The sequence below is a fragment of the Ciconia boyciana genome, chromosome 1 (genome assembly GCF_034638445.1).
Source record: "Ciconia boyciana chromosome 1, ASM3463844v1, whole genome shotgun sequence".
In the NCBI taxonomy this organism is placed as follows: domain Eukaryota; kingdom Metazoa; phylum Chordata; class Aves; order Ciconiiformes; family Ciconiidae; genus Ciconia; species Ciconia boyciana.
The window spans coordinates 210,252,821-210,313,768 of record NC_132934.1 but is presented as its reverse complement, the minus strand read 5'-3'; the positions used below and the strand labels follow the sequence as shown (position 1 = coordinate 210,313,768).

The 60,948-nt window shown below is 39.6% G+C and overlaps 1 protein-coding gene across 1 annotated transcript; it reads right to left on the bottom strand.

Moving 5' to 3' along the window:
• Window positions 1-3,830: 3,830 nt before the first annotated feature.
• CHORDC1 (cysteine and histidine rich domain containing 1) lies at window positions 3,831-19,601 on the bottom strand. Its single transcript, XM_072850743.1, has 11 exons — window positions 19,261-19,601; window positions 13,592-13,641; window positions 11,493-11,549; window positions 10,868-11,028; window positions 10,182-10,282; window positions 9,138-9,196; window positions 8,002-8,072; window positions 7,672-7,777; window positions 5,827-5,946; window positions 5,112-5,174; window positions 3,831-4,567 (listed from the first exon to the last, which is right to left on the bottom strand). Exons 1-11 carry the CDS (start codon window positions 19,322-19,324, stop codon window positions 4,424-4,426), a joined length of 996 nt encoding a protein of 331 aa, XP_072706844.1. The 5' UTR covers window positions 19,325-19,601; the 3' UTR covers window positions 3,831-4,423.
• Window positions 19,602-60,948: the final 41,347 nt, after the last annotated feature.

The window sequence follows — 60,948 nt, the reverse complement described above, 5'->3', positions numbered from 1 at the left end:
TCAGCACTCTTGGAAACAGCCCAAATTTGGAATTATTCCAGTTCCAGTAAGTTTGTGACAGCTCAAAATTCTTGGACAGAACAATTCCCGTGAATGAGACCGGCCCCCATCTGAGCAGCCACGCTTACTCAAAGTGCTGCAAAACTTATGTGTCTTGACTGGGCTGTTGCGTTAGAAAGCAACAGGCAAAGAAAGAATCCAAGGGGTGGGGAAAAAACCCTTTGCCACACAGTTTCCCTCATATATAGACTGGTCTGTGGGAAATGGCCACTTACATTTTATTTCCACAACCATGTTGCAAATCAAAGGGAAGTTCTATCCCATAATAAAAGAAGTCCAAAAAAACCCAAATGCAACCAGCATGTAATAAGAATTTTATTGAATACATTTAGAAAAAAAACTAGAGCATGACGACATGAGATTAATTTCTGTATATAAGTTTTATGAATGTGCAGAATCAAACAACCATGCAAAATGACATTTCCCCGCTTCAACTATAATTCAAGACTCTTATAATGGCAAAATTATTACCACCTTAAAACAGTGTTCCAGACACGTAACTCATTACTTTAAAAAGGATCTCGTTCCTGAACAGAGATAAAAAAATTTTAGTAGCAATAGGGAAAGACCAATGATTAACAGGTACAGTACTTAACCAATACTCATGCCATGTTTAAAGAATGCAAGCAAAAAATGCCTCGTTCCATAGAATAAGTATTTTTTTTCCCCAGGCAAAATTCCTGGTAAAACTAGTCCCTAAACTACTGAAATGGTGACTTGATAATGTACATGTTCCAGAAGATCATCCAATGGAAGATTTGTCAAGTTGTATCAGTGCCACGTAAAATGTAAGAGTCAGAGTAGCTGAACAGCCCAGTGCTTAACAGTATATTAACATTAAAAATAAATTCCAACTCCTCCAAGAAATGGTGTTACAGATGTAATATGTAATGCGAGGTAGGAAAATGGGCTTATACATGAGGGAAGAGATTAAGATTTCTTTTTTGTATACCTATGCAATTTTTCATATTAAAAAGGGATTGTGAAGGAGAAGTTTTCTATGCACCCGGACAGCCAGTTCTGAGACATGTAATCTGCTGTCTACATGTGTAACGTGTAAACCCACACTGAAACACACGACAGCTTTTAAAGACTCCTTAATTATAAAAATAAAGCTAGACTGTATCAAGTTAACCAACTTGTTAAATACAGCACAACTTCTGATGAAAACGTGAAAAAAAGGGTAAATTTAACAGCAAGTATTCCAGCACATACTTGTCTGCAGTTTAGTTTCACCATTATTAGACAGGTGAAAGCCTATGTGATCAAAAATCACTTCGCTTAGTTTCCAAATCTTGCTTTTGAGAAAGTATCGTGATTGTTTGGTACACTACAGTTGGTTCCACCTTCTCTCCACATTTACTAATAAAAGTTACAGCCAAACCAATATTCCACTGAAGCATCAGCTACCACTATCCACGTCAAGACGGCATTTCATGAAATACCTGGATCACACATTGGTGTGTTGAAGCCTGTTCTGAGCAACCGCTCAAAACACTCAAATTCAGTAAGTGACACAGCTTTTGCAGCTTGATGATGGATGCCGACATACAGTTATAAAAAGCTGCTAAGAATTAATGCAGTTGAACAAGAGGCTTATGGCAGTCTATACCATCTGAAAGTTTATCCTTTTATTTTGAAAAAAATCACAGGCCATAGAAAACGAAGCTATTATTTGTAAAACCTATACTTTCCTGCCTGATCGAAGCTGGTGTTTTCTTCTTGTTTGCTTACTTTTTTAAACAGGTGAATTTTAAAAGTGGTTTTCTTGCCACTGATGGGGAAAGTCATTATAGAACTCCTGAAATATCTTTAATTTTGTGCTGAAAGTATGAACAATGGGAGAAGAGTAGGAGGAATGAATAAAAAGCAAAAGCAAAACTGAGGACCATGTTTACAGGAGCTTTCTTCTACTTCTGGCCAAGTTGACTCAGCTACCAGCACAACATACTTTGAAAGAGTATAACAAATAGTTAGGGGGTCCCAAAGCCTGCAGCATTAACAACAGAAGGTCCATTCATCCACATTTCTCTCCATTTAGCATTTAGTATGCTAAGGGAGAATATGACTTGCTTAAAACCAGAAATTCTGTTTTCCCTAGAAATTCCATTTCCCCATTCCCAGTTCTTTAAAATGGATTTTACATGATGTAAACCTACTGCATGTGAGGATGCAAATAAATTGAAAATATGTTAAAAAATGTGGAAAACACAAGATATTTAAGGTATTTATATATCCGTATGGATAGACACACATTTGAACTTGCTTGTTAAATAAGAACTTTATCCTGGCATTTAAACACTGCTCATTTTGCTGTCCAAGTTCAGAGTTCTGCATACAAAAACACAGATGGCACGCTAGTAGCTACAGCTATCTAGAATTTTTCATCCAATGAAGTAGTTGTTCTCAGTATTATACTAGTAAGAGCTACACTTGTTGGTTCAGAACACGTCAGGGAACATCTGTTCAATTTTTAAAGGACTATTTGCAGGCATACATTTTTGTAAGCTTGTACCCTATCACTTCACAGCACCTGACATTTTCAAATTTATTAAAAAAAAATAAAGGCAGTATTATTAGAGGTTAATAGAATCTTTCAGGCAGAACTTAACAGCTGGAACTTTTAATAGGGACCCAAGGGAGTAAGCAACCCCACTCCCTCCAAGTCAACGAGGAAACAGGATCTTGAAATGAAGGTAAAGCACCATCAAAACAAATATCAAATATATATCACTGGTATTACTTTCTTGGTGTTTGGGGATGGTTTCTCTGGTAATGTATTTCCTACTACTTTAAGCATGAAGTAGGATTTCAAATACTGCCAGAGACAGAACTCTGAGCTCAAGTCAAATTATACCTGTTGGAAAATGGTAAGATTCTTAGAAATCCATATTTAACTTCAGAATGCCTTTACTACATTCTGTGTTTCTCTTGGCGTTATTCCAGGTCTGCCAAGGTAGGCCGATGAGCATCCACACATTTCAACAGTCCACAGGACTGCTTGTTTACATATATAAGTTTTGGCACAATAAGTAATGGTGTACATTTTGCATGACTTCTATACGAAAACATTGTTCTTCTTTCAGGTGCAACAAAATTAAGAAACTATTTCAAGCAGAAAGAGAAAGCAACATCATTGCATGTGTTGCTGCTTGGATAGAAGTATCATCTTTAAAACTATCCTGTTTTCAGCCACAAATATTTACTGATGGACAACTGAAAACAAAAAGGTGGTCTTGATTTCTAATTGCAGTGATTTGCTTATGCTGTTCAAAAGAAAGAATATTTTTAAAATATTTTAATTCAAAGGTACAATTATGATTTGAGACAGACATTTGAAAGCTTGTTGTTTGTTTCTCCTAAGATTTGTCCTGTAGATAAATTTAGTTCTTAGATTACCATCCTCAGAAACAAGATCTATGCACATCTACATGGAAATAATTTTCCTGAGACACCTACAGTGTGTACTGGCTTCTCCTACCACACATATCCACCTACTTCAAAAAAAGATTAATCATTTTGAATGTTGTAGAATAGGACCAAATATATACAGCACCTTGGTAATTTTACAGTAGTTTGCTTGTTTGTATATTCTCCAAAGCTGAGATGTTAAGTTATTCAGCCATTTCACTGTCCATTCACTTTTATATTTAACAATTCAAATACCAAAGGTACAGGAGTAAAAGAAAAATCCCCTCTTGCCAACTTGTTTTTTATTTTAATCTGATCTCCTGCTTTTATACAAGACAGACAGCAAAAGAGTCAGCAAGTACTGAAATCCTTAGCAAAATACCTTTTATTCCATCCCTCCACAGCCAACAGGTACTGAAACAAACCTTAGTTTCAGAAGACAAAAATGCAAGTCTACAAGTGTTCTTTCGTATTTATGTTTATGTGCCTTTTTATTCTAGATGTAGAATTGCATGTTAATCACTTCATAAACTCAGATTTTTGTATCTGTATTACTGTATGCTTCATAATGAACAGTGCTGAATTTAATATGTGCTACCCAGTAGATCCAGTCTAAACCGAACATTTGAAAAATTAACACACACAGTGGGCTGAGAACACATCTATTTGGATAGTCAGTGCATGGTAGGTAAGGTTGTAAGCAAAGGGCAAATAGCTCTTTTACTCTAAATCCCCATGGAGACACTCCAGCTAGAATAAATACTCATGGGAACAAGAGCAGAAATAGCTATTACCGTTCAAGTTTACACCCCCATTTACTGTGCATCAGATTTCTTTGTAGAAGGGAACATATGATCCAGCATAAAAAAATGATTCTATATAAAAGTTATATATTTGATTACAGTAGCAAGTCACCACTTCATAATGGGAAATAACTTGTCTCTTGGAATCATTATTGATCTGAATTCTCTTTTTTTTGTTGTGTGTTGGATACTGGTAATTCAAGACTTGCCCATAATAGAGGCTCTGCTTTTCTCATAGTAAGCTCAATCTTTGTAGCCGTCATGTTCACGTAACTCCTCTTTACATCAATTACCTAGAACAGAAAACATATTTCATGCTTCAATTTAAGAAATAGACTGCTAGATATTTGGGAATTAAGTTAGGAAGAGTACCTTATCACTAAATTTCAGTAGATGTTTAGGTAGATGGAGTTCCCTCTGTTGTTGGGAAAAGTCAACCCTCTCTGAAGCCATGAACATATGCCTGTGCATATGTAACATATACATTGGTCTAACACGTTTGTAAGCATGCAATTACATATTGTCAAGGGTTTCTGCAACACCACTATCATGGTGTTGGGATCTTAGGACAAGTCAGGACAGAAAGGACCTCAGGAGGTCACCTTCTGCTCAAACTAGCATCAACTATGATGTAGTGTCTGATCACTTGGGGCATTAGATTCAGATTTAAATGTAGATTACTGAATGACATACAACCGAATCTCTTTCAATAAGCAGAGTAAGGAGGAAAAACACACTGTTTTGAAAGAGAGGAAGCTGAGGGTTTGTGTTTTGTGGTTTTTTTTTTGTTTTTGTTTGGTTTTTTTTTTTTAATAGAAAAATTATTCTTATACTTACTCCCCATAATTTCACACTGCGATGAAATTCCTTTTCTCCTTCAAATACAATATGGATATTTAACTGAACAGGAAAAACAACAGAACATTTTGTCAGGCTAATAAAACATACACAAGTATGTTTAAGCAAAATATATCCCATTGAGACTCAGATTCTACAATAAGCAAAGTGATCAACTTGCCCCTCAGACACAGAAATGAAAATCTATTCTGATACAGTATCATAGCCAGTAGCGGCCATACATGCATCCTGGAAGCTCTTATTTTCTCCAAATGTGTGATTAAGACATCAGAGAAGCATTTTAACACTTGTTTAATATTAGCAGCTGTGAAACTGCATACCATGAAGAACTATATTAAATTACATTAAGCCAAATACAATGAAATTATGAATCTATAATTATCTACACATACGGTGATGTAAATCCATCACATTCAGGTTTTAATTGAGGAAGTTAAATTAAAGATTTTTTTGGACATATTATATTGCAACTTTAAAAAAAACCCCACATTTAAGCACAGATGTCCAAACAGAAGAGAAAAAAAAATGCTATACATACTTGAACAAACATAAATGCCAAGAAAAATCCGTTACTCAAAAAAGATTCTTATGCTATTCTACCTCTGCCTTGTAAATAAAGCAGAACCCAGATTTACCTAACTTCAAGCTTCTGTAAGAATTAAAAAAAGAATTACATCTTAAGGTAGATACTCACCATTGTGCTATTTGCTTCTACATAGCTCAGATCAGGAAGAGAGTTTTTAGCATATACAGAAATAGTCACTTCTCCTCCAGTCTGGTGCCAATCATGCCTGCATGGAACTACTTTCTTTCCCTATGTAAGGAAAAAGTTATGAAAAAAAAGACTTAAAATTGCATTCAGGAGTATTTTTAACAAGATTAGTCAGGATAAAAGCCCAGGACTATTTTAATAGCCAATAAGCATAGCTAATAAAGGACTATATTGCATGTTCACAGGAGATTGCAAGACTCCACTTACATCTTTTTTTACTAAATATTTCAACTACTGGTCCCTGACAAACATTAGAAGTAAGAAAACAAATACTTATGACAGAGACTACAGTAGGAAACCAGGACATTGTGATAGAAAAAAAACCAACCACAACACAAAAAAAACAACAAAAAAGTCACTTGTTGGATTAACTTCCCTTCCAAGACTACAGTTATCCAGCACGTAGCAGAAAGGAACCGATCAGAGAAAAGGCAAGCCATAACTCCAAGAAACTTTCATATTACTGCAAAAAATTATTGAATATTACCCTCTGTTCTCTGATGCAGGAAAAATAAACAGTTAAGAAAAAACAAAACAACAACAAAAAGGTAAAGTCAAAAAAACCCTGTTAGCTAGAAGCCCATTACCTCAATATAGACACATTTAATACCCCCATTGTTTCTTAACATCTGGGTAAATTCTTTACAAGAACACTCTCCTGCTTTAGGGTCACAACTTCAGCTTTTTATTTTTTTTTTATCCCTCCATTCTGTATTTGAAAATACTTCTTAAACACAAACATAAATCTTCAAAACAAGCAGCAATTCCTTGACTTAAACGAAGTAAAGGACTTGTGAAGTAACTGTTATAGAATGAGGTAACAGAACTACACTTTCTATAATATACCTTTATTTCCTTCTGGTTAAATGTTACTGATGTTTGCAGTACCAAACTCATTCTGCCTCAGCAACAGACAATAACAAGAATTTTGTGTTCACCTGCATCCAACATGTGACCAGCTAATGTTTTTGAAGTAAGTGTTCAGTTTCATTATTACGTTCTATAATATTCTCTAAGAATCTTTTTAAACCTTGAGTGGAAATATTTTTCAGCTTGTAATTCTGCAGTTTGTTCCCATAATTGCCATGAAATACCTACAAACTAAACAGATGCGCTCTCTGTTATTTGTTATACTGGTAGCCAAACCAAAACACTGAATTAGATTCAGACCAGAAAAATATTCAGATGTGTAAACAATCCAAATTGGACAGAAAGAGATCCTTCTATCCCCCCCCATGGAACCTCATCGACCTTATCTGCCCTGCCATCCCTACCTAAGCAACAACTCAGCTACTCTGAATGAAACTGGAAGTACAGTTATTTTACTACAGAACATGTATGGCTGTTCTCTTCATGGTCTTTGGGGGTGGAAAGACTTCTTATAATCTTATTTTAAACGAATATATGTGGAATATATTCTATAAAGAATACCATAGACTTTCTTGACTAACAAAGCAGAAAAGACTGCCTTTTTTTTTTTCCTATATTTGTCAAAACCACTTTTACTATAAAATAATGATACTATACGTATCACTAAAAAGAAAGGTTAAGAAGGGTTGTACTCTATTACAAGTATGCTTCTACCAGAGACGACTTCAAACTCCATTTCTCTGTTGTCATGCTGTGCATAATATCCTCCATATTATTTCAGAGGTAGTGATCTGTAACAGCTCGACTACCGCAATAACTCAATCAAGCTACTAACTACATTTGAGTATTCAAAATTCAGAATGGCCAGCTACAGAATGCAACGTTAATGCTACTTACCGCATCCTTTTTAGTCCATACATGTGTTCCTGTTGTGCAGCCTTCTTGAGCTAAAAATGTATTGAAGTCAGATGTTTTCCTTTTACAACAGCTCCAATACTTCATCCTTGAAAGTTCGCAAAGTAATTAAAAAACAATATTTAGGACACTATTTACTGTGAGTACTTAAGATCTTTCCTTTATGCAATATTATTGTTAACTTAGTATACCCTCTTCAAGCAATTTTTGGCTTGAAGAAGAAATACAGAATGAAAACAAGGCAACGTCTACAAAGAAAGCACAAACACTTAATAGACTAATTAAAAAACCTGAAGGTAACTGAATACTAACCCTTCATGGAATATAGGTACACCAGAATGGTATATACATACTTCTTCTGTGCTGTGTGGTCCTTCGTATGTCTAGTAAAACAAAGCATTTAAAGTGTATTACTGTTATGGGATGTGGACCAAAGAAAAAAACAGAACAGAACAAAACGCAACCCACGAGAGAAACATTGAATAAAGTACTACAAAGCTTTTGAGTAAATAATCTAAATCTAATGGCTTGCCCTGGCTTTTCAAAATAACCATTCAACCTGCATTCACAAAATTCCCTGGCACTCCTCTGAAGAAGCTATACTTTGTATTAGTTCAATGGAGTACATCAAGGGTGACACCATCTATGCTCATAAAGGTCACTTTAGATCCTCAGAGATGTCTATCTTTAAAAATACTCTGAATATTCAGAGAAAACAAGTACTCAACTGGAAAATGAATTAATCATTCATAAAACACATGGATTCTCAAACAGAAATAAATTAAACAATATACAACTCTGCCACAGAGTACCATATCAGTTCTTCCTAACACATACAAGAGACTGCTATAAATTCTCCTCCCACCAGTTTCAGCAGAACATGCAAAATCTGTCAGATGTCCAGTGAAATACCTATTTAAATTCTACTGTCTCGTTCTGTACAACACAAGGGTGTCAATGTAAAAAACTTTCCGTTTAAATGACCATGTAACATAAAGACTAATTTTGGTGCTAGAAGTGTTAAAACATTTTCTTTGTTGATTATTCTGACAGGAAGCATTAATTGATAAGATCTGCAGATGCTTCTGACCTATACCCAGATTATCAACAGCAATTCAAGTGTTATCAGTAAGCCACCTCTCACCAATAGTATATTTAACACTTTACGTTAAAACACATCAGGATCATGGGTTTGGCAAGCTTACTAATTAGAAGTTCAGGACAGGCATAAAAAAAGTAATCTTAGACTTACTGCATCCACAGTACAAAACAGCCCACATTTGTCCATACTAGAGTGTGTTATCAAATGTGCATTCATTAAGCCTGATGGACTTTGTGCCATTTCCAAATCAATTTGTAGCACACAAAAAAACAACCAAGAAAGGAAAAGAAAATGGCACACTTAATATTTTAGCAGCTGGGTTTAAGAGTGGAACTGAACCACTTACTTTTGAACAGCCTGCATTTTTACATGCCGTCCCAATCTTGATTTCATCATTGTCTTCCTCTGTAAACAGAATCACATTATAGAAAATAGCAACTGAATTGTACAATGTACTAAATATTTTGCTTTTATTGAGAATTAAAACAAGCTAAGGAGTAGATTAGGGAAAAAAACTCCCAAGCTGTCTATTTTCTGCCTGGCACTGAAGTCTGCCAGAAAGGTACACAGAAACAGAAATTATGCAAACATTCCAAAAGAATTATTACCTATGCATCAGATTCTAGGTTCTGTGCCTTTACACCGGTTTAAGTGGGGCAAAAAAAGATTGACGAAACAGATTATTACAATCATAGGGGAAGAGAACAATCACTCATCTTGTTTGGTTTTGTAAAACTAAGAATGTAAAAGGCTCCAACTGCTGTCTATAAATACACACAAGGAAAGAATTTGGATACCAAGTAGAACGAAGAGCTAAATGACAGTTTTGGCACAAGAACAAGAGAGTATAACATAGCCGCAAACGTAGGTTGAAATTAGAAAGTGTTTCTTAAGGAGCAGTGTAGTTCTGGAACCAAATTCCAAATAAACTGTGGGAAGAAAAAAAGAGGAAAAACAGACAAGGGAGAACCAACTAGACTTCAGAAGAATTTCATCAGTTTATGAAAGGCTTTATATGACATCGTGTTTGCAATAACACAGGAGCGGAGTTCATTGCTTGGGAAACTCTTTCCATCATATATTCAGAAATGGATGTTCCCATCATGTCCATTCTAACCAGGAAATCTCACAAAATAGGCAGTTCAAATAATTTTTATGGGAACAGACTGCTCCTAACATCCAAGTCTTCATACTGTTCACAGTTAAACTTTGATTATCATTCCCTAGACTGGAAGATATTTCCCAGATTCAATAATCTTGGAAATATTCCCAGAACAAGAACATAATTACATGAAATAACTACTTCAGAAACAACAACAAAAAAATAGCATTTCATTTATTTGTGTGACAATTAGCATCATATACCTACTTAACCTCCCTATATCCTTACCTTTTTTCTCTTCGTTTTCTGATGACAGTTTCAGTTTATCTAGCGCTTGCTTCAAGGAAGCTGACACTTTCAGCTGCAAATTTGTCATTGGCTCGTCTGGGCTAAAAAAAAGTCCATGTATTCATGTCAGCTTCATGAAAAAGAATTTACAAAAGACAACGAAGTAGTAACTTTTAATCTTGCGATAAGGCTCTTCCTTTCCAACCTGCCTTACAACAACAAACAAACAAACTAGATTTGTAATGCCAATTGTTACTGTTTATGGCAAAACAGACTAGAAATTTAGAAGGCAGTCTTGGACTTGAACAGGAAATCCTAAATACTCTACCACACTAAAAATAAATCAGAGAGATTAAGGAATCTAAATACAAGCACCCTAAAATTACTTTTTAAACACTAAACACAACTTTCAGTGGCATTCTAAGCTACGAGGCTTTAGACTGCAATTTTTGTTTCCTGTGAAGCTAAATGCTGAGAGATCCAGTACTACCTTGTCCTAACCACAATTCTTTTATCTCATTTTGAAGCTTAAGATAACATCATCACTGCTACCAAACATGAGCTCTTTTAAAGTTAATTTGGGGATTTTTACACTATATGAGATGTGTAACACTGAATAACCAAACGAGCTTCAACTTGGCCAACTGACCACAAATCTGGCAAAACCTAAGCTTCGTATACTGTACCTTGGCCTTTTAATTGTTTCCAATGGTTTTGGTGCCTGAATTATGTGTTCTTGAAATTTGGGTTTCAGTTCAGCTAGCTCCTTTCGTTCAGAGGTAGTTTTGACTTCCGGTTTAACAGGCTCAGGAGGTTTCTCACTGTTATGGGGACCCTTTGTACAGCCCTATTATGGAAAGCATATGTTTATATATATGCAGTGTAGTTTGTGTGCACAATTAAAAATTATCAAAAACTGCAACTTATTTCTTCAGCCCCATCTTCTCCTTTAAACCCACTCTAAACGTTGGCTGCAAAGGAAATCCCGCAACTGGAGTGGAAAATATCTTCATTTGGATGTACGTTAAAGAAAAATGCATGCCTTCCATAATCGAGGAAAGTAACAAAAAATATTGACCTTCCTTCATTGTTAACAAGCATCTAAATAGGTTTTGACAGAACTAATTATAACCATTAGAGCTTGAAAATGAGACTTGACTTCAACATTATATCAAGAAAAATAGTGCATGCAAGATTAAATTAGTTTTAGCAAAAGTACACAAATTTTAAACATGTAAGCACATATACCATTTAATATTTATCACTGTCATTTGACAAGTATAAAAATTGTAAATAATTGTGAGTACATACCACAATGCTTAAGAAGTCAGAAAAGTCTGTTGTTCTTCTCTTACAACATGACCAACCCTATAAACATTTTGGAATAAAAATAAAACAAGCATGACTACCTTACTTGGCAACAGCTTATAAAAAGCAAAAGACTAATTATATTCCTTTACAAGATGCGGCACATCATGATTAGAGATTGTTTTCTTCCCTTCTTTGGACAATATTATCATCATGTGCATTTTTAAAAGCCAGAGAAACCTGTTACAGCTGCCATTTCTAGTTCACTCATGCTGCCTTAATCGGTAAACCTGAGGCAATATCCCCATGACAAGTTAGGTACCAACTCTGTACGACAGAAGCAGAAATGTTACTTTATCTCAAAGTAACACGTAAGCAAAACAAACAAATACTATACCTGAGACTAGGCTCACCTGTGGCATAATGTACAGGCTCCCTTCCTAAAACGATGAGGATTTTTTCTTTCCTTGAGCACTAGTCAAGTCTTTCAACTGCTTATTTCCTACCACAAAGCTGGAGATCTGCCTTGCATAGCCATCTATCCAACTACATCAATCAAGAGCACTTTTTATTATATAAACCAGAAATCCAATTTTGGAGAAAATTATCTTGCCACTGTGAATAACGTTGTATCTTACAACTCGAAGAACCTTATTAAAGGCAACAGTTTGACTAATAAATGCACCACCGCTTTGGGAGCTTAAGCAGTGTGACACAATAGGTTTTAGGTAGGTGGTTCTAAAATATCCTCAAAGTATTAACTATTTCCATAGTCAAGGAGACAAAAGGTTCACCCTGCCCACTTAAGGTTATCTAGAATTCATAGCACGAAGAAAACTGCCCACACAAATTACGATAATTTTTTAATTAGGCCAAGAGATAGGATAAGGAGAGGAGGGAAAGTAGTACTTGTTTTAAAAACGGTGCGTATATAAGAGGGAGTAAACACAATCTTTTGAGGTAACTGTATAATTTCTGTCTATATAATTAGGTAGAAGTCTTCGGTACTGTGTTATGAGTACAACTATAATTTTGTACAAAACAAATTGCCATAGTCTAAGTAACTGTATCGTATTTGATCCAACAGCGTCCATCCTAATTTGCAAGTGGCACACTGTGGCCAATTCCAGAGTCATGCACTGCAATATCAGCAATAGCTCACAGAAAACATGCTACCCAGCACACGTGCACAAGGTTCCATGAGCTCAAAAGACACCACATTATGGGACAGGGATGAGATACACTGCCAGTAGAAGCAGTTCCTAAATACCAAAAAAAATGCTTGCCCCAAAGCTCGGTTAAATAGCAGTTCGGTGTCCTAAGAAAGGTCACTTAGGCTACATCTGTATTAATACAGTAAACAGTGCCAGGCTCCATTTCTGGACACCAGATTTCTGGCCATACACTATTAAATTGTTAGAATGATTTCCAGTACTGTTTTGGCAGTTGTGTCTCAGATAATTCCCTGTAGGCACTTTGGATGCATCCAGTAGATCCTGAAGTAGGAAAACAGTTTAATATAATGAATATGGGCTATGCAGTTGGCCTAAGCACTGGAGACCAGTCACAGGTATATTTAATTCACTGCTGAAGATGTAGCCAAGAATCCTGGGCAGCTGCATCAGAGGCATGGGCAACCAGTCCCAACTTAATCAACATACTCATTTGTCAGATTAACAGAACACAATTATTTTTTATAGTAGGCAAATGTCACATACACATTAGTTCACTAGCCACATAAGACCACAAGCAGCTCTTTTGAATTCCAAGCAGGTTAATTAACTGAAAGAATATGACACCTCTCAATGCCTCCAAAGACCTATTCAGAGGACCTAATTAAACTGTTGAGACACATGAAGTCAATCAATAGGAAACATGTGTCATAGACTTGCATGGCATTTAGACCATAAGAGTACAGTTTTTAATTTCTTCTTTGGGTTTGAGTAAGTGTGCTTTTCTAATTTCATGGGGTTGCTCAAACGTGACAGGCTGGACACCAGTTTCTACAACTGAAAGATTTGGAATTAAAAAGGAAAACAAGCATACTGTTTTACATATATGGAAAAAAAAGGTAAGAGTTAAAAAGCTAGTTGCATACTTACTTTGAGAGCATCATGGAAGACTGGCACACCTGGATGATATGTGCATGAATCTAGAAGAAAATTACTATTATTAATATTCAGGCATACCAAGAATCCTTATTCATCTGATCACAAACCCAGCAAAAATTTCACACTTGCAATTAATGTATGCCATAAACCATCCCACTTCCCCAAGTGCACATGATTATGAAGGAAAACACAGACTCCACACAACACACTTTCTGAGGGCATATATTAAACCTAAATAATCCAGATTTTTTCTTCTAAATTATACAACACAAACCAGAAAGCAGGCATCTAAGACAAACTTTTACTCCATGTGGAGCAAGGAAATTTTCTATGGACCATTCCTTGCCTTCATCAATAATTAGTCCTTAATGGTAATTCAGCATAAGTAAAAAAAGTGGCTCTATGGCCACCCGACAGACATGAAATACTGGTTCACAGCATCAAATACATCTATTTGCACCTGATCAAGGCCTTCTACCTAGAAGCACTCTGTTAAGAGATTCTCTTAACACAAATATTGAGTTCATTATTTTATCCATGAAAATTAGCTTGTTCTTTTTTCACTGTTTGTGGCATCCTAGATCACTTAAGGACTTGAACCCAAAGGCCAGTCTTCCACATACACAATTTAGACATGTCAATACTATTAATTATTAATAGGTTCTGTGAAACATGACTTCCATTATCTGAACTGTTTATATTCACAGATGTTTATCAACACTACAGCTTTTTATGTAGCAACTGCTCCTTTTTTACTTAGCAGATGTATTTTTCAAGTATAATATAATTGCTCTGATTATAGAACTTCTCTTTGACGTATACAGCATGGATATTATTTTAATGACCTGACTCTAAAAGTGATGGGAAACACTAGCTATCTTTTAACATTTAAAGCAAAAATTTTGTTGTTTTTAGAAACATCTAAAATTAAAAGTGACACAAACAGTAACAATTTTTATAATAAGCCTCTGTAAAAAAGAAGAGTGAAAAATATCACAATTCACATAATAAGAGGCATAAGAGAAAAGTGATAAATAACTTTATTAGTAATCTGCCTACAGATATTAAATGGGCTTAAAGACAAATAACTTTGTTGTTTTCATTTTTTATAAATATGTAGACTTTTAAGAAATCTTGCTTAGTATCATTTTCTTTAGTTTTATATTCAGTGCCTAAGACTAAGGCACTATGTATATGTCTGACAGACATGTTGCTTTAAGATGACAGTTCCCACCTTAACTCAAAAGGCACATATTTTGGGATGTTAGTCCTTCAGCTGGACTTACATACATATCCATGAACTTCTACCAATTCCTTCAGCTTCAGGACGAAAAGCTAATGCTTTTGTAAATGTAAACCTCATAGGAAAATAAAAAAAATGTGGTTATTTTGTACAAAGAGCCGAGGACTTCACTGCTAAATCAAATAAAAGTAAAAATAGAGGTTATTCTTTTCCAAAAGTATTAAAGTATGTCATCATAAGCATCATGGTAGTAAAACTAAGCTCTGTTTGCAGCAAAGATTATTTCTGAATCAGAAGACGTAAATTAATATTTCTAATCCTTCACAAGCATGTGGGATTAAATGAGAGAGGTGCTATTAGTCAGTGCAACATTTTTAGAGACAAAACCATCTTACGATCAATTAACTCAGGGACAGCTATCCTCCAGCTCACAAGGCAGACACAAACAAGTGTCTGTTTGTCCATCTGGCCAAGTCCAATCCTCTTTCCTTGCTTCCTGAAGCCTTCTCTGCAGGAGATACATCATGGAGCAAATGACAGCCCACTCTCTGCTGCTATCTCATGAGGGCCATGCATGTTCCACAACAGAAAATGCTGAGACAAGGAGTTCTGCAGTATCTCAGAAAGAGGCAGTAGGACTTATCCACTAAGCAGTCTGACATTCTGTGTACCAGAGGACAGTAAAATGTCCCTCATTTTCACTCATACTGAGCCCAACAACTCTTTTCTGATTAAAGTTTTAAAGATGATTATAGTCCCCTGAGCAGTTCGAAGCACGTCTATTTCTTATTTGTCAGAGTTCGACTTCCAGCCTTTGGTTGCTATTCTACATTTTTCACTGAAAAAAAAATCAAGTCACCTCTCCACTGCTTTTAATACCTTTCCTTAGCCAGAATTAACTTAAGAAAAAAAAAACATAAGGTTTTTCAAAACAACACGTTTTCTCTCACCCTCAGATGATTTTTGGAGATGCAAGTACCACAAATTTTCAGGTTGTTTAGTGGGTTCTTTTTTTTATGCTGATTTCATACCCAAACCAATCCCACTCTCACAATGTACACACTGCTGTTTGCTGTTACCTTACTGCTACATCCTTGCTTATTCATTGAAGCACTTTATTAGTCCTTTTGTTAAATGTCAAAATAGAAGATGGTACAGATCATCCAAACTTAGAGGTATTTACAATGGAATCGTGTTGAATTCTTGAGGACGAAATGAGACATCTGTCTATATACAACTTGCAAACCGACCTGCTATCCTGTGGGAACACTCCAATACTTTGCAAGCTATGCTTCACAGCCCCAAAGCAATGGAAGGTCATTAAACGTGATTAACTTCCTTCAGCACCTTGGGGAAGTTGATGCCTTCAAGTCGTTGCTGAAGCTAGGAAGCTACGTCAACTGAACTTCTCACAGCGTTGGAAAAAAAACCATAGAAAACAGGACAAACATGGTATGGCAAGAGCTTATAAATAGTTCACAGAGAAAAGAAAGGCTCAGCCTGAGAAACAGAAAGCTGTGGGGAAGACAAAGGATCAGAGGATGCACTTTACAGGAACAGAATTTGAACTGTGGGGACCAGACAAGATTAAAGAAAGCTGACTTTGGGCACACAGACTCAAAAAATCTAGGCTACCATTTCTTGCAACTCCATCTCTCACTCACTCTACCTCAAAAATACATAAAATAAGTTTTCATCAGGTCTGTGATCATATTTATCCTGGAGGTGCAACATCACTAAGTCTGATCTAAGGAAAAAGGGTATAAAGAAGCATGACAAAGCACGTGCTTCTGTTCTGGCAATGGACCAAATTAAACCACATTAAGAAAGATACAAACTATAGCCTAAACCAAAAAATGTTGCAGTACAGTGAAGAAATTGAGACAAACACATATAACATATACACTTTCCATCTGTTTGTGCACACCACCTTTACAACTGTCATTAAGCAGCACTGCTTTCAAACCTAAACCAAAGTGTGCATGTACTACCTCATACCACTGTTTTAGCAAAAAAATTTGACTTGGCCTTGAAATGGATTAAAAATGGTCATATGGTCATTCACAGGTACAAAAAAAAAAGTTAAAAACCTACTACCGCTTTTGAAGTTAAGTTCTACGTTCTATGTCAGATCCTGTACAAGTCTTCAACAGCGTGGATTAACTAGTAGTTAACATATCTAAAATGCATGTCAAATTTGTACCTTGCCAGGCATGCCATGGATGAATTCATAACTGTGCACTCAGTCACAACTGTGTAGACATACCTTTAATGCTTTCCCTCAGGCTGTTTTTTCTGCCCCTCTTTAAGAAGCATACAGTCTTTCATGTCAGCCAGTTGCCACTTGCTCATAGTTTGGAAACAATTAGAGTTTCTACAGAAAATACATGCATATATTATTTCAGCCATCTGGTTCTAAAGAGAAGATTAATGGCCTCTTACATCAATCATCACTGTGGGAATATCTATACTGCAGGCTGAATGTAGACAAAAATACCTGAATGATCCAATACTGCTCTGAGGCCAGCAGGCCTTATTTTCTACCTATTTTCATTTAAGAAAGTTTCCTATATTGATCCTAAGCTTAACTATTAGATTATGTCAATGCAAAACTTATTAAAGGGATAAGTATTTTGGTGTTTGTTTAACACATGTACTAGCCTTAATCCCCACAGTATTTTAGAATTAAATCCAAACACAGTTATGAAACACAAACATTTGAACTTGACAGCCATACACAGCTAAATATGGATTTAGATGCCTAAGTAGTAATCATCCCATTGACTATGGTGAAGTTTAGGATGCCAAAAGTTATAATCACTCTACTTACGCTGAAAATGCCAAACTTGGTTTTCTGAAGTGGCCCGTGAATAACTACGTTTACCTTTAGAACTGCTTAGTCTAGGACACAGTAATTCCATTAAGTGTTCCAGCCATTTACAGAAACAAACTTCATCTCAAGAAGTTGCTTTCCCCAATCCAAGCACCACACAATTAGCATAGGGCCATGCCAACCAGATCTGGTCTACTCCAACCTTGATCATGAACTTAGGAACACATGGTAAAGAACTGTTATTTTAATAACAAATACAGGTTATGAAGCCGCAATGAGAATTTTTAATATGAACACCCTTATCTGCTTTGTCTTTTGGGGCAAAGGGATGCAGGGGGTGGTGGTGGAAGAGATCACTAAATGGGAGCATTCCACAACTATGCCTGCTTTTTCTGTTACTAACATTACTGAGTCTTACTCGAAATGCTGCCCCTCTTTGGAAACAGTTCGCTCAGAAAAATAAACACATTTTATGCCATAGTTCTTAACCACAGAATATGCACATGCTAGAACATGTTAGCCTACTTCTAATCTTGTGGGTCACTAAAAATTTAGCTAATGCAAAGAGGCCATTCCAGAAATTCAGCCAACAGTTACATTACAAACCAGCTGAGGGCAAGCCTACTGAAAACTCAGATCACTCTTTTGCAGCCTGTGTGGAATTATGAAACCTAAAATGATAGCGCTTTGAAGATGTTTCACCAGGTATTGGATTGCCAGTATGCATAGGGGAAGCACTGCCAAGAGCTCACAGCAATTAGCAAAGCAGACATACACGTATCATAAGATATATTTAATTAACTGCTGCAAGTCCACATACTAGAATTAAAAGAAAAAAGTAGTTGGTAACTGCTATGTATGCAACACCCACAGAGGCCCTCAAAAGAAAAACGTCTGTTACTCAAGCCCTCCAGTTTCTACTTTTAGAATGTATCACACTAACGTAGAGAACTACTTCTTATTGCCTCTTTTCCCTCATACTGCTGTGAACAATTTTATTATTATAAAAGAACCTTAGAGCCAGGCTCACCGCCAGCCCTGCACTTCCGCACTGAAGGGACAGCCTCCAGCCCGGGCAGGTTTCGCTGTCCAGCTGCCGCGAAGCCCACAACGGAGCAACCTGCAGCATCGTTTTACCACACCGTTTTACCACCCCTCCACCCCCAAAGCGACAGAAAGCACCACATGAAAACAGGGGTTTCCCCGGGGAGAAGCGAGCCGGGACCAGCACCGTGCAGTAACAGGCGAAGGCGGGAGGGACACACAGACACACACATCCCCCCCCCCCGCCCCCCCCGCAGGCCAGGGCTTTCCCTACCCCTCAGTGCTGACCGTCCCCAGCGGCCTCGGTGACAGCTCCGCACCGCGATGTGGCTCCAGCAACCGGGGAGGACATAGAACGTGGCGGGCACCCCGGGCGCCTCAGATCGCCCCTCAGACCCTCCCTGCAGACCCCTCGTAACCCCCTCCGAGAGGCCCTCCTTCACAGCCCCCAAACCGAAAGCTGGGGGGCGGGGGGGGGGCAACGAGGGAGGCATCCCGCGCCCCCCTTCCCGCTCCGCCGCCTTTCCCTGCCGCTCTCACCCTCCGTGTTGGTTTCGGGGTCGAAGCGCTGGCCGCAGCCCCGGTTGTAGCAGAGCAGCGACATGGCGGCGGAGCGGCCGGCGGCGCTTCCTGCCCCACCGCTCAGGAGAACGGAGCCCCGGCGGAGCGGGAGGCAGCAGCCGGAAGCCGGGCAGCGCTGGGGGGCGGGGCGGCTCCCTCGGCGGAAAGAGGCGGCCGGAGCCTTCCGGAATCTTCACGAAGCTTCGGGGGAAGGGGAGAGCGGGCAGCCGCGACTGCGCAGGTGCCGCCGCCCGCTGCAGGAGCCGTCGCCAGAGCGAGAGGAGGAAGAGGAGGAAGGAGAGGAAGGTGCCGGGTGGCAGGACGCCGCAAGGCGCATGCGCACGGCTAGGGGAGTGGGAAGCGAGCGGGTCGCGGCGCGCATGCGCAGTGAGGCGGGGCTGGACGGGACGGAGGGCGGATGGCGGCGGAGACTGCGAGCGTTGCCGCCTGGGTGACTGCGGCTTCGCCGCCCGCGGCAAGGCTGGCGCCGGGGTAAAATATGCCTGGAAAGCCCTTGAGCTGCAGTAGAAGGAGGCGGATTGCCGCCGGCCCGCAGCGGTGCTCCTCATCCTCAGGGCGCCGGACCGGCCTCGTCACGGCCCCGTCCGGTGGCTGGGCCCGGGAGGTGCTGAGGGAGGCTGGTCACAGCTTGCCTGCCGCCGACTGTGGAGGTGTCGTTGAACGGCTGTGCTCTCCTGCGGTCTGGAGTCATCGGGAGCCGGCGAGCACCTCAGCCTGTGACCGCTGCTGTTGCCGGGCTGGTGGGGGGGATGCTCGGCCTCTGGCGAGTTTTAAACTTTTTTTTTTGAGAATGTAGGTTGTCTGAGTCGGTTCAGAAAACATTTGGCTACATAAAAGACTAATTAGGACACTATGAATGCTTACTTCCTAAATGTCTATGATACATGTGAGTGTAATTCTAAAAAAGTACTTTTGTGTATGCATTAAAGGATTGTCTCATTTGCACAGAAACAAAGATAGTAACATCAGAAATGACTATGAAAAAAGATTATTTATGTTCTCTCAGTTCCCTGAAAGTTACCCTGAATGCTCCTGTCAGCTGACCAATTTATGTGTTCTCTATGGTGTGCCAACTTCTTTGATGTATTATAATAGGTTGTATATAATAATTCTAGTGCTCTATATTTTTGCAGGCAAATACAAATTGATTTCTTCTAATTAAGCATCTACTGCACAGTTTTTAAAATAGAAATGCCTAGGTGTTTGTACAGCATATGATAAATCCTGAAGCACGTGCACAGAGTGAGCAGATTAAGTGATCCCTACAAGTGCTTCTTTAAAGGCAGTTTAAGGATGCAAAAAGGATAATCAAGAGACTGCTTCTAATGTAGCCCTAAACTTCTGAAAACTTCTAAGTTTATGTGAGGTGTGCTCCACTTGCTTCATTATCTGTATATCTTACATGAAGATACACATATTCTTGGTCAAGAAACACATTTGCTTGAGCCATCAAATACCAAGTGCTTGCTTCTGATCTGAAGCTCCCACTGAGGCCTGTCATAAGACTGGGAGGATAAGCTGCTTAGTTTCAAGCTGAAAAAACATTATTTTGTTATTTGCCAGGAGGCATTTTAATGTATAAATACATATGGTGATAACAGTTGGGAAAGAAAGGGGAGAAGTAAGAATGTAATTAAGTTTTATGCTTTCCTTTTTATATAGAAAGCATTTAAGTTGTTTCTGTTTGTTGGGTACCAACAAGATTGATGGAATCGTTGCATAATTAAAGTAGATGTATTTACATTGTTATTGTAGGGCCAAGAATTGTTCTTAAAACATGAAATTCACCTTGTTCACTGTCAGTGAAAGTACTGCATAAGAATAAAAGTCTGATTTATATCCATAAAATAAGTTTTGTGCTATTCCTGTGACTGTGGTTGCATTTCATCCGTAGTGAGAAAGCATACTTCCGTTTTAGAAGGAGACAACATTTTTTGGCTTTGTGCAGTGCAAAAAAGTTATGTTTCTGCAGAGGCAGCATCGATTTCTGTTCTGAGAATATTTGTGTAAATGTTTGTACCAGCATGATATTTACTGTATTAAACAGTAGCATTCCTGTGACCTTCGTAATGGAGTTTGGTTCAAACGCTCATAGAGAAAATTTGCAGGGAGAAAAATAAAATTTTAAATCTATATCGTTCCCAAAAAGTATCATGTGGTGCTATTCCACACCTAATTACTATCTCACTGATAGGGAGACATGCCTTTAGATCTTCAGAAACAAATCCATCAAGAATGTATTTGTTTCGTAGTTCAATATTCTGTAGTGTATCTCATTAAAGAAAATGAAAAACTAATCTGAAAACTCAGTTTGCTCTTAATTCTAACACACACATAATTGGTTCTCTGAAGGTTATTGAGCTGTATCTGTCTTCTTTGTACATGATGCTAAATGGAATGAGTTTTTTGTTTCATGGAACAGAGTACAAGCAAATAGGGGTTTGTAATTAAGTGGGTCTTTTGAAATCACATATATTGTGCCCGCACAAAACACGACAGATTCACAGTACACAATAATCATCTCACAAAAGTCTGCATAGCTTCAAAAAGGCAGTTTCCATGCTTGATAGGAAGGCGTAAGAGATTTTTCAACCAGTTTTGAAAATTTAGGGAGTAACTTGTTCAAATAAGATTTAGATAATCATCTTGTGTGCATAATAGTAGACTTTGAAGCCTCATTTATTCCTGTATATTTTGTGTAGAAACGACTGTTTTTAACCGAGATTCAGAATGATACAGAATAACTGTCTAATGGCTGGTCACTGGATTTTGGGTCCCTAGAACTTAAAACATTATAAGTACATACATAATTTTTGATTAGTTTTGACCTTTATTTTCAGTTGCAAAGTCTTCAGAGTGTTAGACAAACTTTTATGGTATCTTTAACAACTAGATGTGGTATTTGGTGTTCTGAGATACTGTATCTGAGAAATAGTGAGAGATTTGTGTTCATGTAACTTTTTTTTTAAATTTTATTTACACATGCCCTATTTTTCTCACATCAGAAATTCTACACTTAAAAAAAAAACGGAACCAGTGTTCTACAATGAACAGATGTACACAGGAGAATGTACTTCTGCTCTGGACTGGTATGTATGTACACATTTGGATAGACTTAAAAAGTTTGTGGGAAGTACTCTGTCAGTGCCAGTCATACTGATTGTAGGAACACAGTTTTTTTGCTGATCATAGGTGATTACAAAATGCCAGCAATGTTCTGATTGAGGGGAATTTTGAAGTAATTCTAGAGAAGGTTAAGACTTGATCATAGTTTGCATAATTCCATGAAAAAGTGCCATTTTTGATACAGGGTCACCGAGGATAACAGAAAGGGATAGGAAAAATGAGTGGCTGGAAAGGGAAGCTACACATGTGTGATCCAGAAATCAGATGTACAGTCTTAAGAGTAGTGATGATTGATGGGATGATTATTGTTCTTCCATCATGGGGAGCTTTAAAAGGATGATTGGTTTTGTATGGTGTCTATTGGTTTTATGTATATAGATACACACATATATATATATGTGTATATATAAAACAGTGTCTTTCAAGCACAGATTATATATCTGAAGCAGGAATTGCTCTAGGAAATTCCTATGTCTTGTTACTCAGGTGGTCAAATTAGATGATCAGATAGTGAAAATGAGTTTCTCTTGTGGTGAAGGAGTTCAATCTCTTTTTCTCAGAGAAAATCCTTTTTAATTTGGGATTCATTATCCACAATCTGGACCAGAAGATTGAAGTGTCAGCAACACGTTCATGGTGACAATATTTTCTTCTCTTTCTAAATTGTCTCTGCTTCCCCCAAAGTGGTAGTTGGACAGATTACACTAGTACAACCAGGAATGTGTGTTGCCTTTTAGAATGCAGAACTACTGCCCATCCTGTGGTCTTGAGAACCCATAAAAAATGTTTTCTTATTACACACTGGAGATGAGCACTGTCATGTGAAGCTTTCTCATCCTTTACACCCGCCTACCATGAAATATTATGCATTGTAATATTCTAACATTTATGTTCCTAAAAACAATGGTTCAATACTTTAAGGACTTGTTATGGAAGTTTTTAGTTCACGGCACTCTGTACCAAGTAGGAAGCCTCCATCAAGAACTGTATTTGCTGCTTTGGACCAAACAGGTAGGTGAAATGAGCAGAACGTGATATTGAATTCTGTCAAAAGATAGATTGCAAGGCAATTCTTTGTCAAAGACAGCTTTAGGCAGGCAGAAATGATGTCTTTTCATTGTGCTCTAAGCTTGAAAATATATTATCAGATCTGGTGTGTTTCAGTAATGTTATCCTCTGTCGGCTCTCACTGCTAGATAGCATGTCAGTGCACCCTTGGACACTGAATGCATGTGTCCTGACATGCTGGGTGTGTTTTCTGGCTGATAGCAGAGGGGTTTATATCCCCTTTTTTGCACAGAGCTAGATGGTGTGCAAAGATTTCCTCTGCCAAAAGCCATCCTGAGTTTCTACCAGTCAGAAGTCATCCCATCTCGTCTATGCTTAATGGAACTTACATACATGAGATGGTCACAAATTTCCAAGCATTTGAAACAGCAGGGTTTCACTGTAAAACCCGAATCTGTAAAGAAACAGCATGTTTCAGTTCACTTCCCAAAATGCAGAATCTGCTCATTTGCTTGCCAGTTTGTTTGGTGAGGAGCCGTTCATCCCACTGTCTGCAAACCAGGGCATTGTTCATCCAGAACTGCTAATCCTAGGATTGCAAAAAAACCCCAAACTAAACCAGTTTTGAATAACACTGACAGAGGATAGGGAGAAGACTGTCAAGACTCTAGCTGCAGACTAGGGCTGTTATGTGGGTGGCACCTGAATGTTCTGGCTTCTCATCAGTGGCAAAGGGCATTTTGGGCTCCCGCAACTTCCTAGGAACAGACAGGGAGTCCTTGAAACTTAAAGGGATTCTGGGGGCTCATTGAGAGTCAAGGCAGGTGGCTCTGTCTCAGATCTGGAAATATCAAAATGTGAAATAATTAAACAAATCCTTTCTTTAGGAAGCTTAGCAGAGGTTTAAATACAAATGTAAATCCCTGAAAAGCTAAGAGAGTCAAAAGCCTGCAGAGTTTGCAAGAAACTGTCCAGTTCAACTGAAAATGCTCAGATTTGATGGGCAGAACATCTTAAAACGTCACATATCATGGAGAAGCAGAATGGCTCGCTTTCTAGGAGAGAATACTTTCCTCCCCCTTCTGTGATTGCTGTTGCTAACATTTTTTAAATGCCAATTTTTCCCAGGAGGTAAGAGAGATTAAACAGCACCCGCTTCTAATAATCCACCTGAGTGCTTGCTGCTAAAACATGGCCTGAATTTGAGTAGATGCTTCATTAAAGCTCACCACCTGCCTTTGATATCTGGCTTTAGCATAGGCTTGCAGTGTGATCATAAGAATTCATTTAAGGCAGAATTTTCAAAGGTGTCATCTATGTAACCTAGGTGCCTGCATTTCATTTTGAGAGAGGCTTAGTGACTTATGGCTGGATTCTCAAGGGGCCTTTGAAACCTAGAAAACATTATAATTTTTAATCAGTTTTCAGAAGTCTGCTTTCAGGTCCTGATAAGGAGACTGGAAATTGTGTTATTGAGTTCAATAGGATATGGGTTAAGTCCAAATAATACATTGATGCATTGATGCCTCCCCATTTAAATTTTTCTCTGCCTTTGACCTAGCTGCAGAGAGTAAAACCTCTCTGATGCAATCTGTACAACCAGTCTGTAGAGTGGTACTTTGTAATGACTTGCAGTGATGCATGTATCTTTTTCATCCTTCCTGCAGCTGAAACAAGGATGAAATACAGCCAAATCTGTGAATAATTAAACATAAATGTTATGATGAAATTTAAAAAAATTCAGCTTCCTAGATGAGAGAAAATACTCAGATAGTAGGTACACATAGTGCACTAATGCTGTGACCCAAAGGAATTTGAAAATAAAGTTGATAGATTACATGAATACGGGTGGGAGAAGAACAAAAACTGAATTTAGATCAAATATTTGAAAGTTACAGTGCAGTAATGTGTTCACTTGTATTTTGTGGATGTTTTCACAACCACCAAACTGAGTGTTTGAGCTTCCATTTGCCCCATCTCCAGCTTTTTCCTTCTTTTATCCGGGAGGGAACTAACACAAGTAATCCTCTGTTGTGTGTGTGAAGGGGGAATTCAGACCACCTGTTTCAGGAACAGCAACGACTTATATTAGAAGAAATGACCTGATATTAGTTATGGAAAATAATGATGACCTTCACTTTATTCCTGTATTCTTTATTCATGTGATTACTCCCACTTGGTCAGCATTGCCAAATTCATTCAAGGTGCTCTCTTGGACAGTTCCCCAAATCAGATGTTGTTTTAAAAATAAGGTTATTTAAAATATTTAAATACAAAGTTCTTTTTATTGATCATCATGTTTCTGAACCTTTAATCTTACAGCTTCAAGCTTTTCTTCAGCTGAAGGCTGGGTAGTTACTTAAAAGCAAAAGAAAGAGGTGCTGATTTTGTTACATAACTCCAGAAGTTTTAAGAATAAATTGTGGCAATGGTAGAAAAGGTCATAACACAGCTAACAAGACTGTGGTCTGGATTATGCTCTTTTTTTCATTCAATTTACTGCAAGCAATTGTATTTGAGTAAAAGCAGCCATCTAGCATACCGATCGTCTTTGTTTCTGGTACTGTGAAGTTAGTGGGAATAAATCACATGTGCAATGGGAGAAGTGTGCAAAAGACTTACAAGACTGCACCTTTTGTGAATTATTGTTATAGCAATGTAAACAATGGATTTCTCTGTTCATTGATAGCTTAATGAAATAAATTGGGTTGAACCATGACACTTTTTTGGGAGGGATAAGAAGTGGAAAAAAACCACTTAGTTTTGTGTCAAGAAGTTTAATTTCAATTATGATAAATTTAAATCTTCTTAACTGCAAACCAATGATTTTGAAATCCTTAAAAAGAATTCAAATTAAATATTTAGGCTTTGCAATTTGTTTTTTCTTTTTATCAGAAAGGTTTGCAAAATGAAGGTGTAACTTTTTTGTGTGTATTTCCTATTTCTGTATTAAAGAAAATGGGGCAGTAATGTGTGAAGAGTGCAGAGTGAAAAAACAGCAAACACGTTACGAACTCAGTGTATGCTGGTTAAATAAGTGCTAAGCATTTCTGTCAGCCAGAAGGTGGTAGCAGAATTCTCCTGTAACAGCTCTGAAATTGTGTTCCAGCAGGCATTCTCAATACAAAGTGATTTTGAAGTGCAGTTCAGAAAACATTTTTTTTTTTAGTAGCAGGGACAAATAGCATTGACTTTTTTTTTCATTTGGCAGTATCTTTGAGTAGAAAAGTGTCTGCACTTATGCCTGAGATGTCATCCGTCAGGAATGCATGCGGGATCTGTTACTTCGGTTTTGTCTCTGTTTTTTTGCAATTGTAATTATGGTTTTTACAGACTTTTTAATGCCAAAGGGAGCCATTTATGGGCTGAAATGACAAGAGATTTGTTTTGCTCGTAGTATCGCAAGACTGGAAGATGTCAGTACCATGAGAAGACCAGATAACACAGTATTTCCATCCAGAGGAATTCTGTCATTCTTCCACAGATACGAACACAAATGCGGAGAGAATTCTCCATCGTCTGGGACTGATGCAGCAGCGCAGTCATACTCTTAACAAGTGTAACAACTTGAAGATGCAAAGGGATAAATTTTATTACTCTATTTTATTATTTTGTGATGGACTTGTGATACTCATGTGACCCCCTGGTAAATCAGTTCACAGTGCAAATAGCCATTCCTATTTCAGCAGAGACACTTTTCATCACTGAGAGAAACTTGTGAGAAATTCAGGCTCTGGAGCACAGCCTGCCCCTCATTTCCCTCTGAACCATTGTATCACGGCTCTGATGATACTCAGTACTCCTGTGCAGACTTCTTTAAGAAATTGTTCTGTATCTTAGAGATAGTTTCTATGGTAACTGTAGTCGTGGGGTTTTTTTAACTTAATGGGCAGTTTGGAAATGGAGGGAGCAGAGTTTTATGTGATATTAGGAAGAGTCACCACAATAAAATAAGCCAGAAAAATAAAGCATTCTGTGCCTTATCTGTTTATCAGTAAACTGAAACAGCAGTTCAAGAGAGCATCAGTCTCACTGCCTGGCTCATAGGGCAAGCAGGCTGGAGCTGCTGGAACTACACAGGAAAGCAAAGAAAAAGGAAGAGTTCCAGAGCAAGCCCTGCCGCTCTTACAATTTTGCAACTGGCGGTCTTTTTAAAATTAGCAGCTTTTTAGAGTGACTGCAGCTTTCATAGTCTCCTCTTGATGAAGTTCTGACAGAGAAAAACATTCACCCAAGATTACAACAACAGAGCATTATTTCATGTATGCTCCTCTCTCCGTTTCTTGTTCTTCACAGCTGAAATATAAAACTGTTCGGGGCAGTATGTATGAAATTGGTAGTGGAGCCACAACAAGTACAGTGATGAAGATACTGAATGAGCTGATTTAGAACACAGCAAAAGGTGGCAGGAAAAACAAATAATGGGTACATATAGATATCGATACAGCTATAGAATATTGATATTAGAATACAGATATAGAAAGCATGGTTAAAAACACCCAATATGTATGTAGTATGTGGAAAACATGCCAAGATATTGAGATAATCACAAAGTTCAGACACTTGTTTTGCACATATGCAGGGAAAGCATATTCACAGGTAAGGTGTCTTTTAGGCAAAAATGTAGGTGTTGCAAAGATGCCAGAGGTAAAATTGACTGCGGATTACATCGTAACACCTGGGCATTTGAAAAACCCCAGAGCAGGTTTACCAACAGCCCTGTTTTGTGTTGAGGCAGAAGCTAGGAGAGGGTTAACCCAAAATGAAGTTATTCAATGAAAATACAAATGTTTGTGTAATAAATAATAAATTTCCTAGGATTGTATTTAGAGATCACTGCCATAATGCTTACCAGTTCTCTGTATTTAACTGTTTCGTCTCAAAAGAAGGAGACAAGATGTTTATTTTGGGGAACCAAAACAATGATATGAAATCAAAGAGAGTTGATAAAGGAGAAGATGCTATTAATGGAGTGCTCTGGTATTTTGTCAGTAGCTACAAACAATACATTATCCTTCTGTTTTTGCAACGTAGGGGAAAAAAAGACCACATTATTGAAAATGCTTTGCAAATATGGAGTTCAGTTCAGCATAGTATTGAAGTGCACAGTGACTGCTCTTTCAAATGTGCAGGGTACAAAAGCATAGTTTCTAGATAGGCACAAGTGAATATTTTAGAAATAATATATAATTCCTTTATCTCCAAGTCTGTGAGAAGTCCTAGTGAAACCCGACGTTGTTCCTGTTTGCTTTAAATTGGTACTTGGCATCTGCTTTGAGATTATTGAATGTTATTTTATCTTCATATAATGCTAAATGACTATTTGCTGAAAAACTGAGGTTCTTTTAAGATGCCTTATGTTGGCACCAAATTAATTGGAGTATCTGAACTCTATTAGTCATCTGAAACATCTTGGTCTGTATTTCCTGCTCTTACTGACTTATTAATGTGGTTGTGGCAGGAGAGTAAGAGGGCAAAGAAGAAAATGTCAGTGCCGTTATTTGCTGGTAATGCTTCCATCTGGAGAGCAATGAACGCCGGTATTCTTGCAAAGAGGCTAGAGCGTACAAACCTGTGGAGTCGCGTTCCTAGAAACGAAGTCAAAACCCTATTGCAGTAAAAAGTGGAAAAGACCACATTCTGTAAAGTGGCCTGTGCTGAACCCTTTGAAATTTTCCTCCCATTGCTGGCAGTGAGAGACCAAGTGAGGAATAAGGAGACCCAGCTGCTTCTTGTCCTCCCCGCTGCTCTTATTTCCCTTTATCCTGTAGCTCTGACGGAAGTGAAATCTGTAGCCTGTGTCTATTTAACTGTAAATAAATGGATGTGTCAGTCAGTGAGAAATTTTAAAAAGGAGGAAAGCTGTGCAATTGATCATATGTAACCAGTATGAGAAACTAAGCTCTGCAACTGCTGACAGTGATCATGTTGTCAGGCATGAGTAATTAGGACTGGCAAAACAGGGGTACTTGTAATTTAAGCTGCCTTGCTGGACTCGCAGTTCTCCAAAGCAGGATGCAAATAGTCTTGTGACCAGTTGTTTCAGCCTAAATCCATAATAAAAACAATGAGTTATTGCATAAGGTATATGAGCAGGCAATAAATTACTAAAGGTACAAAGTATTTTTGTGTAAGAGAAGCGAGAGATCCTTGTCTTCAGACATTTGTGGTTGGAGAATAGACCCTGGTGGGTGCAAGTGCATTGCACACTGAACTTGTGCTGGCAGTAGAAGACCACAGGGGCTTTGGAACAGCTCTTCTGAGTGGATGCACGGCTGGAGAACAAGTGATACGATGTCCAGGTCTGCCTTGGGATGGTCTCAGCACCGTAGGTCGAGCCCTAAACAAGAACAGTGCCCTACAATACGTAGCGGTGGATATGCTTCTGAGCAATGGGCACATGTGAACTACATGGCATAGTCTGAGCACAACAGCACCTGCCTGAGGATGGATTATTGGTCTAGAAAGGCTGACACACTCAATGTAAAAGGTGAAGACATTACATGAGATTAGATTGACAATAGATTTTCTTAATTTTGAGTTTATTTGTTGAAATTGTCTGGGTTTTTTTTTCCCAGATTGTTGCTCAGATCTCTACAGTTGATGGCAGTTTCCTTTCCATGTCATTTGCCTTTATTACAGTGTGCCATAGTCCCTGCTTAACATCCCCATAGAAAACTATGGCAAGGAGCAAAATATTTATCTGCACACTACAGGCTGTTTCTGAGCTTAAGGTGATGAGATGTGTATTTTCCTTATAATCTTCTAGTAATTTGAGTTGCTATTCCACATTGGAAAAACAATCTCATCAGTAAGAGCTGTGAGATTTCCCTGTTTTCACAGTTATGTGAATGCCACCCTTCCTGAAGTAATAATCACTCGTTAACCTTACATTTGCTGCTCTTTCAGATTTCGCAGCCAGAACTGACACTGCTGACAGCTTGATAAACTGTTTGCCACTTATGATGGCTTTGCCTCTTCCAGAAACACTCTTTTCTGCGTATACTCACTTTGAAGAACCACCCTGATTTTAATCTGAAGCTTCTGTGCAAATGAGGCAGCCTTTGCTGCTGCAAAATTACTGAGGGTAAAAAATGTGAAATTCTGGCTGAAGAAAATGTTGCTTATAATAAAAGAATGGTTCGTGTGGAAGAATATTTCTGCAGCACTAATAATATGGGTGCCCCCTTGATGTGGGTCCTAGTTTCACATATGGCTCTTGGCAGTAAGACGATACAGTTGAAGATATCGTTTGCAGGTTATATCTTAGCATTTCATTTCATGGTCTGCTTTGGTAATTTTCTGTTTGCTTTTTAGATAAATTGGTGACAAATTTACCGACAGGTGGTGCTGCTGCACTGAATCCTGTGCATTCAGTCTGGATTTGGGAAAGGAATCCTGGCACTTGTATTTCAACATCCCCCTGCTTTCTCAGGCTCTAAAGAAAAATATCATGAAATATTACTCTGGTATAATCTTTTCCATGTATTCCTGGGAAGATAATTACAATAATGAATCAGGATCTTTTATTATAACAATGTTACTGTGCTTGTATATGGCATCTCTCAAAACAATTAGACTCATCCCACATGGGAAAGATCTCGGACGGACTGACTCTTCTTGCTTCTTGCAATGTACAATGTACATTTTCTTAATACTCGCTGAAGTAAGTAACTGTTTCCATACATAATGCTTGGGAACAGAAAGACAGAAAAATTACTTGTCTGAGTCATGCGGGAAGTCCTCGTCAAGGCAAGGAATTAAATCCAGGTAACCTGTGTCATACTGAATTTACTTGCTGTTGGTCAGGCGCTCCTTCCTTAGGAAATTGTGTGGGAAAGGATGTCTGTCCTGTCTGGCAGTGACAGAAACATCAGTGTAACATCAGAATGAGCAGGAATGTGCGTATGCTACCTCTGTCCTCTTTTCCAGAAGCAATGAGGCATAGCTATTTTTTCTTACGTTTGTTGTCATTAGTCAGGGCTACTGCTTGTTTGTCTGAGGCTACCAATAAACACAATGTGATTCATGCAAAACTGCTCGAGGGATGGCTTGACTCCAAAAGCACAGTTTAGCCTTTATTTTGCAGTTGTTTGCTTAATGCAGAAAAATGTCTATGAAAGCTATGAAAAATGAACCTGTGCTGTAACACACAGCTTGTAAAATCCACTTGATTTATCCTGCAGAAGATATTACAGTATAAAGCAATATTGAAGACAATGCCTACCTTCATTTTCTTTTATTTTTTGGTTATGCTGTCATCTTCCATATTATTGCAAAGGATTCCGGCCTACGTGGAGTCATCATAACTAATAAAATGTCTTTATAATCAAAGATGGTCTGTGATTCTAAGCTTTGAAAAGAACATTTTTTCATCTAATTGTAACATATGTGGAATTTTCTTTCCCTTTTATGATACTGTGATTTAATCCTGAACTGTATAGGAGAGATGCCGTGACACGGAGTAGTAGAGCATTTGAAGAGGCATAGTTGCTTCTCCAGAAGTAGGGCATCGTCCATAAGTACTGTGTTACTGTCGTAGGCTGATTACTGGCTTTGTCTTTTGTTCTGTGGGTAATCTAAAGCAATGGTTTCCTTCGTGGGACTTCTGAATCTCTGGAGATCTTTGGGCCAGTTTCTTGGGGTCCTTGGCCCTGGAGAAGGTATTGGAGAAAGGCAAGCTTATTGTTCAGATGTGACATATACGGACTGCCATTTCCAATGGAAAAATAAATGTATTAGGGATCTACAAAGTAGGAAGGTTTGAAAATCATTGATCTAAATGATGCTTCCTGCAGAAACTGGAAGTGCAAACGTAACACAAATGTAAAAATACAGAAACAGAACAGCTTCATGCTGGGAAGGAAGCCCAGATTTTTCTGACCTACCTGAAGAGGGCTAAGAAGACAATTGCCTGGAAACTCTGAACAATTGGTTACATCTCCATTAGCATTTTAATTTGGATCGAGAGTGCACTTTTGAAGTGAATCTCCCAACCATCCCCGGTTTCTGTGCTTTGGTTCAGAGTGGTCTCAGAGCACCTAAACTAGAATCATCTCAGGTGAAACCAGGCTAGAAGAGGTACTCCAGGAGCACACCTGGCCCATTTTAGTTGGTAGTGAGCGTGCTGGAGATGGGACTGGACTAGAAGTAGTCTGAAGGAAGCCCCCTGAAATACATGTGCTCTGGGCATCACGTCCTCAGTGACAGGGCTTTTGGTCTGCTGATGCAGGCGCAGCTTTGCAGGTAGCGTGCAATGGGGTTCCACCACTGACCATGGGGAGGCTGTGGGCAGGTCTTCACAATGGAGATGTGTGACAGCCTTCATGCTTTCAAAGTAGCCTTCTCTGAAACAGGTTGTCTCTCACAGATGTTTCTGTTATAGGTGAGACCTGGGTGGGCACTAATTAACCCTGTTATTGCTGGGGAGAGAACAGCACTGTGCTAAACTGAGCTCCAGCCAACCAAGGGGATTCACGTGGGTGGCAGGGGACTGTAATGGGTGGGCCCTGCCATTGAGAAAGGGGACGGCTGAGGGGCCAGGGCTGGACTGGCTGACCAGCAACAGAGCAAAGGTCTTGAGAAACTTGAGGAGTGTGGCGTTCTTCCTGCTGGAGTCCCAGTTATGCATTATTGTTTATATTGTCTTGCCCAAATATTTTCTTTTTTTAAAACTTGCAGGTCCTGGTAAACACAAGTTGGTTTAGCTCTCCTACATAGTGTGAATAATTCTCTTCATTCCTTGATATTACTTCCTTCAGGGTGTTTAAACTGTTTTATCATCTCCCTTCAGGCTCCTTTTATCTGACAGTATATATGAGACTCCTGTTTTCTCTATTTTTATGTCACCGTCTCCAATCTTGCTTTCATTTATTTGCCTATCTCTGTCTTTAAATATGTGGGATAAGCTAGCAGACTGATATGGCATTTTGCTAACGTAATAGAAAATTTCGTATAATTCTAGGTAGATCATTACTGCATCATATAAAGCCCCTCAAGATTCAACTTGGACTGTTTTAAAGACACCTGCTGTTCCAGTTTCTTTTACATACTCAGCTTTGTTAAATTACATATCTAACGGAGGGAGTTTTTGTGGTGTTTTTTTTTTTATTTCAGCAAATGAGATGTACAGAAAATGTTTATTTAAATGACAAGTTGAAGTTGTCTGAAATTTTTTTATTAAATTGTATTTGTTCTCCTTTGCTTACAGAGAAAGTCTGCAAAGTCTGCAGTCCTGCAACAGGACTGGTATGGATGCCTTTGCACTTGGGCATAATCTCATTAGTATCACCAGGACTTTTTACAGGCATTAAGGTGCACCAATATAAATCCAATTTGGGGATTAAGACATAGCTATAACAACACACAAACCAAAAGAAAAGCCTTAGCTAAGGAAGTGATGCATGCTTGGAGGATGAGAGACAGCAGGCGTAAGTGGAAACGAGAGATTCACAGGTTGCCCAGAGAAGGTTGCCCAGAGATTCACAGGTTGCCCCACACAGCCTCTGTGTCTGGAGGTTTCCAAGACCAGACTGGATAATAAAGCCCTGCACAACCTGGTGTGACCTTGGAGCTGACCCTGCTTTGGGCAGAAGGTTGGACTAGAGACTTCCTAAGGTCCCTTCCAACCTGAATTTCCCTATGATCCTATGAAAAAGAATGGCTACAGATCTACACGGTGATGTATGGGAAAATATTAATAGCCCGCAGGAGTAAATCAGTGTTTACTGAGCTTCCTTACATAGTCATTAGTATATTAGGTTTGTACAACCTTATGAAAGAACAGATTTTCATTTCTTTAACAGTTGAGATCAACCAATTGCTCCCATAATACATACTGTGGAATATTTTTCTGGTCCTATCTTCAAGATGGCAGAACCAAATTTACAAACATCTATAGATGTTTATGGTTTAAAATAGAGCCTGATTTTGGAGCCATAGCACATTTTATAGGTAGCTTACTAAGGCAAATACCCTTTTATATGACCATTTGAATCAGTGAGGATTTATCACTGTGAAGGGGCCAGGGCCGTAAAATATAACAAGGCATAGACTCCCTACTAAAGAATCTTCTAGTCTGTTTTAAAATCATATAGCATTTTATAATCCTATAGCAAATTCTATAGCACCTTTCTGTAAAGGTGTGGATTGCCTACTCACAGAGAATAACTTATGTTCTGAACTACCAAAACTACTGGGTTTTTTTGTATAGATGTATTTTTCAGAAGATCTTCCATCTAAGTGTAAATTTAGGCCAAGGCTGCTTGGCACATGAAGTCGGAAGAGATCGTGACACTAGACAGCACAGAACGGACTCATGTGAGATAATTCAAAATGTGCTTTAAATAAAGAAGGAGGGGGTCAGGTGTATTACACCATGGTAGAATGAGATGAAGGATGTTGATGTATTCACGATGAAGCCACTGAAAAAAACCTGTTGAATAAACAGAAATAAGGCACAGATTTCTCAGAGAGAAAAACTTTAGATGTAAACATGCTTGTTATCCACAAGGGTATCCATAGAGGAGAACTGACTGAAGAAACCAGCTCTTGACTTATGCTTTGATGTACAATTCAGTCAGCTCCGTTTCGCAGTGCAATCAGATGTGTTGATTTCTGTAGCCACAGGGCAGCTGCCCTTTTTCCTTCCTTCCTCCCTCCCTCTCCCCCTTCTTCTTCTCAGTTTTCTTTTCCTTCCTTCCTGTCTTTCTGTCTTTTTTTCTCCCTTCCCCTTCCCCTCACATATCTGTGGAATAACAACCTACAGACATGACTTTCCCAAACATCCAGTATGTTACTACTATATTAATACAGAAGGAAAGGAAATGAACCATAAAATCATTGACAGATCAAGAAAAAAAACCTGACATGTATCACATGGGAGCAGAGTACTCAAAATAAGGTGTTTCTTTTATTTCTAAGGAAGAATTATAATGATATGTAAATTAAAGACAGGAGTAACAGAAGAATGGAGGGCCAGATTGCTCCATGAATAATACTTCTGTTGTTCTGAACAATGAATATAAGAGGTTTTCAGATGGCTCATCCAGCCACCTCTATACCGGTCATATAGGAAACCACATCCCTTTCTGTCCAGACATTTAAAGTGTCCATTTGAGGCTTTGTGTTTAGGAAGCGTTCCTGATGACCTAACACACCGGTGAAAGGAACATCAGAAAACTGAACATGAACAACATTGTTGAGTCCACCTGCATGGGTGTAGGAGATGTAGTTGCTCACCTTTCACAGACAAGTCAACTGAGACCATCAGGTCTCATGTTCTTTAAATTATGAAAAGAATTATTGTCTTATGGCTAGAGAGTATGGTATATTCAGCGGCAGGGCTTTTTGTTTTCATGTATGGTGCTGAAAATAATTGAGCAATGAAAAATCCTGTTTAGGACTGTAATAACAATTAATCAAAATTGAGCATGTTATAAAATATGGCTTGGATGTTCATCCGATGCAAATCAGCTCTTGTTTGAAATCAATAGAGCTGTGGCAATTTATGCCAGCAAAGGGCTTGGCTCTTTCTTTTGAATGAATAATATACCCAAGTATTCATTTTTCTTTCTTATAGTAAGTGCCAGATTTCAACCTGTTCATTCACAAAGCTGTGGAACACAACCAGTTGTAAAACCATCCTGTCTCCCATAATTCAGTGCTTTCTAGGATAGGGTTTGTTATTGTCCATTTCTCTCTTCAGTGTCACCCAGGTGAAGTAATGTAATTGTGAGTTTAGTCATGCTGCTAGTCTGAAATTAAAAGTTAAACAGGTCTGGAATCTTTTCTTATCTATGCCTCCAAAAATCTGGTGTAATGCTCATGAAGTCTTGAGTGTTACAGTAGTGTGAAATAATTCCTGCCCTTGGATATTTACTGACATGAAAGAAAACAGCCAATCTAGGCTGATGAGGAGCTGTTTTTTGACAGAGACAGAGAAGTACTTTGTCAGAAATAATGCTGCAGCATTGTAGCAACAGCGTAGCAGATTTCGGCAGGAGACCTTAGAGAAGGGAAGGTGATTATATTTTGAAACAAAGCTGATTTCATTCATTCATCCACACATTCCCACAAACACGTACAACACCAAAACGTATATGTCCAAATAGTCTGTCTACCCTTGGAGCACCAAGATGCTGGTGTGCAGGCAGGCAGACCGAGATATCCTGTGGTGACACGGAGGACAAGAGAAACCGGCCAGTTTCTCTTCACATCTTCTGGGTTCATCTTAGGTTGGTGATTTGGATATGCCTTTTTTGTTCCCCTTATAAACTGACAGGGATTAGTCTCTGTATCCTGTCCCACCTGTGAGTCATCAGGATTTACTGTCTTTTGTTTCCCAGTCTGGGTACCCTGAGAAGAAACACGGAGATGTGCTGGGATCTTGATGACCTCCCGATCTAAGTGACATCCACACATGTCATTCTTCTAGCCCTCCTCCGCTGTGTGATCCTTGTGGTGCTCCCACACCCATACATTTTTATTCATATCAATCTAAACATCTCTACTGCAATTCTTTACAACATGAGACAGATGCTATTCTCCTAATATTTAATGTAGACATTTATGATGAGCTGTGATGCTGAAAAATATGTTAATAGGGGCATTACAGATCTGAAACGAAACCCTTGTCATAAATTGTCATATTAAATATCAGCATATCATAGAGAGTAGTTCAAATATAGAAATCTACATTTAGTTAGTAAATGTCACCCCAGATGTCTGCTTTGTGTAATTATTATTGTGACCAGGTGTGGACAAAATAAAATTTGCCTGCTGCTGCCCTCAGGAGAGTCACATCAGTGATGGAAATATTTCTGGAATATAAAGAATTTGAATCAAAGTGTCTTTTCCATATGTATAGGATGGAAGGACTGACTTCCTTTTGTGTGTAATTAAATGTATTTCCATTTAGTGTGGGGGGACAAAAACCCTTTATACAAGGGGAGGATTTGATCCAGAATCTCAGTTTTTCATCTGGCACATGATAAAAGTCAATCAAATGTTTCCTGCACATGAGAGCATTTTATATTCAATTTGCTTCTGAATAATAACTAAATTGATAACCCGTTTAGCTCCTCTAGCAGGTGGAGATCAGCACCTATCACAGTTATCAATGGCAATTACATTGTAGCCACTCTGTTTTTTGTATTTCAGTTTTCAGTGATGACTACCATAGTTTTGAACTACTGCTGCTCTTGATAGTTTAAAGGCTCAGATTTTAACTTTTCCAAATGACTGATGCCTATCTTTGCCATCACTGCTGGTAAGTTGTAATGGCTGTGCAACTCCTGTTCAGGCATTATGGCCAAGAATTGCAAATGTGGCTACTGGTTTTCTGTGCTCAGTCTGAAATACTTGGGTCCATCCAGAATGACATGGGTCTTCCCGATGACATGGCTGACAGCTCCATACTGATGTTTGAATAGGAAGTGGGTCCAAAATAGTGCTATATACCTAAGTTTAGGCAATCAAATCCTGTTCCAGCTGCTTTTGAAATTCTTGGACAAAAATACCAGACAGGGGTTTTTTTGTTTTCAAGTATGGTAAAGGAGAAAGTAAATACCTTGTCATGAATGGGATTCCCTTTGAATGACTCAAGGCTCATTCCTCTACTGAAAGCCACCTTTCCTGCCGCCTCAAAACCCCAAACCCCCAGCTCTTTTCAGCATGTATAATTACTATTAAATCTGATCCAGATGTTAAGAAATAACAAATGTATTAAAAGCTCAGTGGAAACATTTCAGCAGAATGCAGTGAAGATGGTCACAAATGTATATTGTTCGATGCTGCACTGCAAGTTCAAATTTTGACTGTAGCACACTTGTTAACAAACCAAGCCTGATTCTTTCTTTTTTCTTTCTTCTATTTTTTTAATGTTAATTTCTTTGTACAAAAGACCTTAGCAAGTCATCCATTTGTGATGTTCAAAGAGCTTGCCTACAGGAAAGACGGAGTTCTTTGAAAAAGCGTGTAGGATCAGGAACATCAGTTAATATTTACTGGCTTACAACAGCAGATGCTAAATAATAATTGGTTGCACAGCAACACAAAAGTGAGAATATTGCACAAAACTACAATTAGTCCTTGAGACTCTCCTCTGTTCGTAACAGGTTCTGCTGAAGCAGATAAAGAAGAGAGGGGATCAGAAACAAGTGCTCCTTCAAAATAAGAGTTGACAGCAAAAGGAGCAGTTTTTGAGCAGCATTTGAAATGGAGAAAATTGTGTAAGAAGAGTTACACTTATCCGTAGGACAAAGCTCCTGGAAGCATGCTCAGTCCCAGAGCTCTGCTGCAGAATGAGCTCCTACGAAGTAAGTGAAGATGGGCAACAGCACAGGTGTTCAAGGGCAATGCCCTATGTTGGTGGCAGTGTGAACAGTGTATTTGAGAGGCAAGCCTAGCAAAGACTACTCAGTTTCTGGGGGAAGCTCTTTTTGTAAGAAGAGCTACTAATATCACTGCATGAAATAGGTTTGATGACTGCTTATACAGCCTTTCTGTAAAAGGATGAGAATATGCCATAGCTTTGCCTCTCGTATATCCCATAATCCCAAGTCAGTATCGTGTAAAGATGCTGTATATAGATGAAAAAACATGGTTTAACTTCCTTGTCAGGAAGGTCTACTGGATTTTTTCATTCCTCTCTCTTTAGAGAAGAACTTGCTACATCTGCTGAGTGGGAGCCTTGACAAAAATTATGAAACAAAAATTGGGAAGGAGGAAGTCCTTGAACATTCTCAATGATGCTTCCCATCATGTTGACTCTATCGTTCTAATTTGCACCAACACAAGACATTGACAACACACTTTTTCGATGCCAACTTAGGCCCCTGTTTAGCTTTATTACTAAGTCGAAAACAATGGGTTTAGCTGTACTGGAGAATACTGATTGCAGGTTCTGTTACAGTATGTCAATATTCTTGTGTCATTAGTGTTACATTTTCATATTGCTTATCATAATGATCTCCCTCCTACTGTAGTCCATGCTGAAACTTTGCACACCGATGGTCAGGTCTTGCTTTCCTTGGGTATACAATGCATTCGACCCAATGGCTCAATAGCAACTGGTTGCAAGATCAAGCCCTGAAATTTGAAATAACCTTTGCCAAATCCGTAGTCAGTGAAATCAACTTTATTAATCCTATAGTTTCTCCCATCTATAACCAGAAGTCTGAACAGAACATTTGGAATAGTAGCAATACTTAATGAAATCTGAATTTTATATGTGGCGGATACTGCCCCAGAGTGAATAAGGCAGAACATATTCAGTATTCGCGGGCAGAATCTGTAATTGATGCTAAGGACAAACCTTTCTTGACTTCAAGACATCTCTTTTAGAAGCTGTATCACAACCTCCCTTCCAAACCCCTGTCATTCTTAATTAGATTACAGTGAATATTGATAGAGAACAGAATAAATATCCACATGGTGGTGCTTTATCAGGACCTCTCTGGATTTGTGTCTTCATTGCATTCTTATGTTTTCATGGTCCAATGTGTAGAAAGAAAATGCCTAGATGCTGTTTTGCTGCATATTTCATGTCAGAAATGCTGGGAAAATATGCAGGGGTGGAGGGGGAATTCTTTCTGCAAATGGCCAATATAAGCCGTGTACATCATGTAAACTCTATCCCATGCCACCAGCATGACTTAAATACCTGAAGGTTCTCTGCTGACTGTCTTCACAGAATAACAAATTTTAGCAGCATCATTAAAATGAGAGTTTAAAAGTATGGACAGGAATTTAAAAGATGGCAGTGGAGCTCTTACTCTGAACTGTTTCACACAACCCTGAATCTGTGGAACTAATGGAATGGCAGGGTGGGAAACAGGGAAATTCACCTGCCCTAACTCAAGCAGCTATAAATTTGAAGACCAAATCTGAATGAATCATCACAGGCTCCTTCTATAGTCAGTGTGTGATTTATCTCATGCAAGCACAGAAACTTTTAAACTAGCTCCCAGGACTCCAAAGTTTCAAATGTCACCTGTTTACAGCCTTCTGCATTGCATATTTCCAGGACCCTGTTATTATACCCATTAAGAGTTTTTTAATGATTTCTTTCAAGTGCTCGAAGATAGTTATTTCATAGTATTAATGAGCAGACTTTCACTGCTGACAGATGTGGTACTGATTCAAAGTTATTGCCAAGACTTCTGAATGCTCAAGAAGGTGGAGACTCCAAAGATAAGGCATTTCCATATATGAATTGACACTAAAGTAGAGTGATTTACACAAAGGCAGTAGATGATAGAAGAAGGAGGCAGTGTAAGTCCAATGCATGAACATGATTCTCATTCATTGAATTCAGTGATTTTGCACTTTTTATAACTTGGTGTCAACAGCAAGAGCCAGGCCCCGTGTTTACCACACACCTCCCCTTTCACAGGGGTTTTCACAGTAATGATTACAACAATTTCTTATTGCCAAACATCAGCAAAGTGTCTTGGGGCTGTATTTTGACTGTTCTCAAGTTGCCAAAGCAGTCCGTTGCAAGATAACTCTTGCATTGGGTGCTTTGCCTCAAAGGCACTGGGAGTATTTTTCTGTCTTCACTGTATATGGAGCCAAGACCTGGAAGTTGTGGACAGTAACGTAGGTTAGCCACCTGCTAGGTTGTCACCTGCTTTTTGAGCTTTGGCACCACAGTAGCTATGATGATGAAGTTCAGCACCTCTATTAGGTGGTTCGAATGTGGCCTGGAGTGCCTTTTCACTTGAAAATCAATTGGCAATAACAAAATCTCTAGGTGGACTTTTCTTCCTCTGAGTATTAAACTCTCTTACTTTTGAAATCTGGTTTCATGGTTTAGATAGTAATTATTACTCTTTTTCCTCATAATGTGGTTTAGATCAACATTTCATTTCACAGTACCAAAGTGAGCAAATGCTGTTGTGCAACTAAGCCTTCCCGTACAGTAACAGTACCACCAACTGCCTTTTTGGGATCAAGTAACTGAGAAATGTTTACACAACCAATGAACATCGGAGCTGTATATTATTTCCTAGTAAACAGAGACATAGCAACCTCACAACACTATAAATTGGTTTCTTAGTAGTAAATAAACCAATCTCTCACTTTGTCAGTCAGCAGTGGAATCTGATATTCCCTGCACTCCAACTCCGATAATATTGTTTATTATATACCCCCAGAGGCTGTTTCCATGCTGATCTAACAGGCATTAACATCAACCAATCTACTTCGTAAATAGCTTTGAGATGCTTTATTGCCCAGTTCCCTGGTACTCTACTTACGTACTAACACCAGCCACTTTTAACCTACTGACAGAGGGAATAAGTCACGGAAAGTCTCTTCCCTAAAACAGGGAAGTGCTGTTTTCATTTCGTTTCTTTTGGAGACTAGTTTGGTGCCCAGAAGTGGTGGTGGTGTTGGAAGCTAAGGGCTGGTGCTTGAATAGGTCTAAACTGTGACAGCTCTAATAGATGCAAAAAAGCTGTACTGACTTATACCAGCCAACGTGACAGCCCAGAGCTCAGGGAACAGGTATATGCTGGGCTGTAGCACTCCAGCCTTCTTCTGTGTGATCAGCTCGGTGCTGGTGGCAGCAGCTCTCAGGAAGAGAAGACAGCTTCCTCTGGTCTTCTCATTTCATGCTCTCCTTGCTGAGATCACACACAAAAAAAGAGGTTTGGCAGGCCTTAGTTTGAATAATAGGGTTTGCAGTGTGGATCCTTGTTCCAGAGTGCATTTTCCAAGGCATTAGGGGACTGCAGCCCTCCAGCTCCCACACATGAGCGGTACTGGGTGGAAAAATGCTCTACATCATGGGAAGAAGGGGATATTATGCCAAGGTGTCATGGCTGTTTAAGAGGACAGAAACCTAATCTAAAGGCAGATGGAGGGTTATGGATAGAAGAAGGATAGAAAATTTCAATATAAGGCTTGATGACCACACCAATACAGGCACATCCCTTTTATGAGTGAGGAAAAGAAACAAAGATGTCTTTGAGCTATTATAAAATGAATGTTTGGAGCAAGAAAAAAGGGGAACTGTGGCCTCACTGAAACCTGAACTAAAACTCCAATCTGCGCTAAGAAACATTTCTGTGGGGGCACAGGTTAATAGCCTTTGCCATTAATGCCAGAGCACATGTCCTGCTTAGGACCCAGCTGTGATGGGAGAAGCAATTACCACCACCATCGTTGCCCTTGCTGGTGACTGTTGTTCCTGTAGTTCTGCTTTTGTGAAATAATTGCCTTTAAGCAAAAGTAGCTGGGTTAGAATAAACAGTGTTATATCCATAATCAGTGCTACCATGGAGTAAATGGAAAAATGCCATGTAAACTGCTCAAGTGGTGGGTGGAGAGAGTAACATCCAGCTGGTGTGTGGCAACATGCAGCTGAGGTAGCATCACCTGTGGGGCAGCTTGTCTGCTCTTGGCTTTGAGAGTCAATGAAATTGGAAGATTAGCTGGGAAATACTTACTCCATGGCAGAAAGGCTCGTGGAGGGCCCAGCTGGCTAAAAACATGGAATATCCATGTTGTTTGGTCTCCTCACCTCTTCTCCCATGTTCTCTTTGTGCTTCCTTCCCTGCCCCTCTCTCTGATATAGCCTCTCCTCTTCCTGCTTATTAAGAAATGTCTCTATGCCTTGAAATCCCTAAATTAATTTTCTTTCTCCACTCCTTCCTCTGTCTGAGTTTTTCTGCAAAGAAGGTAATCTCTCATGTCTTCCCAAGATACCTAAATTTCCTCTGCTGAAAGAAGCTATTACAGGCAAGACCTTTGTTTCTTAATTATTTCTAATTTGTTTTGCAAAGCCAGGATGCAGCTTGAAAGGCCTCTATAAATAACAGCAGAGTACAAAGACAATCTCTGATACCTATTAACTGCATTCAGAACTAACCTGACTGGAGAATCCAGGTATCTTGCTTGGGGGAGAGGGAGAAAAAGAGGGAAAACTGGTTTTGTCTAAATACGTCCTTTAATTAAATTAGGTTGTAGTTATATTGTAGACAGCATCTAATGTACTTAAGCAAGTGCTACATATGGGGACTTAGTACCTCTAGATTTTTGGAAATCAGGTACTCGAGTTGCATTAGACCAGGAAATTTTCACTCACGCTATTTCTTGGTCACACCAATAGATGGCAATCTGTCTTCACGTCCCTTCGCCTCTTCAAAAGTAAACTAAAAGGTGAGGAGGAAAGGGAGAAAACAATTTTTCTCAAATGCTTTTTCCCTTTTATGTGTCAGAGTTTCAAAGCTAAATGTTCAAATGCCCTGGAAATGAGAAATTATCTGAAAACTAGTACACTGCATGCTACCACAGCACAAATTACCCCATGCTGTCCTGTCAGATTTAATCTGCCTGAATCGGTTTTGGAAGGGATGATATGGGATTTAGTTACCATGTGAGCTAGTAAACTGAGATTAGCACTGTTCTTGATACTGTTGCATATTTTAATCTATGATTCAGTTTATTGCCTGAGTTCTACATTGTGAAATCTTCAATAGATATCAAAAAGATTAGAAAAAAAGAAAAGAAAAAGAAATCTCAAGTCATATAAAAGATTCCTGATCTTCCCATCTGATTCTGCTCTGTGCTACAGTACTGTAATTCAGGAATAACAGCAAACAAAGTATCTCGGTGTCAGATTAGCAGATGTGATAGTAAAATTAAACCCTGGCTGTTTTGCTTGTTCTCTCTGCTGCAATTGTGGGAGCACTTGTGGAGTTTGGAGCTAGTTTTTTTGGTTTGATGGCCTCAGCTTTGCTTAGAGCATCAGATTGCTGAATTAATTTAACCTTTTTACTCCCTTTATTTACTCATATACTACCACTACATGAACAGAGCCCATGGTCATATGAGTTTTTTTAGGACATACTTCCTACAAAAACTAATTTCATAGCTGCTGGTTTGGTTAAAAAGTGAAGAATAAAGAAAAATGGATGCCTTTGCCCTGACTGTGCAGTTCTCTCCACCTGGTAGTAAGCTGGGGCCAGCAAGTTCAGTTCATTTGGAAAAGAATATTTATTTCAGCCACATTATCTTGTTGATCCAGGGTGTTCCTCTTGCTGCCTCGCACAAAGGATAAGACTTTATGTGTAAAGTCACTAAACGGGGACAGCAGTTGCTCTCTCTGGCCTGCTAGTTCTTGCTGGGACAGAGCTGCACGGATGCCAGGAGGCAGGATCCTCGCTGGACAAGCAGAGGCATATCACGGGGAGCCACCCAGCCCTGCCACAGCTGGCCGCAAAGACCTGGGGCTGCAGCAGCGCTCAACACCTGCTCCATGCGTGAAAGGCTGCTACGCCTGGCATCTGCCACGACCTCTTCACCCACCACCCCCTGGTTCATCCACATCCCTTCTCCTGTCCTTCCCTTGGAGCACGGGTCTTCAATGACCTGCTTCCCTCCTGCAGCGTTTGCGCAGGGGTCTGGCTTTCTGAAGATGCGTGGGGGTCTCTCAGTCAGTCTGGCACCATCTGGAAGCCCCAGGCTATTTGGAAAGAAATTGTGCGCTTCGACACTACGTACTTGTTTCTGTTGAATTCTTGGCATCCTGTAATTTATTCCATCCTTCCTTTCACCAGCAACCGGAATATTGCAAGTCAGTAAACAGGCTTTAATCTACAGCCATTGTTAACTAGAGAATGCAGGTAGTGCTGAAAATAAATTGCATCTGCTAGCAGTGCACAGCATGAAACCAGAGGTTTCGTATGTGACCCTCCTCTTTTTACCAAAAATAGTGCCTTGTATATAAAGAATAGCTATCTTATTTAAGTTGCAAGTATTTGTTTTTGTGGGTGCTCATAGCTGATGAATAGAGCTGAGGCTGGAGAGGGTATTGCAGGTGCTAATGGCACAATAGGGCAGGTAGAACAGCAAGCTAAAAGAAAATGAAGTTTCGTTCATAATTTACCCATTCTTCAGGTGTCCAAGTGTAAACACATTGTGCTTCCTGGGAATAAGATGGCCACGGGCCTTCAGGTACAGAAAATGGCGTAAAGCGGTTTGCGCCGTTCTTTATCTTTCACAGCATTTCTGCTCTGAACGTATGCTGCCATTTTATGTAGACATTTTATGTGTTGCATGCATGTCAGAGGTTAGGTGTTTCTTTTGTAATGGGATGTGCCATTTACTTCCAGAAGGAATATTATTCTGCCTCTTTGCATTTTATGAAGCTTTTCCCTTTAAGAAAAAAACAAAAAAAAACCCAAAAAAGCCCAACCACAGTCAAGGATTATGTGAAGTGAGGAGAGAACACACAAAACCTGGCCTTCAGCTTCAGAGACGAATCGCCATAATCCGAAGGCAATACCAGATGAACTGCTGAAGGGCTGCTATTTAAGCCTTGATACCATTACCTCTCATCTTTGACCTGAAGGGATCGATTACCTACTTCTGGAGTATTAATGAATTTACTGAGCTTCTCTGCAGCAAAACTGTGGGCATGAACTCTCTCTTGCCTGAAAGAACGGAGGAGAAATCTCTGAGATTGTTCTCATGGCTCCAGTTTAATTGCTGATACAGGGGATTTTGTCATGTCTGCAAAAATGCGGAGGCAGGGGGAAATGCAAGGAGGGAATGGGAAATAGGGGAAAATACACTAGCATTATTTTCCTGCTTTCAGAAATGCATTTGCTAGTACAGTTAATAAATATTAACAAGGCAGAAGTCTCTGTGTGGCCCCCAGCCAGTTCCCCAGTAGATCCATAGCACTCTGATCCCAGTGAAAGGATGTCAGTGTCATTAATGGCAGCATTCTCCAGATATACACAAATTAATCAAGCATGTTATGAGAAGTTAATGGGTATAAAATTAATAGAGTATTTTCACTACCTTTTATAGATATTTCTGAATAAATTGGAATGTTTATTCCTGGAGCTAGAGAGCAAAGTCCAAAGACCACTAAGTCAATAGTTGTCTTTTTATTAATTTTCAGTGAACTTTGGAGCAGGATCTGGTAGTATAAGCACAGCAGAGAAATGTGGCCCTGGGTACAGTGCCAGGCTTAAAGTTAGTTACAAGACTCAGCTTTAAAATCAGACTGCTCATCTGCTGCGCCTTTACAGGTCACTTCACCCTCCATGCCTCAGTTTGCCCCAGAAGCTCCTGTCTTTCTTCAGGGTGGGATTGACTCTTCTGAGTAGGGATTTGCTGAACCTCAGTTGTGAGGGGGATGTGGACTTTCTGGGAGACCATCGGGGGTACTGTAACGCCGTATGTCAGGGTCAGACTTGTAATCACAGGTTAGGAAATTCCTGGGTGGCAATCAAAGCCCAGTGTGCATTGCTGACATCCGCACGCTCTGTTCTGTCTCACGCAGACCTTTGGCATCTCCCCTGTTTCGGTTCTGGATCCTTTCTGAGCACAGATTGACAATCCTGCCAAACACGGGCAAAAGGACTAAATACAAGCAGTTTTCAAAACAAATGCAGTTTGTTTCGAAACAGACTGTTGTTTCCTATAGTAAACAACATTAAGTTTACTATAGGAATGCTCTCTCAGTGTTGCTAGCTCAGCCATGCTGTGTCCCCTGTTTATTTCATAGCATGCTTGCACATTTAATGTATGAGTTTGAAAAGAAAAAACTAGCTTAAGGAATGTAACTTCACCTGTCATCTGGGGAAAGTTATCTTGTTAATTTTCTATTGTTCGGCATTCTGAGCTCTTGAGGAAAAGCATCAGGAGATTTATCCCTGCCAAAGGATATGGCCTTTGGTGAACTGAGAAACACAGCATGCAGTTTCTGTCTTAGACTGACTGTTGCATCGCTTGTTATATTTATGCAAATGTCCTCTGGCATAGCGCGAGAAATCAGGAAGGTTCACATGCAAACTCACGGGGATTATATCGGTTCATTCCCTAAAGAAATACATACTCCCACACAAGCACAGCTTTTCCCATAATGGAGGAATAGGAAGAATCCTTGTATCATAATGGAATGACTTACTATCAAATGGAAGCTACGTCTTCCACTGGCAGGGGCAATGGGGCCATTATTGGTCCCACAAGTGAAAACTGGAATTATTCGGAGTCATCACTCCTATCAAAACGTCTCTGTTTAGCCAAGGATCTTATATGGGCACAGGAATGATAGATAGTTGTATTAATTCTATTCTTAGTCTAAGCTGAGACCAACATTAAAATGTCACAGCATTTTTTCTGTAGCATCTCCCTAGGCAGAGCTAAGTTTCTGTGTGTCCCCTATATGTAAGTTTCCATAATATAGCATATAGTGATGTCTTTAACGTGCTGCCTTGGCTCTCATTTTTCTGGGTTTATAGGATTGCTGGGCTTGGGGAAAAAGTCCCTTTAAGAAAGAAAGCTCTATAAACAAGAAATAAAATAATGATCCTTTAAGAACCAGAAGGGAGATACAGAATCCACTGCAACCCCTAAGAAGAGGTTATGCAAATCAACCTTTTTTTTCTGGGAAGGAGAGAGGGAGCAATGTAAGAGAGCTGGTAAAAGAGCTTCTGAGAAAGGAAGAATCCTTCTGTCATGCCAAGGGCAAGCACCTTTTCTTTCATACTACCCCCTCGATGCTTTTCCCAACTTCCTTCCTGATATCTCTTTTGTCAGCAATAGATTAAAATTTATTGAGAGTTCAGATACACTGAGTGTCCCTTCATTTTCCCCAGTGTTTTCATGGCTCGGTATAGGACATTCTTCCTCTTCAGCCTTTAAATACACTTCTGCTCCCCTTCAGGAAAACCTCTGGTAGTTTCAGAGAATCTCTAGTGGATTTTCCCAATCTACGTTGGCTGTTTTTCTCGGAAAGACTGCCTCTTGCATTAGTAGCTCTCTCCCCAAGCTCCAGTGAGGAAACCGAAAATGTCAGTTTATGTCCAGATGATTTTGCAAAAGGGTCTTATTTACGTGAACCTCTTCTGCCTAAGCAGCAGGACTCTGAAGTGTTCCAGCAAGGGGGGAAATATTTCAGTAATGGAGATGGGATGAACAATTTATTGTTGTTTCCTATTTTTATTTTACTAAGAATATCTGATACTTCTTGTAATAAGACTTTTCCTGGTAAGTGTAGCCCTGGCTGCTTGGGGACAGGGTGCACAGAGTACCAGACATGAAACAGTGAATGTGTCCTTCCTGTACTCCTCCTAATGCCCTTGTGCCTTAGCAGCTCTCAGGGCAGCAGCTTCCAGCGGACCTGGACTGTGATATGGAGAGTGGACACAGAGGGAGCAGAATTACTGGGATGGAAATGATGGACAGTGAGTGAAAACAGGACCTGAAGGATATGGATTGGAATTAGAGGGCAAGGATCAGATCTCTGGTGCACTGGAGGTGAGATGGTGATGTCTTGGACAAGGATCCAAGTTGGGAGGGACCTGGGACCAAGCAGGCAAGGAGCCTGCAGCAGGAGAAGGAGGAGGGAGTTGAGGACTGGACATGACTGATCACTGACGGCTGGGATTGGGGTGAGGAGCCTGAATGGAAACTGGTGTGGCAAGGGTGAGGAGAAGTGATGAGGATGAACCATGTGGAGCGGGGTGGAGAGGAAGAGGAGAGCAGGGTAACACTCGAGTGACTCAGGCCGTGGCGGGCAAAGGGAGGGGCAGGCGCTTCCATTCACTCACTGCTCGCCTTCCCGCAGTGGGCAGGAGCATGGGCTGGGGTGTCCAACCCATGCTTCCTTGTTCTCTGCACGTGTGAAGGCTTCCAGCAAAGCATCTTCTCCCCTACCTGTGCTGATCCACATCAAAGATGGCAATCATCTGTTGCTATAAACTACTCCATTATTTTGAATTGGTTGAAAGCTATTTTGGTATACTTACGGGATCCAGCCTGGCTTGAGCTCTATGATTGATACCACGTGACAGAAAAGCTGGCTCTTCTGATTGTGCAGTTTGCAGCAAGAAATACTTTCCCCAGATTCTAATTCCATTCCTTCATTTGCACATTTCAGATTAATCTCTTGACCATTCTTACAAGCTGAATCTAGTCTTTTTATTTAGCTGGATAAATGTCTGATATAAAATCTCATTAGCCCAACAATTACCTTTGACACCATAGATGAACAAAGTCTCTTTGCCCTGTAAATTAGGAAATCACACCAACTCCCTTCCAGTTCTGAGAGGGCACAGTTTTGAAAGACATTCAAAATGCAGAACATCAGTTAAAGTCATTAATATTTCTGCAGTGGCTACAGTTCATATTGAACAGCCTGGATACCACCAGCCGTAGGATTTTATTATAATTCCTCATGATAAAGCTGTCCCTATGCATCATATGGAGACCAAAAGCCCAGTCGCAACATTAATCATTCCACTTGATGATTCTTTCAGCTCTCCCTGTCTGGCATTTCTTTGGAAAATAGAAAAAAGAACGACAAGAACATGGACTAATCTTCAGTGGAATGGAAAATAAGAAGGTGAGTCTGTTCTTTGCAGCACTCGCATCAGAATACCTTTTATTATCAATCCCCACTATTAACCAGTATTAAGCACTATTAATGCAAACAATGATTTACTGTGCCGGAAAGTTAGATTCAGGTCTTGATTCCCTTCTCCACTTCTCCTGTATTCTCTCTGATGTGGTGAAAAGACTCTCTGTTTAGTGAGCGTGCGTGAAGCTCAAGGTCTCAAAAGAGCTCAAGTCCCATTCATAGCCAGTGCCATTTGGGTGGCTCTGACGCTTTGCTGTTTGGAAAATTTAGTCGGAATCTTTCTGAAGTGACAGGCATTGGCATCTTCAGTGTTTGGTTTCCCAGTCCCTCAGGTCCTTTTACAAATATTATCCAAATGGAGTATTGCTTGGAAGTGTGAGCTTTTTTAATGGGTTGTGTTTGTTCAGAGAACCTGTGTAAGCTAACGTGAAAGTGTGTGTGCATAGAAGAAAAAGAGCTTCGTATGAAGTTTTCCATTCATGTAGCTGTGCTGTGGCATTCTTTCTTAATAAATGGAGGTATGTAGTTTTTCCCACACAGTAGAAAAATAATTGGATTTCAAACAGACGTGCCAGAGCCTTGTTTACCCAGATGTGCTTCCTTTATGGTACAGCATCTCCTCTAACTCTGTAGGGCTGTCCTGGCTGTCTGGGTCACCAGCAGCCTCATTAAAGTGTACAGGTACGGTACGCCCAGAGTGAAAACTACGACTGGTAAAAAGAACACATTGTAATTAACTGTAGCGTGGCTCTCAATCTGGGTAGATGTTTTTTTAATATTTAAATTACATTTAACCACTCCAGTAAAGATGATCAGAAAGCAGAAGTAGAAAGCAGAAAAGAAAGAAGTAGAAAGTAGAAGTGGAAAGCAGAAAGCAAAATAATGGTGTGATTAATATTCACACTATAAAGAATTCACGCTTCCCATCTGTCAGAGATCACTGTATGTTCCATACCTATCTGTCCATAAATCAGAAGCAGACTGACAATTTGTACAAAAAATAGTAATTTATTCAGAGAACTGCACCTCTCTTCATGTTTTAGCTTGTTATCTGTTATCTTTGTTTTACAAATGTGGTTATTGTCCATAACTCTTTCCTGACTTTTTTGTGCAAACGTATTTTCAGCCTTGGCCAGGAAGTCTTTGTGCAAGATTGTCCTATTAAGTATAGCAGATCTTGACTGTTAAGTGCACCTCTAATTTCTGCTGAAAGCAGTGGGATTTACAGCAATGAGCTTTAAAGATGGTTCTCCTGCTAGGCCTGGATCCCTCGCTTAATCTGTACAAACTGTATGGCTTTTGCTAGAGTAATTTCTTTGATCACTACACAAATCTTTTTGATTAAACAAATGTGTTCTGAGCCCAGAAGTCCTTTATTGCAAACATTTATACTGTTGTCCCCCTGACCCGAGCAGTTAGCATTTGGGGCCCGGCCAGGTTGTTTCCATTAAGAGGAGAAATTGATGACAGGAATCAGACAGCGTTTTTTGGTGCTGTCCTGCTTATTTACAATGAATATCCACAAAGTTACACTTCCCTGAACCTGGCAGAAACCACTAGAGGCGGCTTTTGAACACAGTTTAAAAATCCAATACCTCAAGTGCCTTTAACTTCGGCCCTCTCCCAGGGCCACCTGCACAAAAGCGTTTCATTTGTTCGCCGCTGGCTTTTGTCTAGCTCCTCTGTCACCAAGACGTGTGTCCTTGCAAACACTGTCCTGCTGCCTTTGGGGCCGGACTCTCAGCCCACACGCATCGGTTCTGCTGAGGTCCACTCTTGCTTGTCTTGGCCATCAGCTATTGCTGCCGCCAGGTACCTTCTTCCATAAAGGAACGTAACTTCCTCCCCTGTAGGTGAAAGAACAGTATTTAACTAATGCCACGGTAAACAGCAGCTGCTGATACCTTTCAGTGACATAATATAAATTCACTATCACTCACACAAAGTTATTACTTGCATAAAAATTGGTGCCAAAAGAAAACAAAAGCTGTGAATCAAGATTGATGTTGTTTGTTTCTGTTAGAATTTGCAGGTAAAAATGATTGCAATTATTTTTAGAAGAAAAATGCTGTTTCTACAATGTCAAAATGTTATGGTTTTCTTTTTTTTTTAAAATTCTGTTTTAGAAAATAAACTCTCTTTCCCTGGTTAGGGTCTAGTAGCATTACTTTAGTTTGGGTTGGTTCAGCCCAGCTAAAACTGTTTTATTCTGTTGAGCTGCCTCAGAAGCTTTAGCGTGCTCTGTTTAGCAAATAGTTATACTGCGTTCCCACTTTGTGCATTGGTCCATGAGACGGTGGTTTGAGATGCTATCACCCCTGATGATCTGGAGGTCTCCAAAGGATGGTTTCCTTCTTTCACAAGACAAAATGAATTTCTTTCCGAGTATGCTCTATGTTTCAAGGTAGAAATCATCTGACTCCAGTGCATCATAAAAGATGATAAAACAATCCAACTTGTGAAAGGGAACATGGGCATCACTCTCCTGAGATATAATGCCTGTGCAGTGAGGTGTTATAATGAAAAAGTCCTATGCCTGTATTAAACTAATTCCAAAGAAAGCGTGTGAGATCCTATCAGTAATCAACAGTGAAACTGTTCAACTGAACTTCAGTCAAAATATTTTATTCCAGATGACAATGTCAAAAGAAAAAATTGATTTTTGTATAGAAATGTTCTTAATTCAAATTTTTTGTCAGCATGCAGCACAAAAAAAATGCTGTCATGCCTGTTTTTCCTTCAAGATGAATTCCAAATTTTGTTCACCTCTGAATGTAATCCCTTATGTGCAGATATAGGCCCCTTGGCTGTCTATATTGTAGCTTATTTTTATATTAAGTGTTGACATAAAGTGCCAGTAAAATACAGGTTTTGGATAAATCTGAGTTGTTACCCATTTTTTTCTTAGCCTGTGAGTTCTCAAATTGGAAGCCATCTTTCAGGAAGTGTGTATGGACACTAGTTTCTCTTCAAGACTTCTGGATATTAACAATCTTATAACTTACATTATAATGCATTCCATCTCTCTTCCTCTTTCATGTGTTTCTCCACTCTTGTGGCTTTCAACTTCTTTCAGTTTTCAACTCCTAAGATTTTTTTCTGTGGAAGTGTAGACCTCTGTATACCATATTCTAGCCTACTGACAAAAGCCTTTTATTTCTTAGTTACCCTCTGCAGATCCCTTAGAAATTTTCCATGGGCTGCCAGACTGAAAAATCACAGATCTGCTGTCAGACCCACGTCCATTGGACTGTCCTTTTCTCTTTCCCTACTGCATACACATGCTTTTACTTATAGTATATATTCTTCAAAAATGCAAAGTTCATCTCTGGCCAAGGGATTCCAAAAGACAAGCCTTTGCCGTGATTACCCTTTTCAGCTTTTATTGACTTTGAGTCTTGAGAGATTTTGTGCTAAAGACTACTGAGGTCTTGTGCTAGTTAGAAAAAGAAAAAAAATGCTCTTTTTTAATCAAAAGAAAAAGCAAACTTTAAACAGTCAAACGTCAAAGTTTCCAAGGCAGTCTGAGCTCCAGGAGACTAGACATTGCTCAGAATCAGTAGGCTTAGTTTCCAGTTCTCCTTTACAGTACCACCTTCAGTCCAAACACTCTTCCAGTACCACAATTGTTTTCTACATAGCTACAAGGTCTTTTATACTTTCATTAATATTAACAGAGATTCTCAAGCTCTTTAACCCCGTGTCACACTGTGAGGACTCTGCCTAGACATCTGTCTGAATCAAGACCACACTGAAGACATACTGACCTCTCTTTTGTGTCCATGTCAGGTATCTCAGCAGTATAACTTCAAAGTGCTTGTGAGACCTCTAATGGTGCACATGATGCTATGTATTGTAGAAATAACCAGATATCAGACAAGAGAGACTGAAAATATATAGTTAGGAATGGTACGTTTGTGTATTTGTTGTAAAAAGTTACATGAGCTATGACTGTGCCCTTGTGTCTCCTTTGCCTTGATCTTTTACTGTGCGAACAGCAAAAGACCCAAAAGACCACAAATAACCAATAACCTGCCTTTTGTGCACCTGTTTTATGGAGAATCCTTTGAAATGGTGCAGTATATGATGTGCAGGCTGTTTTTGTGGGGTTGTAAGGACTTCTGTTATCTCTTTTGGGTCCCCCTTCACAGAAGGGTACTACCATACTGGCTGACAAGGAAAGTGCTGGAAACTAACTCCACATACCTGTTCCAGCTATTTTAGTGTAGCACAGGGAATACTCCTAGCTGCAACTCCAGGCTCTGCCTGAACCCTCTGTATCCCTCATTCAGGCTATTGATGTTCTACGTAGCATGAGCTTACTGGTGATCTCAGTGCTCTTTCTTTCTGAATATAAGAAAGTTACTAACTCTGAGCTGGCTTCCTAAACAATAGCAAGAAGCTTCAAAGCAGTGGGTGCAATTCATTGTAGCCATTGGGAGCAGCCAAACTGGCTGAAAGAGAACTTTAGAAAGCTATGCAGCTCCCCAGGTGCAGAGAGTATCTCAAGGCACTGCATGAGCTCTGCTGATTATTCACCTTGTCCAAGCTTAGAGGGGCAATTTGAGACAAGATGGTGTTTGGAGCTTTTCAACAAGCAGGAGGAATCATGGTTCAGGCATATATGATTATGGTGGCTGTGACTCCTTGACAGAGATCTCCGAATCAGGGGCATTGCATGGGGTAGACATTGGACCCCACGGACAGTGGCTACAAGGCAAATTCTGATCAAGGAGAGTACAGACGCTGTCTTTGCATTGGCTCAGGAATCTTAAATTTTGCAAAATGGAAATATGAAAAATTGAATGGGAAGAAATCCAGTTTTGAAGCTCTCAGAAGGGAATTGCAAAAGAACTGATCTGTTTTTTAAAAGCCTTAAATCCCCTGAAGCTTCTGATTAATTTATTGAAAAAGTGTTCATAAAAGATGTAACCAAACCCAAATCTGTTGCTTCGGCAAAGAACGTACTCAAGATGAAAAGCCCAGGGCTCTGGCCTGCCAACACGGAGAGAGCATTTCAGCTGTCATCCGAGTAGGCACTTGTCACTCCCATCAGAGCCAGAACAGCGTGATTTCTGGCCTAATTTCTAGAACATCAGTGATATTGAATGGAGATCTGGGTGCTCAGACACTATGCAAACCAGGACCCAAAACTACAAACGCTGCTGCTTTTTCTTTTTCTCTGCCCCTATGAAAGCCTCAAGGAATGTGAAGTCATCCCTAAGTCTATTTCTGTTCCTCAGGCTTTTCTTTCCACAGTGATGGGCTGATCCTCACATATTTGCATGATGGCCTGACCCACTTTGAACAAAGTTATATGCTGATCAGTGAAAAACAGAATATTCTTTCCTGTCTTTTGGATTATTATTCAAAAGGAAAGGAGACCCAGAGCAGCACGCTATGTTCACTGCTGCATGACAACACTTTTGAGTAGCCAAGTTGTAGTAAAGCAGACACATGGAGAAACAGGAGTCTGCCTTATGGTACAAAAACTTTCTCCAGGCATCCAGCTTAGTAGCATCCAGCACACTGTTGTGGCAAGAGCTGTGGGCCATGAGTTCTATGTATGAAAATGAAGTTTGCTCTTTAGTTATAATTATGGTTTAGCTGGGTGTCAGGGCTATGCAAGCCCAACGCACTTAAGACATTAATTCCTTGGGTGGTCCAGCAGCTCCTCCTGGCTTGTCACCTGCAGGGATTAGACAATGGACTGATTTGAGATAATGAACACTTTGGGGTAACAGCTTCAAACTTGGTGATTGACTGAAGCTTCACAATTAGGTATTTGGCCATCAACAGGAGCTCTCCAGGGCAATTCTAGACATTCCCCAATTCACGTCCTGCAGTCTCTAGTCTGCTTTGTATACCTAAAAGTGTTGATTAACATCCTGAGTGGAGTGTCCCAAAGACTCCCCTAGATGTTTCTGCTCTAGAAGTGATGAAATTTTACATAGATAAGACATTTATAAACTCAATAGAAACTGTTTCTGCAGAAATTGTCACAGAGGACAGTCTTTAGTATGTAGTCAAGATGGATTATGGATGTGCTGGGCTGGTCACAGAGGACTGTGGCCAGCTGGGTTATAAGAACTGATCAGAAAAGAGGTTTGGGGGGGCCCCTCTCGGTCCAGCTGAAGATGCTGCTGCAGATACCAGATACTCTTGCAATGGAGACTGCTGTCACCACTGGTCGGAAACCTGCTGTCACATTGGGAGATTTTATTTCCTATGCAAGCATTGTCTTGTGCCAAGTTGCCCCCAAATTATTGTTTTCTTTTGACAAAGACTCTGTCCTGAGTGTTTGTGCGACACCTTGCCCCTTGCGCTGTGGCACGCGGGAGGGGAGGGATCCCAGCGTGAGCCTGCAAGCAGAGGGAAGGGGCTGCTTTGAAGATGAGAACTGCACAGCCAAGCCTCCGACCGCCACCGCAGCCTGCGGGATCTCCCCCTTATAAGCTGTCTGCTCAGGGGTCACCCTCATGGGCACCTTTTCTGCTTAGTGACTTCTTTCCCCACTTTGCTTATGTGTAGGTTATGTGTAGGGACTGATCCAAGTCTGAGAACCTAAAACTGCACCAGGTAAATTGTTGAGACAAAGCAATTTCCCTGCTGGGAAATCAGTGCCGGGAAATCAGTGCCAGGAAATCAGTTTGCTTCAGCGCTGAGCTTAGGGCTTGGGGCAGCAGTGATATGCATGGAGGTGACACCCTGTTGGACACCCCTCTCCTCCCCTGTCATGCCACCATGATGCTGTGGCTGGCATCGGGCTGTACTGTTGGAAGGGACTCGGGCTACTTCTTCTCATGGTAGTCAGTAAATTCACGCTGGATATCTAAATAACAGAGTTAGAGGAAAATGTTTTTTACTTTCCATATAAAACAGAGATAAAATATTCTTGGGAAGCTTTAGGCATCTCATAATAAGTATAACTGAATCCTAAGAACCTGAATGCATTGATGATTTGGGAGTTTTGATTTTTTTTACTCCCACATAAAAATCAAGATTTTCTTATTAGGCAAAGCAGATGCATTCTACAAAATTGTTCATTCAGTCAAACCCCTAAGTTTCCTACTGAAAAAGAATATATTTTGATGGGGATATTTTTGCCATCCCTTCTAAGTATGCATTTATACATTAAAAATGTTAGGTGAGCAAATGAAATAATAACCAAAAAAAGGTAAGGTTTTTTTCCTTCATATTCCCACTCTCTCAAATTCCCGTGCCATTTAGTCAACAGTCATTCCACCTTCCTTCTTACTGTGGTGATGAAAGGAACAGCTGTATCAAGAAATCACATAATATGATTAGCTGTATTGCTGTGAACTACCAGACACAGCGTTCAGGTAAGCCCTGCCACCAGTTACAGTGTTGTTCTGCACTAAAAATCTCTTTCTAGCGACCTAGTCCAAACCTGCTGCTTGCACTGCTGAGTCTTGTCATGCACTGTTCTTCATGCATACTTAGAATTCTATTTTGGGATTTAATATCTATTTTCTCTATCAATCAATCAAGTCTGTAAAGATTAAAGTAAAATTTAATAGATAAGAAACATTTTATCCTATCCTAAATTTGACTTAACTGCAAAGCGAATAGGGCTCAGTAATTTTTTTTTCCCTGGACAGTGCTTAATATAGGTTTAAAGGCAATATTCGTAAATTACTAGGCTCTTTTATGTTTCATGCAGATGATTTTGTGTTATGTTTATGTCACTGCTCTTGTGACTGTATTAATTGCAGGGACTATACAACATCTAATGCTGAACCAATACACGTGATGGACCTGCAGTTCACCAGATCCGGTGCAAAGGCTTCCTTTTGATTGCTCTTACTTTAAAGCAAAACTAGAGGTACTGCATATAATGTATATAAAAAGGAGAAGATCAGCTCCATCTGGAAGGTCCGGTCCTTCAAGAATTTGCCTCACCTGGCCTCCTAAGGACTTTCTGTGTCAAAGGCTCCCACAAGCAAATTCCCTGACATTCAGAGATCTTTGGAGAAACATACTTACTTGTTGCCTTTATGGGACCCAGTCATAAAAATAATAATAGAAGCATCGTTTTGTGATAATTGTAATGTGCCAAACATTTGTCAAATCTTTGGGAAAGCTGTCTCTATTTGTGTCTTAACTAAACCAGCACTCCTTACTGATGGCAGAAAACCCCAGCAAAGATGATAGTAAATAAAATTTAGTTTGAGATTGTCCTGAACTAGTCTGACTTGCTAAAGGTACCTTATTGCTTTTGAAACAACCCTTTCTGTGTAGGTTACAGCTTCTGTAAATGAAGAATATCATGAAGGGTCACCAGGACCAGTCCAAATATTTCTATCAGTTAAGCAAAATGGATGCATGAGGGCCAGTCCCACAGGCCCTAATATAACAAAACCCTTAAACATATGCATACATTTAAGTCGGGTATATTTTGCAATTGCCATTGGGTATAGACTAGAATAATTGAAAAATTATTCACACATAAAGCATGTGCTTTGCCAAATTAAAGTTGGAAATACATAAGCAAGCTACTAGATTTCTTTTTTGGGTCATGCTACTGGGGTTCAGTAACCTCAAACACATCCTTTTAGGCTGCTGCGTATCTGCCACATACTTTGGATGATAAGGATGGTTAAGAAAGATCCCCCTTTTATATTTACATTTGTCCTGCACTGTAAACTCTGCAGTCAGTGCTATTTATGAGAAATGGAAGCTGTGATACCATCCTGAATGAACACGAATTCTTGGAGCCAGACAGCAAAGCAGGGAAGAGAGGCACAAGTAACCTCCTTGTTCCCTTATCTTTCTGATAAGTACAATCTTAGCCTTTATCAGCTCTAAATCTTACTGGGTGTTCATTTTGGGCCTAAATTTGGCAGGTCTTTAAGGTGCCAAGAGCTGAATAGGTTGAAATAGCACTTCTTCTTCTTGCTGTGTTTTTGAGCTAAGGTACGGTGGCTACCATGCTTCAAGCTGAAGTGAGGGCTGCCAGCAAGTGTGAGTGTGATCTGAGCACACCCACCAGATCATATCTCTCAGGTTACCTTACACAAAAAGACACCAAGATTTTGAATCCCAAATGGCCCTAAGCAAGAGACGTGCTTGAACCTGAGCTGGGATGCAGGAGCCCAAGACATGTAGCATCACAGCTTTAAGCACTTGACTGTAGGCGGGCAAAGCAGAGCTGGGGGGTTGCTCAGCTGAAATAACATGTCAACAGCCTGGCTGTTTCTTTAGCTCTTGTTCCATGTACCCAGAAATTAGGAGTTCTCAGTATATTTGCAAGAGGGTGGGATTTAGCCTTGTGTCTGGCCTCCTCTGGCAATACTTCCTGGCCAAGCTGTGGTTACTGGCAGACATCAGTGACAACAGCTTCTTGTCATCGATATACAGGTAATGTCTTGTATGTTCAGGATGTCACAAGTGTGCACATCCTTCATGTTTTATACTTAAACATATCAGAATTAACCACTTCTTCATGAAAGTTCACTTAAAAGAATTACTAAGATTAGAAGTGAAAATGACTAAGCAATGTTTTTTAATAGTCATTAATTCATATGAATGGCATCAATAAATAACATGGGAAAACTGAATATGGTAACAATAAATTGATTTTTGTTGTAGTTTGTGCAAAGAGTAAGTACTCCTTTGATCTTAACACTACTGTTGTGACATAGGCAAATATTTATAGCCTCATTTATAATGTGCAATATATAGTGCAGAGATTATGTGTTCTTTACCAAGGTCAAAGAATCAGTAGGGAAGGAGGAAGTTGCCTATAGGACGAGACATCCTGACACCCATATGAAAGCACTTGTGACTTCCCTATGATTTGGTCTGTGCCTCTGTTAAGTGATTTAAGAATGAGATTTTCAAGCCTCTTTGAGACATTAGTTGTAATTAGAGCTATGCCTCCCAGTTCCTTTTGTCCACTTAGGAAACCTAAGGCATTTTATTTGTATTGACATTGCAACATCTGCAGTTTATACTGGGGGCAAATATGTAAAAAAAAAACCCTCAAAACAAACCACAGAAAAAATCAAACACAAAAAAAAGACAATTTCTGCTTCCAGCTGAAGCACAGAGCTAATCCCTGCCATGTGCATTTGTCCCAGCTAGCTTTAAATAGCCAAAACAGTGAGGGCTTCCACATCTTTTAAAACTATTTCACAACCTTTGCTGATTTCTAATGAGATTGAATTATCACCTTGTTTGTTTATTTTCTAGGGGCTGTGTCTTAGCATCAGGGTTGTTGGGGAGTAGGTGAGAATGAAATCACGTAGCTGTGCGCAGAGAGAGAAGCAGCCTTTGGAGCTGTGCATGCCTGGCTGGAGCTCACAGAGCGTAAGCCAATTTTTGCGCCCACAGAGCAGTTCATTTCTTGGCAGCTGAATCAGAATAAAGCTCCAAGGCTACAGCGGCCCACAGCCTGCTGTGACTCGGTGACCACAGAACCTAATTTGTGCTGGATAAAGCCCTAAAGAGATTAACTGACTCATAACATATGCTACTTTACCTTCTACAAATGAACCTCAGATACAGTGCCATGTTTCTGATCCTGCTCTAAATTTTGCAAATACTTCACCACTTAGTCACAGATATGGGGGAACCTGAAGAAGAAAAAACCCCACCGCTTCTAGTTTATCATGCATACATTCTTTGCAAGCACTTCAAAAGACTCTATGCTTTTTTCTGCCAGGAATGTGACATTTCACATTAAGGAATCTATAAAAAGTGCATACATTCATTTTAGGGAACCTCTGAGAAACAACCGTGCAGGTGCGTTACCTGCGGCACAGCCATGTAGGAGATGCAGGTGCATCCAAGGTTGAGTTTAGCAAGGGATGGGCCGTATATACATCTATAAAAGTCACTGAATCTCTTCAGTCTCCCCAGGACCATAAAGAGCTCATTGGAGGTGGTCAGCAGCTTAAAAGAGGGACCATCAGGAGCAGGAGTGTCAGTCAAAAGGGTCAGGGTGTTTCTAAAACAGCCTGATGAGTGTCTTAGCTGTGAAGCAGATACACTGTCTTGTTCAGTGGTTCCTGACTCCATAGTATGGAGCTGACCAGGATGAGTTATTCTTCCCTGGTAGCCCACACGCAACAGTATTACATGGAGAAGGAGGTGCTGGTATTTGC

Coding starts and splice junctions, on each gene's coding strand:
- CHORDC1 (XM_072850743.1), bottom strand. CDS start 19,324: ATGTCGCTGCTCTGCTACAACCGGGGCTGCGGCCAGCGCTTCGACCCC. Junction 10,283..10,867: donor GAAACAATTAAAAGGCCAAG/GTACAGTATACG, acceptor ACTTTTTTTTAG/CCCAGACGAGCCAATGACAA. Junction 5,175..5,826: donor TAGAAGCAAATAGCACAATG/GTGAGTATCTAC, acceptor TTTCCTGTTCAG/TTAAATATCCATATTGTATT.